This window comes from Lissotriton vulgaris, chromosome 6 (assembly GCF_964263255.1).
Source record: "Lissotriton vulgaris chromosome 6, aLisVul1.2, whole genome shotgun sequence".
Lineage (NCBI taxonomy): Eukaryota > Metazoa > Chordata > Amphibia > Caudata > Salamandridae > Lissotriton > Lissotriton vulgaris.
This window is the reverse complement of record NC_141694.1, coordinates 524,709,251-524,781,339: the sequence shown is the minus strand read 5'-3', so window position 1 is coordinate 524,781,339 and position 72,089 is coordinate 524,709,251.

Here is a 72,089-nt window from a genome sequence, read left to right as displayed (position 1 = left end):
TAATTCAGTGTAAACACTACAGATGGACACCACACAGGTTTTATAAAAATACGTTTTTTTTATGTTGACTTAACACAAGACCACAAGCGACAAAAATCCACAATACTGTACTCAAAATAGACTTAAAAATGGCAGAAGTAATTTAGTTCAAATTGATGATAAATGTGACACGTTTCTCACAACAGTACCTTGGATGCGTAACGCAAAACAAACAAAAGGTCCACTGGGAGGGTGATCCGTCGGTTTCCTGCTTCGGGGGAGGTGATGCGTCAGGTCCCAATGCTTTCGCAGAGCAGGTGATGCATCTTTTCCCTACTGGAGAGGAGGCGATGCGTGGATTCTCGTACTTTATTACGGTTACGATGTGGCAAGATGACGCCTCGATGCGATGTGACATTCCGGTGTGATGCGATAAGATGGCGCCCTTGATGCGATGTGACGGCGTGAAGATGATGCGTGTACGCCCGAAGGCCGTGCAGCAAACTCTGTCATTTTGGAGCCGCGACATGCCCTGCGACACGCTTCTTCGGGGATGCGACGGCGACCCTTGCTGTGGCGACACGCTTCTCACGTGATCCAATGCCAAACAGCTGCAACGAAGACACGCTTCTCCGGTGATGCGGCGGTGGCCTCTGCACCGATGATATGTTTCTCCGGCGATGTGACAGCAACAGCTGCACGGTGACACGCTTCAAGCTCGGAGCAACATGCAGGCTTCTGCAGACAGAATTTACAGCAGGGAAATTCAGAGGGGAGCTGATGGTGAAGTCTTGTAGCCCTGAGACTTCAGCAGGAGGCAAGCACAAGTGCAAGCCCTTGGAGAAATATTTTGCAAGATGATGAAAGTTCCTTAAAAGTTTCTTCTCCTTTCCTTGGCAATGAGGATACCACTACAGGTCACCCAATAAAAACGTAGAAAAGGGAAGGTTTAGGGACTGGCAAGTGGGTAGACTGACCAAGTCCACATGGCAGTACTAGACCACACACTGCTCTGCAATGGCAGGTCTGAGACACACTTCACAAGCTGCTCCTATGGGTGGCACAATCAGCTGCTGCAAGCCCACCAGCAGTATTTGATTTTTCTGGCCCTGGGCACACATGGAGCACTGTACTAGAGTCTGACAAGTAATTCAAATAAGCCAATCATGGAGTCACTAATCAATACATCAATTTAACGTTAGTGCTTTTACATTTAAGGCAATCCACCAGACCCCCAGCCCTGAATTTAGAAAGTCTACGAGGAGACCAGTATGACCTGTGAATTGTAAACAAGAGATTCCGCCTTAAATTTGCAGATTTGACTATTGTATATAACATAGCCATAGTTACTTGCCATTGAATCTCCAACGCGATGTCCGGCAAGCAGTCGCCCCATAGGACCTCAGGAATTAAAAACGGGCCATCCTCCATCTCCAGTATCGAACAATACCAGAGGGCAACTTCTTTTTTGTAGGACTGGGTTGAATAAAGTTTACCTTCCAGCTCATTCTGAATTCCAACGACAGTGTCCGTTTTACTTGCCCAACTATGGATTTGTAAATACTTAAATTTTGACAACCCCCGACCCCAGGTATCTTCACCTTGCCCCCAGGCAATCAGCTTTCCATCTGGAAATAAGTCGCCCCAACGCTCTAAACCCGCCGTTCTCAAAAGCGTGGCTAATGCATCTTGAGTCCAAAGAGGTGACCTGGAGCATCCCATATTGGAGCCATGTAACCATAATAGGGAATTTTTAATACTCTCCTAATTTTATGCCAAAGCTCCGCCGCTTCCCGCAAAGTCTTGAGCCTTGCATTCTTGAAAAACCTTGGATCAGAAAATTTGCACAATAATTGCCCTAAATGTAAAAGCACTAATGAAGACGACCTGCATATGTTTGTGGACTGCCCGAACATCAGGGAGTTTTGGGAGGCCGTAAGTAATTGCCTGTCACAAGTTGTAGACATGAGGATTGAGGTAAGCCCCGAATTAATTATAACTGGAAGATATGACCTGCAATGTAAGGATATCAATGATAAAGTTAAATTGTTTTTTTATGGTGTTTTGTTGGCCCGAAGGGAGATTTGTAAATTATGGGTGTCGCCTACATCCCCTACTTTTTTGGACTGGGTTAGAGCCATGGGATATTTTGCTAAACTAGATTCCTTGGATCAGATAAAGAAAAAGCGTAAATTCTGGCTACCTTTTCTACAGCATTTTGGGTAAGGGAGGGAAAATGTGGCTGGGAGCAAGCTATCTTAATAATATTAATCCAATGATTAAGGTCTTGGCCTATCTCACCTGCTGTTTTCTCTCCTTTCGTTTAGGAGATAACTCGACAAGGTAGCGGTGCTCTAGGGTTTTGACCCATAAATTTTGGTTGGTTTGCACGAGAGGCTCATTATCCGTAGCAGCACTGTATAAGCCTTTGTTGTTAAAACTGGTATATGAGATAAAAAGCCCATGGGCGGTATCATTCTTTTTGGAAATGGGTGGCGAAAAGGCTAATGAGGATAAAAAAAAATACATCAATTTAACACAGGGAGCACTTGCACTGTGGCACTCAATAGCAGTGGCACAGTGCCCAAAGCATCTAAAACAGCAAAACAGCAACAACAGAGGAGGCAATCAGTGAAAAATGGAAGGGAGACGCCAATGGTATCAGGTCTTACAAGTAACATCTGCTTTTCTTGATGTGAAGGTAAATAAATCCCAATTAATAAAATAGAAGAACATCAGTAGAAGAAATCCAAACAGAAACAAGAGTGGAATTTCTTTTGAATATACAAATGACTAGTCCAATGTGTCCAATTGGAAAGAAGCCTTAGGAAGATCCCAGAGTGTTGCAAGTGAAGGTAAAAGAAAGAATTTGGAGAAAGGAACATTTAAGGAAAGGGAAGCAAAACATCTGACAAGATATTGAATGTGGAGGAATAATACTCACCTTTGTGTCTTTAATGAAAGTCAGATTTTCCTTTGCTATCTAAGGAGTAAAATCTGCATTTTATTAAAAGACTATAGACTCATATTATGCTTCTTTAAAGCCCATTTACTACTAGCAAACGTCCCTGAATGTTGACACTCTGAACCTATCAGCAAATAAAAGAATGTCCTCCAACCTTGTTTCAGCCACAAATACTCTGTAGGCCATGTTTCATCTAATGGCATGAGACCCAAAGGTTTCTGTACCTTTGCCAGCATTAGACCAACTGGCTAATGAAGAAGAAGAAACAAGAGCATGCTTTTTGAAAGATTAACAAATGAGGACAATACATTTTAAATCACTAGTCTTTAATTTAATATTATTTAAGGCCACTACACACAACTTGAATGAGAAACAAAATAAGGATACTCAACACTAGTGGATTTATTATTCATGCCTCTGGTATCAGAAAAGAGCACACCTGAAGGAAAATAAAACCTTGTAAACACCTTGAGCAATATCACGTAAGACTCTTTCAAAAGGAAACTAAGCATATTAGTGCTTGGAACAATTTCAAAATGTGTTTAATATCCCATTTTGAGTAATAAGTTATTTAGAGGGAGGAATGACATATTTCCATCAGCAATGTTCAGACTAATGTTTGTTACCTATGAATTTGTTCTCAAAAAGGTCAGGGCCAGCAGAATAGCATATCTGTAGCCATTATTAGTCCTGAAAGATTTGCCTTGAGACACCAAAGTTTGCTGGTACCAGATGGGTCCATTGAACCCAGTTTGATGATTCCTGTTGCACTTCCCAATCATCTAAGTTATCTAATGTTGATTGTGACACTGCCCTTTTTTCTGCTCCGGATTCACAGTTCTTTACTTTGCGGTACTTTCTGTCCTGCTTTATGACCATTCTCATCATATTCTTTGCATAATTCCATTAAATATTGGCCCTAATAATTCACATTTTGCTTTCATTAATAATTGACCGTATACATTTACTTCTCATGGCCTCTAGTTTATATTATTGAGGCTATCAAAAGTATCTCTTTTCCGTTCTGTCCACTGCCCCCAAAACTCATGTCGCCCTGGGTGAACTGTCCCCCACCCCTGCCCCCCTCCTTGCTACAACACTGAATTGTGCATAACTCCAATCATTTCTAAATCCTTTGCACAATGAAGACTTGCACTTCTTCTACTTATTGTGATTGGCTCTGTTAATAACGTGTTACCACTGGATTACCTTTTCCTGTTCTGAAAATAATTTACTATGTCTGGTTTTGTTGCAATTTTAGTATCTTGAGAGTTTAACATCACATGAATTATCTTTTTGCTTTTGAATCTAACTCCTAGGGTTTTGTGTTAAAATATGCCCAACCTTTCTTTTCACATATGTATATATTTGGGGGCAGATTTGTTTTTAAAAAGTCATACAACGCCATAAAGCAAAACAATTTGTTGGCTGTGTTGTACGAAAGGGAGGGAGCAGAAATGCACCTGCAGTGGTGTACTAACTACTGCCTAGCACCAACGCAGGCACCCTTCAACCCTGGTTGTTTTTGTGCAGTAAGGGACACATTGCTCCACAAAAACAATCCTTTGAGGCATTTGTTCCTTTATATGTGTGCTGAAAAATGCAGCACATATAGAAAGAGGAAATAACAATGACAAATACAGATAGTTCTCCTCTTTACACCTCTGTTGGGAAACCATACCATTTTGAAGTAATCCTAGGTTTACTAACCTTAGTAAAGCTGGGAATGCATCAACATCCATGGATGGTTGCATGAGAGCAGCAATTCTTCAATCCTCAGATGCATTTCCAGGGCAGAATAACACAAAGCAGTTATGTATGCTACCTTGCATAACTCTCGGTTTACTAAGCCATGCAGATCCATGCAAGGAGGCTTTGCATGGTTTAGTAAATTCCACTACAGGGCTTGTGTTTGCTTGCCTCACCTTGCAAGGCAAGACAAGCCCTTTGTAAATCTGGCCCATGGTGCCTTGCTTTAATTGCTGCATCTAATCACATCTCCTTTCTTTTATTCAGAGATGCTTTAAAGAGAGTTTTTATTTTTTTATCTAACCGTCTTTCTTTTTTCTTACAGATTTCTTAGCCCTTCAAAAGGCTGCCAGGATTTAGTTAAAGTATGGTTTCTTGTTTTTACCAGGATGTGCTTTCTTTCTTAACTTGTCCTTTGTGTTTTCAATTCCAGAACATGAGCTATGTACAAGGTTCAAATTGTCACTTGAACAGCTGTCAGATAAGAACATTAGTTTACACTTTCCTTTACTGTAGAGATTTGTCACTACCTGAATGATGATTATTTTCTGGGTTGTTCTTTGTATTTTGTTTCACAATAGGCAACTGAGTCTTTTACCCTGGAAGGTTCAATGTGGGATCTTCAAGGAACAAACATTGGGCACCAATAGACTGGTCATACGCTTAGGTTAGTGTGAAGCACAGGGTTTTGTACTCTACAGATGCTCCTGGTCTGGAGCCAAAGACACAATGCTACTTGTTTGTATTATCTGTAGAACTGATGGTTGACTGTGGTTTTATACAAGGCTGTGCCAGAGATAGCAGTTGAGACTTGTGAGATCTTGCAAGACCTTGTGCAACTCCAGCAAAACCTCTGAGAAAAGGCCCACTCGAGTGCATTCTTAGGAGCTGTGTTGTGAGCTGGTGTTTGCGTGGATGGCAGATGAGTATTTGACTATAGGGGCTTTGTACAGGCCTGACTTTTTCTTTCATTGTTGTCCTTTGTTGTGGATGATGGCCCTGGTCAATTGAACCGCAGGGATCAAAATGTCAACATTTTAAACAATATGGACTATCCCAAATTACAGATGAATGGTATGAACAAGTAATATGTACTTCATATGACATGTATAACTCAGCTTGAACGTCACTTCGCACTGCACGCCGCCACTTGCGGAACTCTGCTGAGTTTTTTTGGTACTTCGTGGATTTCCGCGTAGAAAAACTCTGCGAACTGCGCCCAGACCTGACAATAACCCAGATAAACAATAGTAGCAGTTAGTTATTTACTAACTAAGTTAACTAGTTCACTTCACTCCATACTAGGTGTCTTACCTGAATATAGATGTAGCACTAACAGGGAAGGCATCACAACTTCACAAGAGAGGTTCAACTTACCGTTCCACTCAGGTGAGCTCCAACTGTAGGATTAATGTGAATGACAGATTCTCCATCATAGGCAACTTAATGGAAATGAAATGAATGAGTTAGAGGGTTATATTTTATCAAAGCTTTACAAAGAATTGAAAGCAGAGTACTACATGAAGACACAACAAGAATTCCTGATAGTGCTAAAATACAAAAAATAGCAATACTAGTAATGTTTTGCTAATGAGGAGTGAGTAGTATTTATTTTATTAAAAACTTCGGACTCAAAGTCTGGAGTGGACAAGCGCAGGTTAGGTGTTTACAGGTACGCATCACAAGGCCTGAATGATGATACTGGTGACTGATGTGTTCTTCATTCTCTATCTAAAATATGGATCACTTTTCAAGAGCGATTGGCTAAATGGGGCCAGTGTGGGCTATTGCTTAGAAGATCTTGCAGTACACTGGTGTTTCTTTTACTGCATCCGCCCCCACCAAGTGTTTGACGGTGTGAATTAAGCCACATCTCAATAAATCAAGCCAGCCGGAAAAGGGGCAGGGGTTTGATGAATGGATGGAAGGGGGATTCGGGGAAAGGCTTAACAAAGACTAACATTACTCCAAAAGAGCATTAATCTGGACAATGAGCAGCACAACATTTATCATCAATCTGCTGTTGAAATAAAGGAATGAGTATGCTAAAGTACAGGTAATTGCATTGCAAACGGTCTTTCTACCTCCGAGACCCACATTATTAGATATTTAAATGTTCTATCTTCTAGATTGGGAGTGAACTCACCCACCCAGTTCACAAGTATGATTCTTAAAAGAAAAATGATACTGTTTTGCAAAATTAGGTAGTGCATCTGCATTCTCCTCAGGAACGTTCACTCTTGAGTACCTCTCTGGACTGGTCTGGTAGGTAAGCAGGAGTGTTCAGCTCAGCTCTCACCTTTTATTCATGCAGGAGACTAAAAGAAGGCCTGGGATTGTAAAAAAAAAACTATATTTTAGAGTCAAGAAGAAGGACAAAAGTAAAGTAAGCTTCATGAGGAGTGTATCAAGAAAACTCAGAGGCAGAGCAAAAAAACCAAGAGGGGGACTCAGAGTTTAATTTTTGCCAACACACACATACACAGCAGCATTTCACAAAGAAACACACCTCTCACCACTCCACATAGCTGAGTAAATGGCCTCAGACTCTTGAATTACCTTTGAACTGAGGTCAATCATTTCTTGCTCTGAGCTGTTGATCAGGTAGTCAATTCAATTTTATTTATTTATGATTTTGGAACTCTGATGAGATCCACATAAAAGAATAACAAAGAACAATACATTTTCATACAATCACAATAAAAGATACAAAAATAGAAAACATTCTATGAACCTCTAATACATATCTAGAAAGCATTTAAAAAAGTTAAAAATTGTGTAACAAAACATTTCATTGAGTGGATTATAAATGGCGTCTACAAATGCAGTGGCAGACAAGATCCTTAATTGTAGGTAAATTGGTCTCATCCACTTACCCCGATGTAAAAGTAGAGCCGGGCAGACAAAGAGCACATGAGTGATATCCTGAGTTGCATTATTACAAAGATTACACATAGCTGAGGAACCATTCCACTGGCCAATAGATTATTCAGAGGAAGAAGATCCTGCCTTAATAAAAACCAAAAATGGCGAATACCGTGAGGAAGATTCCAAGTAACATAAGATTGTACTTTTCTTAATAGGCATGAATTAATGGCCAGAGAAACACCTTTCTTTAAGATACTGGCTTCCCTATCCATCTTAAAGCTTAATTTCCAGGAAGCCAGTTTCAGAGTGGACTTTAGCTGATATGCAGATAGTGTAAAAAGTACTGATTCATCTAATTGTAAAAGATCAACTGCAGTTCTAAAAATGTTTACGATTAGGGAATGTTCATTTAGAGTTCCTAGTAATTCTTTCTGAATTAGATGTCTTAGAGTACCAGGTTATCCCTTTGCGAGGCTAAAAACCCATCACACTATCCCTGCGAGGCCCTGAACCCAACTACTACGCAGGCCAAATTCCAACCTAAAAGCGGCTACAGTACAGGCTGTGTTAACTGTGGTTAAATACCGCAAGATTTTGCCTTCCGTAGTATTTAAAAAAAACATTTTCTTAGATCAAGTAATTCAATACCATAAAGTAGGGAAGCTGGGATTTTAGCACCGAAAACCTCTAGCAAAAGAGCAAAGTGTCTTCTGCCTGTAGATTTGTAAAGAGAGATTAAACTTTTGCCTTGTGCCATTGCTTTCCGGGTATTATTTGCTATGTGAGCCATATCACTTAAGTTGCCAACTATTGTTTTTCCGAGGAAGACATACAATTTTACCACTTCCAACTTTTGTCCACCTACAGAGCAGGCAAAACTCCTATATTTCAGCTTTTTCCTTCCTGTCATACACATTACTTTACTTTTTGACACATTTATCTTCAGATGGTGGGCCTCTGCGTATTCGTGTAGTGCCTGTAGGCGATTATTTAATCCCCTTGGTGTTAGGTCCAGAATTAATATATCGTCTGAATACAGCAGACAGACAATCGGTTTGCCCCCCAAAACTGGGGCGATGCCTTCACTTAGAGACAGGACATAGGGGAGATCAGATATGTATAGGGAGAATAGTAGAGGGGCCAATAAACAACCTTGTAAAACCATTAGCTGAGGAAATTGCTTGAGAAAGACCCCTTTCCCCAAACAACAAGATTCTACACCAGGTATCAGAGTGTAGGGCCCGGGCTAGCTCCAGAAGCATGGTCGGCATGCCAAGGTTCGATAATTTCCTCCACAGCAAAGGACGGTCTACTTTATCAAATGCTGTGGAGAAGTCTATGAAGTCTGCATAGACTCTCCCTCCTCGGACCTTGATGTATTTTTCAGTTATAACTTGCAATGCCGTTAAGTTATCCATAGTTCCATGCCTTTGCCTGAACCCAGTCTGCTCGAGGGGTAAAATTTCGCCCTCAACCACCCAATCATTGATTAGCTTCAGAAGGCATTTTGCGAAAACTTTACCTATGGCATCCAAAAGGGCAATTTGTCGATAGGTATGTGGAGTGTCACGGTCTCCCTTCTTGAAGTGGGGGACTAATATGCTCCCCTTCCAAGAAAGGAGAACGGTTTTGCGAGAAAAGCAAAAACTAAACACCGGAAAAAGAATTTTGCTCCACAATTCACTATTTTGTTTTAGGACCGAGATGGGAAGCTCGCCCGGACTCATTGCCCCAGAGGAGCGCAAAACCTTAATAGCCATTTCAATGTCCTTTTCGGACGGCGGTGCATATGGAAAGCTATCCTCATTTGTTCCGCTACTTCCGACCACCGTTCTGTTACTCGCACACAGATTCTCAATGTCACCAACCCATGTTTGCTCTTCAATGGTTACTGGCATTGGTGTAGATCTTACTCCACTGCCCTCTCCAATGAGCAACCAAAATGTTCTTACTTGACCTTTGAAAGCAGCTTCCCGCAATTTTATCCATAAAGTATCTTCCCTCTCTTTTTTCAATTTAGCCTTCACCCTACTCCTCCTTCTTCTTAATAAGACTATTCTACGGTATCGTTCGGGTGAATAAATCAGATACTGTTCCCTTACTAATTTGTTTATTTCGGTATTGAGTGAACAAAGAGAACTGGGAATTACTTTAGTATTTCCTTTTTGATTCGATTTTTTTGCAATGGAAATCACCACATTCATAAAATCAGCAAAACATATTAATTCAGATCCTTTCCAATTAACCAGATTTTTCACAGCAGCTACTAGGATGCTCTCTAGGCCCCTAATTGCCCTAATATCGCAATGACATCTCCCTGATTTTTCTCCAAAACTGACCAATTCACTGTTTAATGACCATGGGTCCGTCGTAGGCGGATTTAAATTTACAGTGATAGTTAGTACTTTATGATCGCTATATAATGTATTGGAGACCATAAGATCTTTCAGGAGGGAAAAGAGGTACTTCCCACTATCACATAATCTAAAATAGATTCACTATTATTTGATTTATGGGTGAAATTTGCTGGTGTATCTGAGGGAAGCCTTCCATTTACTAGGATACCATCGACTTCTATCAGTTCCTCCAGAAGCGATTTCCCTCTCTTATTTGTCTTAATATTGTCTGGAAAAAGGGCTTGAGGAATCTGCAAGGATTCCTCTTTGTGCTTATTTCTAAACAACTCTAGGCTGAAGTTTGAGATTTTACAATTGAAATCCCCTAATAGGATTATATGGGGGGGTTCTGTATCAATGATTTTCTTTATATAGGAAAAGCCCTTCTTTAAAAGTACATTATGACAAGCATCTGGGGGAATATAAACATTTATCAAAACAGTTGATTTACAAATATTGATCAGGTAGTCCCGTAGCTTCTGCCCTGAGTTGTTTCATCAACCTCCTGACCACGAGTAACTGCGTTCTAAATCAGTTGTTATGACCCAAGCAAGTCAGACGTGTAGTGTGCAGTTGTTAAAGAACAAGCAGAGAAACAGAATTGCAGTATTTGCACAGGTTTTTGTTTGTTAACTAAAGTAACTGTTCTGGTCACTTAAGAACAAGAAAAAAGGAGAGGACACTGTACTTAAATACGGTTAGGTGTGAAAGGTCCAATCACCTCCAGGGAAAGTATTGTCGCCCAATACTCAGGCCCCAAACATTGCAAATCGATAATCATCTCAAGAAGTTCCTTTATTACCGCTCAATACACCCTACCTCACTGTCAGTCACCACATCATTCATCACTCAAAGTCACTTCATAATTAGATCACTCATTGATGCAATGGTTACCTGTTCCAATCCAAGCACAGTGCTAGGTATAGCCCCTGTCCTTTGATGCAAGCAACAGATTGGAATTTGGCAGTTTTAATGATTGTGTGGGGCAGCCATCCTAGATGATGAAAAAAACAGAAGGATCATAGGAGTGGACCATACAGGTAAATAAAATTTTCAAAAAGTAAGTTTGTAAAGCTATTCACCTCCAGGAAAAAAATGACTGCCCATCACTTAGGCCCCAAAGATTGCAAATCAATCATCTCAGGCATGTTCCCACATTACATTCAACACCTTCCCTCACTGTCTGCCACCACACGAATCAACAATTATCATCATCACTCACACAATCACTCACTCACCATCTCAATGGTCATAGTTTTATCTTTTCTAATACAACCACAGGTAGTTTAGGTATTAGGTATTCATCTCTGATGCAGGCAACGCATTGTAATTTGGTACTGGCAGGGCACTCTTGTAAATCAACGATCTTCTGGTGCAGACCATCTAGTGCTAAGAGATACAAAAAGGGATAGGCAATAGACACGTGAGGGGGCCAGGCATTATCTCCAATGTCATGATGGAATTGTGGAGGCTTCTTCAATGCACACTTGTCTAACTGCAATACAGCAATATATGTGGCTAAATAAATGGTGGGGCAGCATAAATATGACACAAAAGGAATAATGTTCCACTAGATATGTTCATTTTTTTGGCAAAGTTAAACATTCAATGAGAAATAATAGAACGGTTCTATAGGGGTACTGGCATATGTAGTATGGGAAGTAGAGTTTGTCCTCAAACTTTGGTGATGCACCCAAAATGTTCAGCTAACCCACATGATAACATTCCTGATCGATCATCCTATTCCTCCACCTGTGCTGTTTCGACAACGGGTTAAAAGTGTGGTGTAAAATGGTGGTTCATTTTGATCACAGTCAATCTCTCACGTTTTGAGGGGAGAGAATGGTCCTTCTCACTATAACAACCACACTAGGAACATTGAATATATGCTCAGCAGACATACTGGCTGCAGGACAAGCCAGATATTTTTATTGCCAGCCTCCTGAGCTATGGTCCATGGCTCAACTTTCCATATTAATACATCAATAGATTTTGATCCACAGAGACCTCTTTTGGATCATTCAGATCCTCGTGAAACATCCTGTGGATGTCATTGGTGCTACCACTTGCTCAACCTGTTTTGCCATCCCCTCTGCACTGGACTTGAGCCATGCCAATTGAAACCAATACAATGCAGAGGTTGGGGCTGGCCCTTCTGCTGCTGTTGTTGCCAGTGTTCTGGTTGATGGTGTTGTTGGCTGATATGAGATAAGACCACCCTCTCTGGAAGTTGAAGGCTGTACTCCAGAACTATGGAGTGTGACACAAAGCTCCAGCTGTTGTTCTTCCAAGTCTCAGGCTTACTCTACAATCCACCTCTAGTATTTTAAAACATCCCTTTCAGAAAAAGCAATGAAAGTGGGCAGAATTCTTTTGTTTCGAGGATCAAGTAGTTTGCCACAGATGTATTAATTGGACACAATGATATCATGTTGTAGCCTTGTACTAAAAGCCAAGTGAAGGATATAGCTCTCAACCAAGGCATGTGCTTCTGTGTTTTCATTTACACCTGCTGGGTGAACCTTTCAGAGACCTTCTTTACCTGGTCCTGTAGGAGATACAACAATTGAATATCTTGGCCCATCATACTGTCTTCTTTGCTAACCTCCTGTATCAGGGCTTTAACCTGCACTCTATTATTACACTGAATAATCCACAAATGCTTCTTGGTTTTAAAAGAAAGGCTGAAATGAGTGCAGATTATTCTGCATGTGGTCAGTATGTGGCTGCCTATATCTTTTTTTTTTAGGACATATTTCACCACCAGGATGATTTAATGGGCCAAACTCAGGTGATCCTGGAATGCCTCCATCTCACATGGACTTGACTATGCTAGTGCTATTGTCCAAGGCAAGAAATCCAATTCTGAGACATTCGGGTTGCAGCCATTCATACACTCTGCTGTTAAATTCCTACAAGATGTTTACAGCTGTATGTGATTTCTCAATGGCCACTGTTGCATGCTGTCAAACAGTCTTACATTTTAATCAGGTCTAGGAGCGCAGATATCTTGTGTTTTCCCCCATACAAGAAATCAAGTGTGCATTCATGCACATGGAATCAGTCACCTGACAACTGGTCCACATGTCTGTCATCAGGTGGATGGTGTGAACAAACTTTGTTACAAAGCTTGTCCAACCAACTGTAGCACATCGTGATGCAACACTGGAACAGCAACTCTGGTAAGATAGATCTGACTTGGTACCTTTAATTTTAGGAAGATGACTGCCTCAAATTCTTAGAATCCCACTAGCTCCACAAAATAAACAAGGAATGAGGTCCAGCACTAACTTCTTTGTCAGCTTTCCATTTTAGAAATGTGTGATTGGTTGATTTTGTTCATAGAGCCCCTCCTGTCTAAACATGCCTATAATAGTTGCCTGCATTTTCTTCTTTTCTGGGGCCACTGACACAGGCATTTTTCGAGAAGTAGATGTTGAGGCAGACTCAATGTGCATCCTAGTGGGGCACTCACTGTATGCTGTGGTGGCTTAATCTCACTCAGAGTCTTCTCATGCCATTGTGAAGAGGCTGAGGGGGGTGATTCTGCTGCCGCAATGCTGGGGACAGGACTGCTTTGTGTGAAAATGTAACCCTGTTCTTCCTCATCATCAACTTCCTTTGTCTTTGGACTTTTAGCAGATTTTCCCTGACTCTCCTCCCACAAAATGTTCAGCAATTTTTTAAGGTGCTTCTCCAACTTGATTGAGTAGTGTTTTTACATATGGGTCGTTTGGACTCCAGTACCATAATTTGTACCAAGGTTTACATCGATGAACACAAGTGCTGTAAATGCTGTGTACAGCAAATTGCTCCCCCTCTTTGTTAACTGTAAAAAAGTTCCAAACTGGGGAGGAGTACTGTTTTTTTTAATCTCTTTTTATTGGCTCTTATATTTATTGTTAACATACAATTATTGCAATAACTGAAGTATAGTACGAGCACTAACATTACAAACTATGTGGATTACAACTGATGCAATCATTTAGGTGTTTCCTGCAAGGCAAAAGTTAGTCTTAAGCTCAGTATCGTATTCAAAGACAATAGAACGGAAAACAGTTATTTCTGTTGGAGACAGTCAGCATTGTGGGAGGAATACTGTTTTTACTGTGCCACTGCCAATGCTTTAAAAAGAGCTGGAGGTAAGTGGGCGTGTCATCAAGTGCCACTTTGCTTCTCCTGAGGTAGGGGTTGGTGCAGGCCTCAGCTAGGGCTTTGCAAATATGGAAGCTGGTGATGGCGCTACCTGTGCCAAATCCCTCGGAGCAGGTTGGATAGCAATGTCAGATTCTACTGCGTCACCTTCCACCATGACTTCATTGTCGTCATTGTCACCCTCCTCATCATCCCCCTCCAAATGTCTTTCAGGAACCTTTCTTTTCCCTTGCCTCTCCTGTTCTCTCCTGGACCAAGCCTGGGTTAACTCCATGTTACTATCATCATTAGAAGAGTTTTTGGAGAAGGTGGCGGAGTAGTACCCTTCTTTTTCCTTGCTTTAGATTCAGGAGCCAATGATTATAAAAGAGATGGTTCTGGATCAGAAGGAAGCTTAACCTCCTGTTCTGCTCAAACATCAGCCAAATGTACTATTGCTGGTTGCGGTTGCTGTCCACTTTGTTCTGTATCCTGAAAAGATTGTGTACAACTTTGCGAAAGGGACAAATCCAATTCAATCTCACTACTCTTTGCCCTCGACATGATTGCAGTAGCTTCCTCACTGACAGACATGGTCCTGGGCTGAGGTTGGAGTGGTGCTGTTGATGCAGGAGTGCTGCTCTCAGCTGGCTTGCCAGAGGCCGGTGCAGCAGGCACAAGTTTGCCGAAAAAGGTTCCTGTCTGCATGCCAGTGGTGGAAATATGCTTTTTCTCCTCCCCACTGGGGACTTTCTTGGCAGCACCTTTCTTTAGGGCCATCTTGAAGCTGTCAGTTGGCTGTTCGCAAGCTGAAGAGATGGCTGTGTTGTGTAGTCAGTCACATGTTACGTCGTGCACAGTCCTCCTGTCTGGCAGTACTATGGGTCTCTTCTCTTGTACACCTAAAAGCAAACAAGCAAGAACATCAGTGAAACGTGGTATTGTTGCAGTTCAATTAGTAGCACAAACAAACAATATCATTTATTGTGGTTACTTAAGTTGTTATAAATAATTAACAATACAGTGTATCTTTTCCTAAAACTACATATACAAAATAGCCGCAAGCCATATGGTCACAACAACAAGCAAGAAGTCATGGGGAACAAAGAAGACATGCAGGCATATGGTAAGAGCACATTGGCTACCCAAACAAAATGGCTGCCAGCCACATGGTCACAAAGACAAGCAAACACGAAGGCATGAGGAACAAAGAAGACATGCATGCCTATGGCAAAACCATACTGGATGGCTACACGAAATGGCCACAAGCCACATGGTCACAACAACAAGCCAGAAGGCAGTGGGGAACAAAGAACACATGCAGGCCTATGGTAAACACACACTACCTGCCTACACAAAATGACTACCAACTACATGGTCAAACAGCAAGCAAGGAGGGATGGCCACAAACAAAGAATTCATGCAGGCATATGGGCACTGACTATACAAAGTGGCCGTGGCTACATGGCATGGGGCACAAAGACAAAGGGTGGCCTATAGCAAACACACTCACACACTGGCCATACAAATGAGGCATGGATAAGTAACACAGAAAAAAGCATTAATTCAGCAATGCCAAAATCTATATTTAACTGGGCTAAGACATTTTACAACAGCACATATCCTTCAAAGGCATCAAATAACATTACCCCACCTATACACTGTATGTAGAAAAAAATGTGAAATCCCCCCAAAAATGCCCATTCTGGAATTTAATCCAATGACATATATGTCCTAAATGGCAAGAACCGGTATTACAAATCAGACACAATGGAGGACTCCTGGAGAGCCCACATTGATTACTTATACAACGAAACAGCAACTGTCGGTCCGGCAACTTGAATGAATGCTGGATTTATAGAGCGCGTGGTTATCCTGGAGCGTCCCAGCGCTGTACCACTGGGGAACCCGTCCTGGCTTTCCCTGTGAGATGGTCCCTTTACTGGGCATCCCCAAGGTGCAGCCAGGCATCCCCGGCGGTGATGGGGCCAGAGTGAAGACTAAGCAAGCTATTGCCCAGAGTTGCAGCGTGGGACCCCATGGATAGAGTGGTACCGAGGCGAGATTTATCGGGGCCCGCTGACATTGGTCCTGCACCCGGCCGCGTCGGGAATTGAGCCCTGGTACTGGGCCGACCTCTGCCTCTTGGTCTGCCGCCTCTAACCGTTGAGCCACACTTCTCCACTGAACTTGTGGTTCAGAACCAGGCATGAGGGTAATTGTAGCAGGTCGCGTCAAAATTACCTCCAACCCAGAAACACCCGAATAATTCTTGCAAATCCGGAAAGAACAAGTTCTAAAAATTATTTAAAAACTCAAACAAGAGGGAGATCCAGGACCCAATTGGTTGCCAAATGCCTTGTTCCTTTATAATCCTTCATTCTGGTCTGACCTTCTCAAGCCACTCTTCTCTTCCATCCTAGCATCGCGTATTATCCCAGACTCTTGGAGGGGAAGCATTTTGAACCCAATAAACAAGTCCCCTCCAACTACCGTCTGATAGCCTTAATCGACGTGGAGGCAAAAATGTATGCATCAAACTTGTTGGCTTACTTGGAGGACTGGGTCAGAAGCTGTAACCTCATTCCATACACTCAAACAGGATTCAGGGCAGGGATGTGCACAATCACGAACATCTCCTCATTCACCCTGCTAGCCAACCAAGCCCTTGCAAAATCCAGGCCTCTTTACGCTTGCTTTATTGACCTCAAAGCAGCTTTTGCATAACAGGGGTGCCCCAACTAAACTCTTGGATGCCATCATCAATTTGTACTCCCAGATGTGGGTTCAGGTGAGGAAAGGGTACAGGCACAGCATAACCGAAAAGTTCAAAACTCTTACTGGGTTAAAACGAATGGTGTGTGCTGGCACCCTGCCTCTTTAACATCTACACCGCTGACCTTGACAAACAACTACGGTAACTCCAATCTGACCCCCAAAACAAGGCAACGTCCCTACACTCCGTTTACAATACGCGGATGATATGGTGCTCCTCACAAAAACACCTATAGGCTTGCAGCAACTCATCACCAAACTTGCTTATACCATCACGACCCAACTAACCATCAATCACCCAAAAAAAATGTGATATGTTTTGCCAGATGAGTCAAAACAAAGGCAAACCATAAATTCATCTGGCACTTGGATGAGCATTCCTGTCCCAGGTAGACTCAAATATCTTGGTTTCCAAATAGACCGCAACCTTAATGTTAAATCACAATTGGGACAAGGCTGTACCAGAGCCAAACAACTCCAGTTTGCCTTTAGAGTCTTAAAGAAAAAACTTACAGGATGTTCTACAGGTCATTTGCTTAAAGCCATTTCAGTAAAATTCCTACCCTCAATCTCAAATGGCTCAGAAATCTTAAACCTTGAAGATGCCATCTACTTAAACACGGTACAAAAGGGGGTGGTGATGGACGGAGCATCTGAATCAATCAAACACTCACACCCAGTCAAAAGATCTGGGTTTGATCCATCACCGTTCTTTAGCCCACTCTGCCACCCCAGTTCAGACATGGCTATATGCAAATCAGTCTGACCCTGCACCTCATGGGAAGCGTGGAAGGGTATTGACGTAAATAATTAATTTACTCTCTTAATTTCTATGCAGGTAAGTACTTAATCAATAATAACTCAGATCGGAAAGAAAAAAACCAGAGTCCGTGGTGTTAGAGTTTCTAAGGGTTTTATTCCTCAAAAAGGAATGGTCATGACCAAGATATCGGATTCTGAACACCACAGGGGTGTCAGAAGGGATAGAGCGCGCTACATTTTATTGACAATACATAGCTTATATACTTAATCCATTTCATAAGAAGCAATGCAGGAGGCGTAACAGTTGAGAGAAGACAAGATAACAGTATACACGTGGTACTAGTACGTAATCAAGAGGCGTGAACTGGGCGTGAACTGGAGGTGTATGCTAGAAAACGTCACTGATAGGTGACGCGGGTGGGTGGCATCAAGCAGAAATGTGGCAATGTCAGCAGAAATCGGAAGCTTGGATGCGCGCGCAGCTGCATGACGTGTGATTGACGGGGTGCAGGGGACTTGACATTTACACTGACGGAAAGAGACAGAAGTCTGGCATGTCAGATCAACTTGTACTTCTATCATATCTGATATCTGATGTTTAGGAACCATATTATCTGGGCGGAAAGGTCTCTAGGGCAGAAGCTATTCTATGCTAACTGTGGATGCGTGTAAAAGCGCCTAAGTGTCTGCATGAGAAGCGTGGGGGCACGGGGCCTTCCATGGAAGCATGGCAACAGAAGCTATGAATTACTTGCATGGAGACGGGTCGGCCCTTTGGCTCTGCAGCTGGGGAGGATGTTTACTGAAGCTGGTAGGCAGGAATGCATTTTCGAGGAGCGGAACAGATAACTCGAAGGTTATAGTCAGTCTTGGCAGAAAGCAGGCTGAGCTGAGCGCGAGGGGCCGCGCTGGAAGTAAGTCAGAGTTCACGGGTACAGATGCAGCCTGGGCTGAGGCTGTCATAGTCAGAAGCCAGAAAAAGAGGCTCGATGGCAGAAATTCAGGGCCTACTCTGCCAGAGCAGGAAAAACATGTAAAGTACACTACAAAAAGACGTTGGCATAGCATACTTAGGAACGGACTATTTAACCCATTCAGGGTGGGTCTGAAAGAGGACAAGTTAACGTTGGACGCAAATGTATTTGCGTCTTCATAGCTGGCACAGGAGGGAAGTTACATGCACTTTAAGCTGGTACATGGAGTCGGTGGGGTACGCGCTAGGGAACACAACATGACCATAAATTTATATTTCCTCATTCCCTCCTTGTTCCCTACGGACCCTTCATGATATATCGATCCTCATGAATCGATCAGTTTGTTCTTGTAACATCATTTGTTCTTCTTTCTTTCTTTTACGTTTTGAGAAAAAACTGGAATGTTCAATACAAGAGGTGGCACACAGTCCACAAATCGCTGGCCCACACTGCAGGCACAGGCAGCAACTGAATACTAGGACTAGGCCAATGCCTAGGAAGGATAGGATCTTCCATCCCCAAGTGGTTAACGTTGTCCAGAACCAACCGGACCAAGTCCAGGTGCCTGGATCCTGATGTATCTGATTTGCAATTTTATGGAGACGTGTAATAGCTTGATATACAGATGGTGCGTTTTGTGGTATGAAAACACAGCAACTTGACCCGATGACCTTACAGGCTCCGCCTCTATCTGCCAAGATGACGTCAATAACAAGACGATTCTGAAGGACAACAACCCGCATGGCGGACTGCTCTTCTGTTAAGTTACCTAAGGCGGAGGCAGTTTCATTCACTACTGCTTCAAGCGTTCTAGTTAATCTGCGTATTAATTTACTATTCTGAACAGGTCCTAAAAAGAAAAAGAATCCTTTATTAAAATCGGTGTACTGTTCCCATGCCGTTTCTGTGTAGTCGACAAGTGGAATATCTCTTCTGGGTCTATTCTTTACTAGATTGGTATTTCTATGGTAATCAGGGGGAGCTAGGAAAACAGGTGGCAGAAGGAATGCAATGTAACAGGTACCATCCCAATCTGGAGGTAGACGTATGTATGCGGTATGACCACAAACAAAGTAAGAATGACTGATAGCTTTAAAGGACGATTTACCATGATCGCTGAATTCGACCACAGTAGTGCATTTACTATGACCTAAGTGTACTGAACCTTTCTTCCTGATACATAATTCACCAGTAACTGGCAATACTGACATAGTGGGTATAACAGGTGCGTCTTCGGATTCAACAGTAAGAATCATGAGGCTAATTGTATAGTTACCTAGTCCATACACTTCATTTTCTAGATCAGTTCCTATTCTAGTGGGAAGTCCCTTCTTATCAGGGTAACAGACGTCGAGCAGGACTAAGTTCAGGTTTCCCCAAACCCAGCCCCCGTCGAAAACAGCAATATCAGGATCTAAGGAATTAATTATTTTGAACCATGCACCGCAGGAGCCATTGTGGGTGAACGGGTACGGAAAGAGGGGCAGAGCTCCCTTGTAATTCTGGAAGGGAGGGAGTCGGCCACATATCCAGCAGTCTGTAGCATTGTTAGTTTGATGGGAATGATGTAACATACTAATGAATGTGTTGTTGCGCAGCGCAAGTCTGTAGGAAAGTTCATGTGGAGGTAACTTGCTAAAAGTGTGTTCAGCAGAGACATTGTAAACAGATTGTTCACGCTTGAAAATAGGGTAATAGATAGGTAAAAGGATGCTAGCAACAATAATTAAAATACTCAGAATAAACATGATTAATAGTGTCACTATACAGTGACTACGAAGTGATTTACAGTATGTACGTTTCTTATATTCTCTCTCTCTATCTCGATCTAGGGGATACATGTCAGAAACTATTTAACCGATTCACCTAGGGGAGGACTTAAACAATTAAACTGTCTGACTTGCTAGATCGGAGTTTCATGCGATAATCTTCTTGGGGAGTTTTTTCTCGTTCAGATTCTGTAAAGTCTTTAGGCTCAACACAGTCTTTGGTGGGGGTGGACGAGTCTCGATCAGGTTTCAGTCCAGAAAATTTTTTCACATGACTCGTGTGAACCCACCCCTTTCTCCCTTCGATCTTCACGGCGGTCCTCGTGGTGAGAAGGACGGTCTTCGGTGATTTCCAGCGGGGCTCCAACGGACTCTTCCTATCAAAATTGCGCACTAGGACGAGGTCCCCAGGACGGACGTCATGCGGCTTTACATCTGTGTTGTCAGGAAAGGCTGCGGCAACCTGTGAACGACATGATTGGAGTGCAGACATCAAGGAGGCAAGGTAATCTGTCAACATATTACAATCAACATCAGTAATCTTTTTCGGAATGGGCGTCCCCCACATATTCGGTGGTCTGCCAAAGACCACCTCGTACGGAGATAGCCCTGATCTCGAATGGGCAACCATTCTCATGTACAATAGTGCCACTGGCAGGGCGACTATCCAGTCGACCCCTTTCTCCTGACATATTTTGGCAAGGCGGATCTTTAGTGTCTGGTTATGCCTCTCTACAAGGCCTGCGGCTTCGGGATGTCGGACACAATGGAATTTCCACTGGTATCCCAGTAATAAAGAAACTTCTTTCATTAATGCAGACGAGAATGGCTGACCGTTATCTGAGTACACAACACGAGGCAAGCCGTATCGTGGGAAGAATTCACGAACCAGCTGCTTGGCAGTGGTCGGAGCAGTGTAATCTGGGACTGGGTATGCTTCGGTCCAGCGGGACAGAGCACAGACAACTACGAGAACATATTTAAATCCTCGACAACGGTCCATCTGGATATAATCCATCTGGAGGACTTCAAAAGGGTGATCGGGAGGATGAAATCCACCTTGCTCTACAGGGACGCTTTTACCTGGATTGAACTGACAACAGATCATGCAAGTACGCACTTTCTGTTTCGCTGCTGCTCGTAAGTGTTTATTGTTCCAAAGATTTTGTAAACTGTCTAACATTGCTTTCTCTCCTAGGTGTGCTGGGCTATGTGCTGTATTTATCATGACTTGAACCATAGAGTCAGGGAGAAACCATGTAGATTTTCCCTTCGTCATCCAACCTTGATCTGTCTGGATCCCTCCTAGTTCAATCCATTTCTTTATTTCTTCTGTGGTAGCGTGTGTCTGAATATCAATAACATCTAGTGCGGGATCCCTGACTGTCATGCAATTTGTCGGTCCTATTGTCTTCGTTGTGTCAGTTGTCTGAGTGTGAGTCAGTGCTGTACGTTTTGCTGTCTGGTCTGCCAGGTCGTTACCCTGGGAAACAGAATCTGTGACTTTAGTATGTGCTTTACACTTCATGACTGATATGCCTGAAGGCAGATGTATTGCTTCTAACAGTGCTTGAATGAGGGGACCATGTTGGATCTTGGCACCATGAGAGGTCAGAAAACCTCGTTCTTGCCATAGCATGCCGAAGTCGTGTACAACTCCGAACGCATAACGGGAATCAGTGTATATGTTAACATTTCTATTCTTGGCTAGAATACAGGCTCGGGTCAGAGCGATGAGCTCTGCCGCTTGAGCAGACAGTGTATCAATACGATATGTTTCTTTAACTTCAGTTTCAGTGGTCACTGCATACGCGGCCACTAACTCTCCTGTACTTGTTCTTAAGCATGAACCATCCACATAAAGTGTCAGGTCTGGATTTGTCAATGGAACATCTGTTAAGTCTCGTCGGGGCTTTGTTACTGCATTAATGATCTCTATGCAATCATGCGGAGCTGGATCTGTCATGATGGTAGGTAACAGTGTTGCTGGGTTCAGGATGCTGCAGCGTCTGATTTCTATGTGTGGCTGGAATAGTGTCAATTCGTAACCTGTCAGTCGTGCTATAGTCAAGTGTTGAGTCTGAGTTCTGTTTAAAAGAACCTCTACAGAGTGTGGAACTTGTACTGTTAACTGATGGCCTAAAACAATTGAGTCGCTCTGTCTTATTGCTAACGCTGTTGCTGCTACTGACTTTAAGCACGCAGGGAGTCCCTGTGCTACTGAATCCAATGTACTTGAAAAATAAGCGCAAGGCTTATGTGAACCTGCTTGATCTTGAGTGAGGACAGACAATGCTGTACCATCACGTTCTGTAACAAAAAGAGTAAACGGTTTGCTGTAACATGGTGTCGCTAAAACTGGTGCTTGGCATAATGCTTTCTTTAATTCCTCAAAGGCTTGTGTATGTTCCTGAGTCCAAGGGAGGACAGTCGAAGTTGCTGCCTCCTGCGTCGTTAACTGGATGAGTGGTTTAGCTAGAAATGCATATTGAGGAATCCATTGTCTGCAGTACGAGGTGAGGCCTATGAAGGCCCGCACTTCCTTTTGTGTCTGGGGTCGTGGCATGTTTACAATTAACTGAATGCGATCGGGAGTGAGCTGTCTCCCCACTTTGGACAGCAAGTGACCCAAGTACACAACTTGCTGAACACAGAATTGTAGCTTCGAAGGAGACACCTTGTGTCCCTTGTCTGCCAGAAAATGTAAAACTGTCAGTGATGCTTGTTCACATTCGGACTCACTTCGTGCGGTGATCAGTAGATCATCGACGTATTGCAGTAAAGCGGTGTTAACTGGCATTTGAATACAATCTAGTTGTCTTTTCAGTGCTTGACTATAGATGCTGGGGCTTTCTGTGAATCCTTGAGGTGCGCGGGAAAATTTGAAACTTCGTCCATTTAAACTGAATCCGAAGAGATATTGGCTCTCCGGATCAATAGGTACACTGAAGAAAGCGTTCTTGAGATCGATTACAGTAAAGAACGTTGCTTCTGAATCAATAGCAGTCAATAGGGAAGAGATATCGGGGACCACAGGGTACTGTGGTACAATGCATTTATTCAGTTCTCGAAGATCAATCACCAGCCGATATACTGGCGGTGCATTGGGGTCAGTACGTTTAAGAATTGGAATGATGGGTGAATTACAGATATTGGAGTCGGTCTCTACGACCACTCCCTGGGCAATAAGCTCTTCAATGATTTTCAGTAAAGCCACTACAGCATCGGGTGGTAACTTGTATTGTCTGATTCTAGGTAAAACAACTCCTGTCTTGAGTGTAACACGGTATGGGGTGATATGCATACAACCTACGTCAGCTGGGCCTTTTGCCCATAGGTGATCTGGTACATCTTTCAATCTGACATCAAAATCTCGTAAAACATAATGACCCTTGAAATCCCGTAGAAAGAGTCTAACTCCCTCCGGGGAACAGCATATTATAGCTCCTAGAGCCTTCAGAGTTTTAATTCCTAACAGATTTTCTGGGCATGAGTTCGTAAGCAACAAATCTGTAACTCGTGATAATGGACCCACAGCCAACGGTACTGGTTCCGATACTTCATTTACAATAGGCTGTCCTGAAAAACCAAGGGAAACGTTCTGTGAGCCTGAGAGGGGTGCCCCTGGGACTTCATTATGGCTGATCGTGGTGCGGCTTGCCCCTGTGTCAATTAAAAACTTTCTGTCTTTTCCCAATACGTGACTGTGTACATAAGGACCTTCTTGATCTACAGGAATTTCAATAAGAGGCAAACCACCTTCCCTCTCTAGGCTGTTTCATGTATATCGGGGGTAATCTGGATATGCCGATTGGGCATACTGGTACATCTGTTGCGAAACTTGCTGAGTCGCGGCAATGGGCTGTGGTCCTGCTACTGTCTGTGCTGTATGAGATGGAGCATGCATAGGCTGTGTATTCTGCATTGGCTGTACATTTTGTGAAGTCTGTTGCTGAACCTGATCTTGTCTAGGCGGATGCGGTCTTTCTTTAGTTTTACCTGTGGCTATGTTATGTTTCAGGACTGGGCATTCATGTACGTAGTGACCTGGCTGTTTACAGTAATTACATGTCCCTTTAACGGAAACTGTAGTGTGACTTGTCTGGGTCCCACCTTTTCTCTGACCGTCGGCTGGGACCGTCTGAGCTACTAACATTTTCATCTTGGTGTCTTTCATACGTTTCTGTTCCTGATCTTGTTCTTCTCTAATTCTGTTCTGATGATATTGTAACATCTGTAACATCTGGGATGGCGTATTTGCCTGCCAAGTACTTTCAACCTTGTACACTCTATTTTTAACTAATGGTAGAGAATTCTCGACTAGTTTTGATACAAAAAGGTGTGGATATGATTCGCTACTTGGTTGTAGGCCACTATTTATAATGAAACATTTCTCGAATCTTGAATAGAAGTCACTAGTATCTTCATCATGTTTCTGTTTACAGGACGAGATGGCGTCCCAATTTTCCTTTCTAGTTGTCAATAATCTTGGCAGAACCTGTACTATTAAACCTGGTAATGCTTTAGTCTTGTCCCCAAGGCCTACTCCGGGGACCCGTTTGCTTTCCTCGTCTTCTATTTCTGCCCATGCAATCTTTGTGTCTCCCACCTCCCATTCTTTTTCCTTTAATTTCTCGTAAATGCCCGTGGGCAACAGTACTTTTAACATTTTCATGATATCATCATACGTGTAATCCCCCATTAACAACATGTCTTTAAGCTCTCTGTGAAAACCTGCAGGGTCTTTATCATGACACAGAACTAGTTTCTTCATTTCTAACAGTTCTAACTTAGTCAGTGGCGTGTGTACATATACACGTTTCAAGGCATGGTCCGCACCCATAACTGGGTGTACTTCTCGTAAGGGGTTCTGGCTTTCAATGCCACTTCCGCATTGCATGTGGTACATTTTCCTTTCTGGAGGCGGGGCCGGAACATATTCAGAACTTATGAAAGTGTTATATTTATGTCGTTGTTCTAGAATTATTTGTATTAACTTGGTACTGAAACCTCTCCATCTATCCATGAGTAGTGCTTCTAATGTTTCGTGTAAGGGACCTGGATCGGAATGTTTATTTCTGTATTTCGTGAGGAGGTGCTGAATCATGTATACACCTGCTAATTTCTGTTCGTCTGGGGAAAGGTTCAGAAATGTCTGAGCTAAAGTCTCATCATTATATATGTCCGGATTTTCAGCCCATAATATGGCTGACCGGGCTAGTTCTTGTTCATCCATTGAATTGAGTACATGGTATCCCATTCTTTCTCGTAGTCTTTTATCAGTTTCCTGGAACTGATGTTCAGAAGAATTCGGGTTTGTTAAAGCAGAGAGAAAAACTCTCTTGCTTTCTGGACGGATGCCTTTCCTAAGGTAAGTTCCCTTACCTACATACGCTATAGTATCTGTAGCTCGTTCTGGTTCTTCAGGTTCTTCTTCCTCCTCGGAGGAAGCTTTTTCTTTCTGGTGTGCTGTAATCACTGCTTTTCTAATTTTCTTGTACATACTGGCTATGCAGGCCCCCTTGTCATGTTTTCCGTCGGCAATATTTTGACCCCACTTGTTTAGTGCATCTAATTCACTTTGATCTGTTCCAGGCCTGTCTCGTTCTCTTATTAAGCAATTTATGAAAAATCGTAGTATTTGTGCTTGAATGTCAACTTTCTGTTTCTCCATGGCATCCTTGATACTGTCAGGGTCTTTCCCTGTCTGAACAAACTCATATATTCTATCTAGACGGTCCTTCATTCCTACATAGCATAGCAAGATATCAGTAGCAGATCTTAACCGTAGTGATGCCAATATCATTAGATCGTTTTTACCGGGTACTGGATCATATCTGCAAACGGAAAGGTTTTCTTTAAATGCGTCAAGTCGGGGTGACCTGAACGTGAGAGGACTCTGCATATCCCTGAGATTGAATCTGTGTGTTAATGGCGGGGTCCGTAGACCCGCGGTCGCACCTCCTGAAGCGGATGCTTGGGCATTATCTCCTTGTGGAGTCTGTACTTGAACTTGAATTTGTCGTTTGGTAGGATCAGGTAGGTGTGGTTTCGGTAGGTCAGTTTTCGGTATGGGAAGTGGCGGAGCTGGCGGAGCGGGGGAGGTCTGTCGCGGTACTGGCGGGACATGATCTGGGGGCGGGGTGCTACCCCCGTCCCTGTCATTGGGCAAGGCACGAACAGGCAGATTGGTGTAAGCCGGTGCTACATCCTCTAGATAAGAATTTAGGAATATGTCTTTAGTAGTCTTATGCATTACTTTCGTTGGAACTAATGGTGGCGGTAAGTTTTTCGGTATTTCTGATAGGGCCTCAGGTGTACCCTCGGCCGCAAGATACATACCATTTACAAGATTGTTTCGGGCACGGTCTATTTGTTCTGTTTTTACTCGGATCCCTTCAGTAACTAACTCGTTTTCTTGGGCCTTGTCTGATTCTTTAAGTCTGTTCTCTCTACGGAGTGCTTTCTCAGCACGCTTATGTGATTCCTTACGCCAAAATTCTATGGCGTCTTTCTGTGATTGTCTAGCTTTCTTTTTCCATAATACTTCTTCTACCTTCATGATGCACTCGGCATCCCATGTTCCGGTAACAGGCCATCTGTGTCTTTCGTCTAGGTGCTTGGTATAATCGGCCCATAAGTCTAGATACAATATGGCATCTATGCCATGTTTATGATACATAAAATTACCTGGAGTGTCCCTAGGGGGGATAGGAATTTCTTCCTCCAGTATTCCTTTCCTAGTTCCTAACTGTTTTAACTTGTTGAAAAACGGCATCTTGTTTACTTGTTTACTGAATTCTCGATCCTTACTCCTTAATACTGATTACAGCTACTTTATACGAAAAACACAATAATGCACATTAAACGGTCACATTCATACCACGACATTAATCACATGAAAAGACATTTGAGACATAGATGACTACCCCCTATACTGGATGTACTGCTCAACAGTACAGATACACTGGTGTAACAGTGCAGAAATTCAGAATACTAGATATACTGCTAAACAGTACAGATACACTGCCTAAAAACAGTGCAGACCGGACTTGTGTACCCAAACCCGTCTAGATACGTCCCAGCAATGGTACTCACCGGGAAGCACGGAAACAGAAGGCCTTGGAAAACTCGACTGGACTCGACTCGATACTTCGGAAAACTTCGGAAGACTTCGGAAAACTTCGGAAAACCTCGGAAACCTGGTGGGCCTCTTGACACCTCGGACCTTGCTTCTTTCGGCTAGGCTCTGGTCGGGATCCTCCGCACTCCTCACCGCCTCGTCTGGGCACTGATCGCAGTCTTCGTCACCTCCGTGGGTCAGAGGGAGATGCAGGAAATCCTGCCGGTACGCGTTGGTTCCATCTAACTGATGGCAGGGGACAGAGCTTGCAATGCGCCAACCGGCGCGTGAGGTGGGGGAGGGGTCCCTGTTCGGGCGCCAAAATGACGTAAATAATTAATTTACTCTCTTAATTTCTATGCAGGTAAGTACTTAATCAATAATAACTCAGATCGGAAAGAAAAAAACCAGAGTCCGTGGTGTTAGAGTTTCTAAGGGTTTTATTCCTCAAAAAGGAATGGTCATGACCAAGATATTGGATTCTGAACACCACAGGGGTGTCAGAAGGGATAGAGCGCGCTACATTTTATTGACAATACATAGCTTATATACTTAATCCATTTCATAAGAAGCAATGCAGGAGGCGTAACAGTTGAGAGAAGACAAGATAACAGTATACACGTGGTACTAGTACGTAATCAAGAGGCGTGAACTGGGCGTGAACTGGAGGTGTATGCTAGAAAACGTCACTGATAGGTGACGCGGGTGGGTGGCATCAAGCAGAAATGTGGCAATGTCAGCAGAAATCGGAAGCTTGGATGCGCGCGCAGCTGCATGACGTGTGATTGACGGGGTGCAGGGGACTTGACATTTACACTGACGGAAAGAGACAGAAGTCTGGCATGTCAGATCAACTTGTACTTCTATCATATCTGATATCTGATGTTTAGGAACCATATTATCTGGGCGGAAAGGTCTCTAGGGCAGAAGCTATTCTATGCTAACTGTGGATGCGTGTATAAGCGCCTAAGTGTCTGCATGAGAAGCGTGGGGGCACGGGGCCTTCCATGGAAGCATGGCAACAGAAGCTATGAATTACTTGCATGGAGACGGGTCGGCCCTTTGGCTCTGCAGCTGGGGAGGATGTTTACTGAAGCTGGTAGGCAGGAATGCATTTTCGAGGAGCGGAACAGATAACTCGAAGGTTATAGTCAGTCTTGGCAGAAAGCAGGCTGAGCTGAGCGCGAGGGGCCGCGCTGGAAGTAAGTCAGAGTTCACGGGTACAGATGCAGCCTGGGCTGAGGCTGTCATAGTCAGAAGCCAGAAAAAGAGGCTCGATGGCAGAAATTCAGGGCCTACTCTGCCAGAGCAGGAAAAACATGTAAAGTACACTACAAAAAGACGTTGGCATAGCATACTTAGGAACGGACTATTTAACCCATTCAGGGTGGGTCTGAAAGAGGACAAGTTAACGTTGGACGCAAATGTATTTGCGTCTTCATAGCTGGCACAGGAGGGAAGTTACATGCACTTTAAGCTGGTACATGGAGTCGGTGGGGTACGCGCTAGGGAACACAACATGACCATAAATTTATATTTCCTCAGTATAGTCAGACGTGAGTCCCTTGCTCATTGTGTCAGAAATCATACTTGCGCCTGCCTTACTGTGTTATGGGAGATAATAATGTGCAGTAAATAAGACGGGCGCTGAGCGAACTACATTACCCAGAATCCTCGGGTAGCCTATTTTAGTTCCTGTGACACGCATCCTGTTGCGTGTTATTCCGCTTTGTTGCTGTGAGTGAGCGGAGAGAGAAGGAGCCGGGGAATACTTGTTCCATCAGGGAGGTTCTGTGTCCTTCGCTACTCTTCCTCCAGGTAGGAGCGGTTCCCCGCCTTGTTGTTGACCGCCATTGAGCGGAGCGCTGTGGGGGCTCCCACGCGTTGCCGTGATATCCAGCGCGCAGTGACGGAACTGCGGCGCTTGTTTGTTTTTTGCTTCCGCATTGTTTACTGTGAGGCGCGGAGGAGCAGGTTCGCCTCCGTGGGACAAACGCTGAGCTCTTGTTAATGCCCGTGTTGGCATATGGACATTAGAGCGGAGCGTGGTAGTGAGAGGAGCTACACGCTGCCGTCTCTTATTTGGTTTCTGCCATTTTCTACTGCGAGTAGGTGGTGCACGGTGGTAGCAGTTGCTCCGTGTAGCCAGAACAAGCGCTTGTGTTTTCTATGCTTTATAACTAATAGAGAAGCTTGCGGAGCACGGCGGTGGTTGTAACTGCGTGCTTCCGTGGCTAGAACATTTGAATACTTTTTCGAGTACGCTGACTCAGTATCACAGTATATCATACCATTCATATTACCTGCACTAATTCGTAAACTTTACTTTCAAGTACCTGTGTGCCTAACAGAGGCTGGTGTGCTTTTACTCGCAGAGCGGAGTGCTGTGGTTCTTGCTTCCCACGCATTACCGTGTCTGTGTGGCTAACAACAACAGCTTCTCTTTATAGATTTCTTTGTGTTCAGTTGTTCTTTTATCAAACCTTCACCCAGAACTCCCTATCTTGGATAGCTTGTGTTCCCGCCAAGGTATATAGGAGCTTTTGATGTATTCATATGTATGAGTTTATGCATGTGATGTGTTTCTTAACTTATGCCTGTTTTCATTAGGGCCCAAGCCTATATCCTTAGAGGGGGACCCAAGACCACCCAATTGCCGAGTTTATGTTTGTTCTCACAGGTACTGAGTTGCAGAGAACTTAGTGGTTTATTTGATGTGTCAAGTGTATGGTGTTCTTACCTGTGTATGCTCTGTCGTTTCAGGTACATCCCTTCCCAGCTGACCCCTTCCTTCCCTTCCCTGTTTATTATTTTAGCAATTACCCCTCGCCTAATGGCTCAAATCCTCTGTTGATATTTGGATATCAGAGTGTTTGTGACGTTTGGAGGTGGGCCTTCTATTCATCATCCGGATCCCGTGGAGCATATTCTGACACATTGCACCATCAGGATTCAAGCAAGCCGGGCCGAAGACGGCTGAAATGCCAGAAACCGGTCCCCGGAAGCTTGTTTCCTTCCCAGTGAAAGAATTGGCTTGGTAGTTTGGTTTGCCCTGTTCCCATGATGCACTGGGCCAGGGACACACTAATTTGCATATAGCCAGGGTCTGAGCTGGGATGGTGCAGTGAGCTAAAAAACAGTGTTGGATTAAGCCCTGATCTCTTGACTGGGTGAGAGTATTCAGCTTAATTCAGAAACTCTGTCCATCACCACCCCCTGTTGTTTAATTATTTTGTCCACCATAAGCGTGGAAGGGTATACTCAGACGTGAGTCCCTTGCTCATTGCACCATCAGGATTCAAGCAAGCCAGGCCGAAGACGGCTGAAATGCCAGAAACCGGTCCCCGGAAGCTTGTTTCCTTCCCAGTGAAAGAATTGGCTTGGTAGTTTGGTTTGCCCTCTTCCCATGATGCACTGGGCCAGGGACAGACTAATTTGCATATAGCTATGTTCTGAGCTGGGATGGTGCAGTGAGCTAAAAACAGTGTTGGATTAAGCCCTGATCTCTTGACTGGGTGAGAGTATTCTGCTTAATTTAGAAACTCTGTCCATCACCACCCCCTGTTGTTTAATTATTTTGTCCACCATAAGCGTGGAAGGGTATACTCAGACGTGAGTCCCTTGCTCATTGCACCATCAGGATTCAAGCAAGCCGGGCCGAAGACGGCTGAAATTCCAGAAACCGGTCCCCGGAAGCTTGTTTCCTTCCCAGTGAAAGAATTGGCTTGGTAGTTTGGTTTGCCCTGTTCCCATGATGCACTGGGCCAGGGACAGACTAATTTGCATATAGCCAGGTTCTGAGCTGGGATGGTGCAGTTAACTAAAAAACGGTGTTGGATTAAGCCCTGATCTCTTGACTGGGTGAGAGTATTCTGCTTAATTCAGAAACTCTGTCCATCACCACCCCCTGTTGTTTAATTATTTTGTCCACCATAAGCGTGGAAGGGTATACTCAGACGTGAGTCCCTTGCTCATTCCACCATCAGGATTCAAGCAAGCCTGGCCGAAGACGGCTGAAATGCCAGAAAACGGTCCCCGGAACCTTGTTTCCTTCCCAGTGAAAGAATTGGCTTGGTAGTTTGGTTTTCCCTGTTCCCATGATGCACTGGGCTAGGGACAGACTAATTTGCATATAGCCAGGTTCTGAGCTGGGATGGTGCGTGAGCTAAAAAACGGTGTTGGATTAAGCCCTGATCTCTTGACTGGGTGAGAGTATTCTGCTTAATTCAGAAACTCTGTCCATCACCACCCCCTGTTGTTTAATTATCTACTTAAACTCAGCACAATCAACCTTCTTTAAGGACCTGTTCTTGATCCCCCGACACATCTCACAATCCCAAATACGAATTGAGTATGGACTAAGACACCAGACTCCTGACAGACAAGGGGCATTAGCCACATATTACTGGAGAATGAGGGATGAAGAGGATAATACCCTTGCGCATCAATGCTGGGTGGAAATCGAAACCCAAGTCAGGCTAAGTAACTCGACGTTCAGTGTTCTGAAGGATTCCCTCACGCACTGCAGCTCAAGGAGGCCTGGCTCACCCTCCCCACCTATTCCAGTTTCAAAACTGTAGTCAACAAGGCAAGCAAATGGACTTCCTTATTAATAGACAAAACAGCCTTCTCAAAAATAAACCACACCTGGGCCGTGAACCAAATCTATCAGCGGCTGAAACCCCAACCATACCTGATAGACCACTTTTCCCAGGAGAAAAAGCACTAGCTAACGTTACTGTGGCTGGGGTCATTTCCATCAAAAGACTTGACACCAAAATGGAAATACCCCTGGCAATCCAAGGAATGCCGCTTATGTGGAGGAGGGGACGAGTCTTTTCTACAGTTACTATGCATCTGCCCCTCCCTGGCAGAGATCCGAAAAACGGTCCTCCGTGAAGCCTTTAGGAAGGAACAAATAGGGTCATGTAGAGTAGCCGTCATTCAATGCCTTTGAGGACTACCAATCCAACTGTCCTGAAAAGCCATAAGATTCCTGAAAACCGCAGCAACATAACTGGAAAAAAACGAAAACATTAATTAACGTTATAAGTTTTAGTATAACACATCCAGAAATTCACTTATGGTATTGTCTGTATTTTTTATACCTATCTGTTTTTATTCTAAAATGTATATTTCATGTATGGTGGTTTTCCACCCTTTTATGATTTTTATGAAATGAAATAGAAGTATTTATTCATCATTATCATCATCATCATTATATGGCATACATGATGTTTCAATTTAACAGACACCACAGAAACAGTTGTTTGATGTGCCCTTGACTAGTACTGGGCTTACTGGCTGGAAGGCCATTGGCAGAGTAGGCCACACAGTGAATTACATGAATATTGCAACTTCAGTAATAAAACATGGAGAAAATGTACTGAACTGTGCAACATATCGCCTTTACAAAAGAAGAAAAGTTATACATAAAAAATAACTAGGCTCCTACTAAAACTGCAGAACACACTCCACAATAAATTTCAAAAATCGAATAAAAGTACAAATAAATCCTTGTGCATGCCCCTAATCAATAAAAACAACACCCTTATACACCAGTGTTTCAATTTACTTGTGAAGTCTCAAATACAAAGTCCTTAAATCCAATGATATATTTTCTGCAGACAAGTAGAGTGATTCTTCCAGCTCCGAATCCCAATAGAAAGTGATCAGGAGATGGACAAAGAACTGGCATGAGTTAGCTGGACAGGAAAAGAAAGTTGGAGTTTCTGGGGCACTTCCATCCTGTTGGATGAAAAAAAAAACGGCTTCTTGCACATATATGCTCAACTTCAATGGCCAGTTGGAGAAGATAATCCACGCCAAAAGCCTCTCAGCTGCATCTTGAGCACAAAAGCTACTTGAGTGCTCCGTTTGCAATCTGCACTATATTTGCGCCATGGCTGCCAGAAGCGTGAGTGCTAAGTCATCCAACCCAAGAGTATCTTGGCGCTTATGAGTGAGTGCTAAACCAAAACTTGAGCGTGCAAACAGAAAAAAAACCTCTGCTTTGTGCACGAAAGGTGGAATTCAGAAACTCCACGATCCTCCATGGAGTGCAAAGTGTCCCAATTCCACAAACTCCATGAGCAGAGCTGAGTGTTAGGTCCAGGCCTACAAAAAAACACAAATTTAGATGCCACATGTGGTTAGGAGCATTCAGCCAATCAGGACAAAGCAAGCACACGTAGTGATCATGCACTCCTCATTCTGGACATCTGGACACATACACATTGCATAGATCAATTGGGGGGGAAAGGATCACTTGTCCTGCTAAACTGGATTTTACAAGTAAGTGGGATGTCCCTTGGTAAAAAACCCTCATGCACGTGAGTAGATGTTTTTCTGGTAGCGGGATATCTTGGTTCTCTGCTATATTACTCTCGTGTCTGCATAATCACGGGGTTAGTTGGTATGCAGCGCCACCTGGAGGTATTAACCCAAGGTTAAAAGCAGTAGTGTCCAGTGATAAGTGGTGGTGGTGAGATTAAAATAACTCGGACAGCCAGATTGTAGTATTTATTGTTCTGGATTCGAGTGAACAGTGAAAATCTAGTAGATATGCGTTACGAGAATTGTTAACATTCTCACGCTATCAATTTTCGTGAAAATTAAAAGGTCGACATGTTTCAGCCCTAGTCGCCTATATAGGTCAGTGGGCTTTCTTCAGGACCGTGTGGTATGTGAATTTGTAAAGCGACGTATTAGTCCTTTTACTCCTTGGAGGTCAATCTTGACCCTGTAAATACAAAAGGTTTTGGTAGCCTTGGGGGGGGGGCGGTTGGACATAAGTGTGCTAATAATACTGTAGTGCACCATGTCACATATATAGAAAGCAAAACTCTCTAGATCACCGCTACTTGCATTAAAAACCACATACTCAAATTTCTGGCTAGAACCATGTTCATTGTTCGTTGTCTACTATCTTTTACCAAGTTTCAATTAAATAAGTGCAACTTAAAGATAGTGCCACATATAGAACAGGCTATACTCCTTCATGCACTCATTACCACTGTTAGTGCTAAAAAAACTGCCGGCTTTGTGACGTTCATATTTATCATTCACAGCGTGTGGTTCTATTGGTCAATGGTGTAAACGCAATGGTAGGAGCTTACTGTCTTTAGTCTATGTGTTGTTTATCTGGAACTATGTATAGGTATCAACATGGTTCCCAATGTTTAGCGCTATTTGTGGCTATCTTTTACCTTAGAGGGTGGAGGGTTGTCTGTTCAAATCGGAATCGATTTCAGGTCACTATTGAGAAGATTAGCTTTACAATGTGCACACCGCTATAGATGGAAGGCAAGAATTGCCCCGATAGTCTTTACTTTCACACATTTCAACAGTCAATCGTACTTAAAACAGTGCCGCTACGTACCTCCGCACACAGAATACGTGCTTCCTCTGGTACCAGGAGGTCTCTAGGAAGGGGGCCCTTTACTAGAAACAAGGGTAAGGGATTAGAAAAAGGATTATTGTACTTATCCGTTTGGATGCCACAAAACGCTCCGACCTCGCGTGTACCTGTGACTTTCCACCTACTACGCTACTTGTGCTGACTCTGCCGTCCTGAACCCGCTAGGGTTTTCGGGCTGTGGAGGTCAGTTATAGAACTTCCTCAATACATGTTGTTTAACTGTGAGTATCCCTAATAGTTATTATACATGTCCAGCAAGAAAAGGAGGGGTACTACAGCACCATCTTGTCCAAGCACCACTCCTGATGATAGGAATATGGAGTGGATCCCGACAGAGACCAGGAGACAACAGGAGAGGCAAGGGAAAAGAAAAGTTCCTGAAAGACTTTGACTTATGGAAGGCGATGAAGAGGAGGATGACAATGACGAGTTGTCACAGTACAAGGTGACATAGAGGACTCTGACATTGCTATTCAACCAGCTCTGAGGGATCTGTCACAGGTATCACTGCCACTAGCTCCCATATTTGCAAAGCCCAAACTGAGACCTGCACCAACCCCTGCCTCAGGAAAAGCAGAGAGGTAATCAATGACATGCCCACCTACCTTCAGTTTGTCTTCAGACATTGGCAGTGGTTTGGTAAAAAAGTACTCCTCCCCAGTTTGGGACTTTTTACGGTTAGCAAAGATGGGGAGCATATTGCAATATGCACCATTTGCCACTCAAATGTTCATCAAGGTAAGCCAGGTACACATTATGGTACTGGAGGCCAGACGACCCAATGAAAAAACACAACACAATCAAGTCAGAAGAGCACCTAAAAAAAATTGCTGAACATGGGTGGGGTGGAGGGGAGAGCCTAGGTACATCAGTTACAAGTCCTATCATGGGGGAAGGTGATAAAGAAGAAGTTGATATCTTCTTCACACAAAGCATCCCTGAACCCAGGTGTGTGTCAGCCAATTCACCCACCTCAGAAACTTTACAATGGCACAAGAATAATCAGAGTGAGATAATGGAGAAATTGCGGCATACAATGACTGCACCACCAACACAATGAACATTGAGTCTACCACTAGCATCTTCTTCTCAACAGAAACTTATGTCAGTGCCCCAAGAGAAGAAGAAAATTGAGGCTACAATTATGGGCATGGTCTGGCAGGAGGGGCCCTACCAGTGAAACCACCCAACCACACGTTTGTACTATGGGAAGGCGGCAAAAATATTAACGCTGGACCTCCTCCTTTTTGTTTTTTGGAAGCAGTGGGATTCTTAGAATTTGTGCCAGCCTTCTTCCCAGAATGGAAGGTACCAAGTAGGGCCCATATTGCCATTGGCTGTTCCAGTGCTGCATCACAATGTGCTGCAGTTTGTTGGACAAGCTGTGCAGGAAAGTGTTGTTCACACCATCCACCTGGCAACAGACATGTGAACCAGTTGTCAGGCGACTGATTACATGTGCATCAGTGGATCTCTTTTGCAGAGGCAAAATAAAAGATATCTTCAAGTCTTGGCCCTTTAGAAAGTTTCAGCAGCATTTGACGGCATGCAACGGTGGCCATGTTTAAACATTTTTTACTTTTAAAATGATTTATTATCCTTCAAGACTGCCTGCCAAGTCCTAATTCCAATGTGTTGTCCGCTTCAACCCACGGTTGGATTGGATATGGTAACTTCAGCTATTGCAACAATGAGGGACAGATTGTGTAGAGTGATGATTTAAGTTGATTGATGATGTGGTTGCAGACACTAAGGGAGGGTGTGTGTTTAAATGTAATATGGTAAATTTATTGAGATAATTATTGATTTGCATGTTTTGGGGCTTGAGCGATGGGTGCTCATTGTTTCCCTGGATGTGATGATCAGCCCTTTCACAATTAGCCCAATTTAATTAATTGTAGGCTTATTCTCCTTTTTTCTGGTTGTTCAGACACCATAACAGCCACTTTAGTTATCAAACAAAAACCTAGGAAAAATACTGCAATTCTGTTTCATTCTCTACTTATTCTTCAACAGCAGTGCACTGCATTCACGTCTATCTTGCTCGGGTCATCGTGATTTACGATGATGGTGATCACTTGTCTGGGACTGGGTTCCTTGGGGACAGGACCAGATGAGTATGCAGGACTACCTCATCAATATTGAGATGCAATAAGTTATCGAGTATACTATGGACTTGAGTTCTCAAGTAAACCAAGATTCAGAAGCCTAGTAATTAGCTGTGTGGAATAGAGAGAGGTGTGCTTGTGAAATTCTGTGTGTGTGTGTGTGTGTGTATGTGTGTGGCAAAAGGGAAACTCTGACTCCCCCTTTTGTTTTTTTTGGTGCTGCCTCCGAGTCGTTTTGATACGCTCCTCATGAAGATTACCTTCCTTCTGTCCTTCTCCTTGACTCTAAATACAGTCTTCTTCTAGTCTCCTTCAGAAATGAAACGTGAAAGCTAGCTGGGCTCAACAACACTCCTGCTTACCTACCGGACCAGTGCAAGAACAGGCCCCAAAGAGTGGACATTACTGAGGAGAACGCAGATGCACCCCACAATTTTGCAATACAGTACCATTTTTCTTTTAACAATCATATTAACTAAGAGAAGTGGGTGGGTGCGTGCACTTCCTAACCTAGAAGACAGAACATTTAGATATTTGGTAAATTGGGTCATGGGGGCAGAAGGGACTGTTTGCAATGCATGTTTCTGTACTCTGTCATACTCAAGCCTTTGTCTCCTTCCAACAACAGATTGATGGTGAATGATGTGCTGCTAATTATTGCTCAGAAGAATGTTGGCCTTGTGTTGTAGTATTTGTCTATGTCAAACCTTTCCCCAAATCCCATTAACCATCCATTCATCAAATCCCTAAACCTCTTCCCCCAAGCTGTGTGATTTATTGAGGAGCAACTTAAATTACCCCATCAATGGATCACTCGGTTGGTGGAGCGAATGTTGTGAAAGCTATACCAGCTTACTGTAGAATCTTCAAAGCAGTAACCCACACCAGCCCATTAACAACCTGCGCATTAAAACTGATCCATAATTTTTTAGATATAGAATGTTAATGTTAATTGGGATTTCTATAGCGCATTATCACCTTCTGGTCTCTAAGCGCTTAGAGAAAGAGCCCAACCGTGACACGTCATACAGTGTGCACCCTGACTGGTCTAGATCATGCCCCACGCTTCGGTAAAAAGGAGGGTTTTAAATGTTTTCCTAAATGGAAGGAGGTCAGGCTCTTTGCGGAGTCCAGCAGGCAGTTCTTTCCAGAGTTGGGGGATCATAGTAGAAAAGGCTCTCAACCCTGTGGAGGAGGTTGAGAAGTGGAGACAGGCTAGCAAGCCCGTCCCTGTGAACCAGAGCGACCGACCCGGAGTGTAATTTACTAGATGCTCCTTAATATATGCTGGGGCCTGACCATAGATGGCTTTGTGTTGCCTAACCATAAACGCCTAACCTAAGCTTGTCAACTTCAGACTTTGAGTCAATTTTTGATAACTTGAGGTGTTCACAAATAATACTGCTAGATCCACATTAGTATTGCAATTCTTTTCTATTTTAGCATTGTCAGACATTCTCATTGCGTCATCACATAGTACTCAGAGTGTGTCAATTCTTTGTTCATTTTTGATAAATACATAACCCACTTACTCAGTCTTTCTACTTCCATTTAATTGCCTATGATGGATAATCAACCATTCATTCAGATCAACTGGAAGTGGAGTCTCACTTGTGAAGTTGTGTGATGCCTCCCCTGTATTGCTGCATGTATATTCAGGTAAGATGACTAGTGTGGATGTAATTTATCTTTGTAAGAACTGCTACTGTCTAATCCAAAGAATTCTGAACTTTGACACATGGTAGCATGAATTAAAATAATTTGTTGGGCAGTAACCAAGGAAAGGAAACTTGATTTTTTCTACTGCATGAGTTAGGGTAGAGGGATTAGAAAGGTAAAGTAGTTTTTTTTTCTTAATATAATAGTGGGGCTATTTCTCTGATCAGTAATTCATCAACTGTGCCTTATTCAGTCACGGTTCAATTCAAAAGGTAAAAATCTAAACAAGTGTAAATTAATCTGTTATGAGAAACCACAATGTATGTTCTGTAATCACTTCACATGTGTATCGCAAGAATAAATGTGGCACCTGCCAAGAATGGCCCACCCACCCTTTCACTCATACACCATTTCCTTTCTTTTAAGTTACCTTCCATTCTTTTATTCCTTCCTCAAGCCATCAAAGCTCATTATGTGAGATTTTGCTGTATTGAAAATAGAAGAGTACATAATAATAACTCAAACACCGCTGTGGCTAGTAAATCTGGGGTGTTCACCTCAGTCATTTCTTATGACGATGAGGGATGCCATGGCAATAGCTAGTGACCATTGTAATTGCAAGAAATATGTGACTTACCAGTGCCTGTCCCTGCTGCTTCTTGTACCCCTGCAACTGACCCGTCTGCGTCTCTTTCTGCAATGTCACTGGAGCTGTGTTACTGATGTTATGTGTGGTTAGACTAGACCATTACACATAATTTAGATCCCAGATGTGCAACCCAAAATACAACAGCAATGCAGCACTGCAGCTCAGTTAGCAGGTATCGTCCAAATATCACTCTGTGCCTGTGATTGGTTGGTCCACAAGGTTAGACAAGCCATATGTGGAATAATGGTCAATGAAAAACATATGGTGTTGGGTGGCAAATGCAATGGGATTTGGACCTCATATTCTTTTCCCCACCGTTGCTGCACTGTCATTGGAAACTGCTTGTATACTGTAACTATAGATTAACGGGTCTGCAGCACACTACATTGGGGGTGTGTGGTACATGATGACCATGGCAACTGTGTTGTGAACTGAACTGTGTTAGAGGTAGGCATAAGCAGGTAAAGGAAAGCTTATGAAGAAACAAACATGGTGATTTGCATTTAAAATACTAACCTTGGGTCTGCTATCTGAATCCTCGTGAATCATGATATATAGCACCAACATTCCAATAGACCAATAAATACCTCAAGATTCTATGGTTCGACCCTAAGAAGTCCAGAACAATCATAAAAGGACATAATGGGATCAGCAGATCCCTCAGCAGCAGCGCTTGTGGTTGGCGCCGGCTGACCAGCTTGCCCCAGACAATCTGAATCATCCCTCTTCTTCCCCGTGGGTGCTGATGAAAGAAATTAAGAAGATAAAAAATAGATTAGTGATTCGGTAAATAATCTCCACAAAATGTTTTATGAAAAGCAAATGCTGTCACTAAAACAGATCACCTATAGTTTTGCCTAAAGCTTATCAACTGTCATTAAATCCATATTCCAAATCTCCTTAACAAAAACTCCATTTGGAACTAACCTATTGCAGTGAATGATCTTTGATTTTATTCTATTCTCATTTTTCAACACCCTTGATGAGCCAACTCAGTCTCCTTTTTTTGCAATGCATAGATGCATACTTCATTCCATCACTGTGAATTCAATTAAATACCCTGGAACTGTAAGAGCTATATAAACATAGTCACTGAGAGAATTACTACTCAGTGATTCACTCTAGGGACAGAGGAAACAGTCTGCAATGACTTCTTAAATTAATACACCAAAGCGAGTGCCTGATGAAAGCCTAGCTGAAACTAGAAACTGGATCACACAATAATATACTAGCATAAACTTTACCTCCGAGTGTGAGCCTCATGCTATTCAGATTTTTTTTTAGCATTGTAGAACACAAACACAACAAATAATTAATACTTACAGAGCCATGGAATCTTGACACCTAGCAGGTCCTGTTCCTGGTCAAGAATGTAGGCTCAGCAGTGTCTTAGCTGCTGGGTGGTACTCGGAACCTCACTGCTGCACTGCATGCACTATTGCACTGTCCCCCAGCGCCGATGTTCCAGAGGGAGTAGCCACTACCAAGCCTGCAGCCTGCTGCCATCATAAAGAGGAGGTGGCACTGCACAAAAAAGAACTAGCGCTGCCACCGCCACATCTCCAAAGATCGCCCAGGGCTGCACTCCCGCATGGTAACCGCTCTGCTGCCGTGGTGCTCAGTGGAGATATAATAAACTAAGAAGAGAAAGGAAGTGAAAGTAAAGAAGAAATAAAGAAAGAGGGGGAAATAAAGTCACAAAAACACAAAAAATGTAAACAAAAATGTAAAATACACAAAGACACACACTATTCTAAAAAACCTAAAATTAGGGTTAGAAATGTTATAAAGGGGGAGGATCACAAAGATTAAGAAGAGAATAAAATTTAGGCCAAGCAACATAACAAAGAGAAGAAAAACAAGATGGCTGCATCTATGCGGACCGTGTGGTGCTGTTTGTTCATGATTTAGAACGCAAACACACTTCAGGACCAAGTAGTGCTGGTCCCGCACGATTCTGGAGCGTCGGAGGCACTCCCAACACAACGTGTATAGGCGCAATGGCAAACCACGCCGAAATGATTAACTGAGCATATCGCAGAAGAGTTATTGCACGACCCCACGGAATTCCTCATAGTAGGACTCTGCAAACTCCAATGACCTACTATTAGCTCCCTGTTCAGGTTTAGGGAGGCTAACAGTAGCACTGCTTTCTAGCAGGTCCAAGAGACAACTTATTCAACGGGGGTGCATGGAATCAGTCTGGGACCATCCTAATATTATGTTGTCCACAAACACGCAGTTCCTACTGATGAGTGGAAGCTACATGACAGTTCCTGTTTGCCAAACGCCTCCTGTCTTTTTCATTTTTTCAAGGTAAATTTATAGCCGAGCAATAATCACAAGGAAACCCCAAATTAACCTGTGCTCAATGTTATGGAAGCTGGGCACAAAGCAATCAGGCTCAACTTACAGACAATGTGCAAAGTATGTATGCAGGATTTCAAACAGCAATAAAGTGCAAACATAACTAGAAAAATCCCAGCAAAATGTAATAAATAATTTAAGACCAAAATGACAAAAATACAATCAGTAGTACTGGATTGCACCTAAAAGCACAAAGCGCCACTCACGTTTATCTGGTTGTGTGAGACCTGGTTAAGTCACAAGTGCAGGCCCATATCGATGGAGCATAGACCAGATACAGGTAGCAGGTTAGTCCCACTGAAAGAGTTAACTTCTAAAGTCCAAAGCAAAAGTTTCCATTTGTGGTGTAGGGAACACTGGGGAAGAGAGAGTATTGAGAAGCTCATCGCTGTGGCACGACGTGCAGGATACGCGCCGTGAATGGTTGTCGATATAGCGGGAAGGTCCTATCGGGCACCACGGATGATTGTTGCTAGAGATTCAGGTTTTCAGTTACAGTAGTCTGTTGATGCTATAGCACAAAGTACAGATCTCTCTTTGCTGGTCGTCACTGGCAGTCACCTTTGAGCGCATAGTCAGCTTAACCACAGCTTCACATTGGCAGGAGGTGCGGGCGGCAAGATCTTGACACAAACAGTCCTGTTTGTGGTAGGGGTGGACGGAATTTGCGGAGTTGCTCTACGCAAAATCTCCGCCAGTACGCGGAATTTGTGTGCTCGAGGAGATTTCTTGTTGCGCCCGCTATAGGGTCTCAAGTCTAACAAGACACACAGATGCATGCTCATTCACATGGACACACACATGCATACACACAAATACACACACGCACACAGACATACACGCACAGGAGCACAAACATACACAGACTGAGACACGCCCGTACATAAACACATCTACACACACAGATCTACACACACAAAGATACACGAACAGGCACCTGTGCATGAACTGATAAATTACACACTCACGCACTGATACAAACTGCATCCATCTACACACGCACACAGAAAGGCACACGCGCACACACACACTGACCGAGAATAGTGCAGTGTTGGGCAGGAGTGACAGTCTGATATCTAGTGTCACCTTGGACCGTGGAGTGTGAGCCCAAACGGGCAGGGCTTCTATGTGAGTTCACATGCCTCTTGTTTGAAAGGTCAGAGACCGATCACTTATGGATGCAAAGACCTCTATCAAGGAACCCAGCATTTACGATGGTAGATATGGGGAGAAAGCACACCTGCCCAGTCTCGAGTGAGCTCACAAGGTTTTTGTCTGATTGAATTTCAGCTTCAACTCGGGCTCCTGCTTTATTTATATCTGTAAGGGCTTCCTGGTGATGGCCCCGAATTCCGTTCCGTCGCGGATCGCTGAAGTTTCAACATTTCGGTGTTCGGCGCGGAAATGCCGAAAATTTGCACGGTCCTGAGCGGAATGGAATTTGCCACCCACCCCTAGTTTGTGGTAGCGAAGAGCCCAAAACATTGAATTTCTCCTTTTCCTGGAGTGGAATCTCACCTGGTCCTACACCAAGGGTCCAGGTCCTGAGGGGGACCTCCTGGGGGCCAGAAACTCACACCAGCAGAAGTCAGGAGGGTTCAGTCATGTCCAGTTGCCGGTTCAGGTAGCAGATCAGAGGTTTTTGGACACTGCTACATGCAGATGTGCGCTCAAGGATCTCACATCGGACTGGGAGGCCTGTCCCAGTATATGAAGGAGTGTCTGCACAGCCCCAACCTCTCAGGAATTGTTGTAGATCAAATATGTTAATATTACTGCACACACATGCACACACAAACCCCAGGTCCATATGCGTGCATCAAGGCTTTTTATATTCATTTAACCATTCAATTAATGATTTATTTGGTGAAAAGTACAACATACTAAAGTTTGTCTTTTTGTATTTACTTTTACACATGTTAAGGCAGAGAGCATTAAATCAGACATTCATCACTTATACATGTCTCGGATTAAGGGTGGGGGCCTGTGATCAACTGGTCAGGAGGTGTGAGTTACAGGGACAGGTATAACACCATACATTACTCTACCATCTTGGAAAGGATTGGGATACACAAATGACCCATACATGTGAATAGGCACACACACATTGTTTCCATCTCTAACCTAGGATGTGTGTGCATGGGTGATACAACACCTCCTCACGCAGAGCTCTGGGACTGCTCACTTACATGGGATATCAGAACTTTGTGTTGAGAGGTCCGAGCACTCCTGATCTGCGCAGGACATTACAAAAACGTGTACAGAGGTTCCAGCACCTCAGTTGCATGAGATGTTATAACTTTGTGTACAGAGCTCCAGCAACCTCTCTCCTATATGGGATGTTACACCCTCATGTGCAGAGGACCCAGCACCCATCACCTGCATGAATCATTACAGTCTTGTGTGTAGAGTACTCAGCCCTTCTCACCTGCATGAGACTCCACCCTCATGTGCAGACGTTCCAGCACCCCTCATCTGCATGATACTATACACCCTTGTTAGAGAAGCTCCAAGCAGCTCTTAAGTACACAGGACGTTACAGGTGGTCTTTCCTTCAGCCCAGTCAGCCAATGAACATAACCAATCCTGGAGCTGCTCTCATGATGCTCATGCTCAGGCTAACCCAGCACTCCTCTATGTTGAGCTTCTATGCAGGCCTACAAAACGCACTGTTGTACCGTCTTCTGCTTGCACATTTTTGTGCTGTGTGTATTTGGAATATTTTCCCTGTGTTTTTTGGAATTCCTTCAGTACAGTCGATGTGCATTGAGTGGTGCTAAAATATGGCAAGGAGCTCGCTACTTTCAATTGGCCTTTTTTGGGACCTTTGAAGCGGCATGAATTGGGATGAAGCTTTTTATAACATGATAAGAAAACTAGATTCTTATGGCAGTTTACTTAGACTACTTTGTCTCACTCAGATACTTATGGTTACTTATACCATGTACCTTGCCGTACCCTGGGCAGAGGCATAGGAAACCTCTAGCAGATAATCAAATAGCGAGTACATAGGGGGTTCTATTGACTTTTATTGTGCTTTTCAGGTGGGATGGAACACAACCCCGAACAAGGAAATCTGTGCCCAAGGTTCTCTCTGCTGTTTCATGTATGCAGTTTCTTTTGTGAAATTACATCTTCACCAAAGTTGAGTCCTTTGGTGGATTTACAAAACCCAAGTTCTGATTGAAATATGACATATTTGTACATTTATCAAAAATTGTGAAAATATAGAACTCAAAACTTGCATATTTACTCACCTAAAGATTGTGTAAATGTCTCTGTTTGTCTTTTTTGTGAGACCTCTATCATTGGCCAGGGTGGCTGCAATTACAAAATATAGGGAAAAAATATGTGGATACAAACATATCATGTCAAGAATATCGGGATATCAAAAATATCCTTGACAGGAACATTGACGATAAAAATATTGTTTTTAATGTTTTTAATTTTGCAATAAAAATTATTTATCTAGAAAATATTCTTGAATGTAATATTGTCTGTAAGTGTTAATTAGTATGCCATTTATTCTAGTGCATTTTATGGTCTATGTTTATTTGTTTTATTTGTGTGTTTGATCATTTTTTGTTATGAAATTGATGAGATGTATATTTTTAGTTGTATTCATGTAAATAAATATTTGTTTCATATTTGCTTCGTTAGCAGGGTATTAGGTTTTTATGGTTTAAGGATGATGAGATTTAAACAAAATATATTACTTACATTTAATTTTAAAGATATGTAAATTAAGAATTTAAATGTTTAAATTAATTTTGATATAACAGTATTTTTAATACATTTTTATTTCATAATACTTAAGATAAATATGTATGGTACTAACATTTTTTATTAAAGAATAAATATTATAAATGTAAAAATATGTTGCACAATTTTAAATAAAGTGAAATTTTTAGAAATATTGTATGTAAAATTTTATAATTGCATAGTTTTTGTAATAAAATATTTTAAATTGTGAAAATATTTACATTTTTTAGTTAAAATGTCAAGTCAAAAAGGCTTTATTTCGTTTAAAAAAATTATCCTAAAAGCAGCACGTAAATCACAATACAACAATTTGTAAAATCAGAAAAGCATATGTAAGACATTCTCACAGATTTACAAAGCAATTCATTAAGAAGCAACTATGTTTTAAAAGGGAATTAAACAGTCAATTTAAGCCTTTTGGTACGAATGGACCAAGCCCATGATAAAAATTTGGCTAAAACACAAGCATAGGTGGCACGGCTATCAGACATTAATATCCTGATTGCAGTCACATGACTCCTAGTACCCAGCTGCCGACATAGATTTTTGAGCCAAACCCTTCTTTGGATTGCATACTCACTGCACTCGAACATAAAATGCGCCAATGACTCTGGTTTACTTAAGCACGTTGGGCAAAGCTCTGAGGTTTGTTCACGTGATTTCCAACTCGATGTAAAAGACTGAAGGGGAAGGGTTCCTGCTCTGAATTTGAAATATAAAGCCCTATCAAAGGGTTTTTCAATAATGTCAAGATACACTTCCCGCTTAGGTTGGTCTTTAAACTTCAAGAAATCCTCCGTAAGTCTGCCCATAGTAGTACTAGTGTTTCTTTTTGTGGAGATCCAGTCCCAATATAATTTCTTGAGCGTTAGCTTCGGGGGTGAAGTTCTATTTGACCACGCTTCATTGAGGCCCAGATTGGATAGCAGCAACTTCATGTCTCTTAACCATTTGATTTTGTGCCACCCTGGTAGTGACATGATTTCTGCAAGGCCTTGAGCATATTTGCTGAGTTCCTCCACACGCCAAAGCCGCGCCCAAAGCAAGAGTGGACGAAACTTTGCGAGGTCATCAATTGGGCGACATCCAAGGTCCAACATTAGTGGGACCGTGGGAGTTCCCTGCGGTAAGGACATGATCGCTTTGCAAAATTTCATCTCTGATCTTGGTAGAGCATCGAAAATGGATGACCCCCAGAGTTCAGCCCCATAGAGAGCAGAGCTGACACCCTTAGCCGAATATATTTCTAGGACTGTAGCTATAAGTCTTATTTTGCAGGAGCATTGTTCTTTCAAAAGAGCTCCTGTTATTCTCTTGTGGGTTAAAAGCATTTTGTCCAAGTGTGGTGTCCAATCCATTTTATGTGAAAGGCGTATCCCAAGGTAGTCGAAAACTTCTACCCTCTCCAGTGGTTCAGCATTCAAGATAGGAGAGCGGACTGGTTTTTTGGGAGGGTTCAGAACAAGATATTTAGTCTTGCTTCGGTGATTACCAGGCCGCGATTTGCACAGAAAGATTGAAAGTTATTTAAGAGTCTTTGGAGGCCTATTGGGGTCTTGGATATTAAGAGCGTATCATCCGCGAAGAGGAGGGTTGGTATGCGTTCGCCAGCCAGGGATGGTTCATCTGAGGGATGTTTCCGAAGGTGCTCTACCACCCCATTGATGTAAAGGGAGAAAAGGGTGGGAGCTAACACACATCCCTGGCGGACACCTCTCTCTACCGGGATACTATTAGTTTTTTCCCCCCCTGGGCCCCACCTAATCTGGGCAAAACTATTTTCGTGCAGCCTAACAAGCAACACAAGCAGGTAATGAGGTAACCCCATATCGGCCAGTACGCTCCATAGGGTCTCACTAGGTACAAGGTCAAAGGCAGTCTTTAAATCGATAAACGCGAGATAAAGACTGCCCTTGCCTATGACCACAACTTTCCAGTAGACCATCATAAGCCTAAAAGCTTGCTCGATTGTCCCAGTTCCCACTCTAAAGCCCGCCTGGAAGTCAGTAAGGATTTTATTTTCGTCTACCCAATTAAGAATTCTTAGGAGTAGAACCTTGCCAACTACTTTTTGGCTGATGTCTAAAAGGCTAATGGGCCTATAATTTGCCGGATCATCCCTGGGGCCTTTTTTGTAAATAGGGACCACCTCTGCCCCCTTCCACGAGGAGGGGACAGGGGCGCCACTACAGATAGCGACGAGTAGGGAATGGATCAGTTTTCCCCACTTTGAAGTATCTGACCTTAAAAGGTCACCGGGGATACCATCCAGGCCAGCCGCTTTTTGGGGAATAATAGTGCCTATTGCGTATTCGACCTCCTTGATGGTAAAATCAAAGTCGCTAGGCTGGATGTTCCAAATTGGAGGGAGCATGAGTAAGCCCCCAACCCCCCCTTGTGAGTCACTTGTCTGCAATTGATCTGCTTGGCGGGTGTAGAGCTTAGAAAAGTGTTTGACCCACGCCTGACTAGGGATATTACAAGTTATTAGATCACTATCAGGCCTATTCCGAGCTCTAATAGTATCCCAAAAACTTTTTGGATCCCTCTTGGAGCTAGCTTCTTTAAGCGTGGACCAGTATGCCTCCTCCCACTCCTTTTTTGCTAGACCTAATATTCTCTTGTGTTCTTTCCTGGCTAACTGTTTTTGGGGTTGAGATTTGCATTTAACAGCCTCAATTAGCCGAGACTTAGCTTAAAATGGTAATTTTATGTTTAAATATAACACATTTTTAAATGCATTTACATATTTTTTAGTTTTCGATTTTTAATTTTGTGTCATGATTATATTTGTAATTTTATGGTTTAAAGTTTAGGAATAGCAGTAACTATTTTCAAAAAGATATCAATTATTAATAGTAATTTTTGTTTTAAAGCATTTTCAATATTGAATATGTACACATACGTCCCCAGAGTTGGTTAGTGTGTTTGTTTAATTTTAACGTAAAAAAAATTGTGTGCAAGAATGTATATTGATTGTGTATTTAAAAAAATTATATTTTATTACCTTGTGTAATTATTTTTATTTTGAAGTGTATATTAGTCTTTAGCCTCCAGCACCTTCTTCAAATAGCCTTAGATTGGATTGTCAGTAGCAAATATCACCCTTTTAGTGTCCAACACATGTCCCCAAGGGATGTTTAGATTGGAGTGGGAGTAATAAATATTGCTTCTTTATTGTCCAACTCCTTACTCAAATAGGTTTAGTTAAAAAAGTTTAAAATATTTGCATAACAAATGACGGGATAGATCAACATAAAGGAAAAGTTAGTTCCTATTTGTAAACAAGGAGATACACCAATGAAATCAGTTAGGCTTCACATCAAAACTGTTGTCTCTGTTGTATTTAAATACTACAGAGACAACAGTTTGGATGTCATTGTCATTGTTATGCAAATATTGTAAACTTTTTTTGTGGAAAGATTCAGTGAACATAAACCATATTGGTTATGAGCTTTCTTATTGCATTTGTTTTAATAAACTGTGAGACATGAATTCTATACATGTTTTTTTGCATTGCCTTTTTATATAAGTCGTTTCTGTATTTGTTATTTGTTGTTTGTTTTATTTGCTTAATTTATTACATTGTTGCTTTGTGATTTGTGTATGTATAAATGAATGTCCTAGCGTGTATCTGCCCAAAGGGAATCTTTCTCTATTGACTTTACAGACTCAACAGAGAGAAATCGGACTGCATGCCACTCAACATCCATACAACCAGAGTGGTGGTTGGCAACCCGTACGGAATACTTCTAACCAAACTTTTAGGATGGAAACTAGTTGCATGTAGCAACGTGTTTCCATCCGTAGGTTTACGATACAGTTTGGTTTTCAATTTACCATCTTGCACAAATATAGTAGAATCAAGACAATTAACCTCAATAGGACTCACAACACTTGTAAATTTCAAATTCAGATCATTCTTTTGTATTTATTTGACAATATTATTTGCACTATTCTCAGTCCCTTTCCATACAACAAATAGGCCGTCTATATAACTACTCCAGAGTATTATATTTTGCTGCTATTATTTGTGTCACACTGCTCGGACCACCTGCTCCTCCCACCAGACCATAAGCAAATTAGCATAGCTGGCGGTGAAGCAGGTGCCCATCGCAGTGCCACACACTTGCTGAAACAACTTGTCGTTAAATTGGAAAAAAATAATTCAAAGCATGTCTTCACCATGCTTAGTAACATTTGAGTATGGTGCTAAAGTTCTACTAGCCGACTTCCTAAATAATATTTGATTGCATTCAGACCATCTTTATGCCCGCTATCAGTATAAAGAGTAGTGACATCGATGGTCATTAATAGGAAATCCTGGACCTACCTTAGAGATACCTTACATGCAATAAAAGGGAAGGTTTGGGCCTGGCAAGTGGGTGCACTTGCCATGTTGTCATGGAAACCGTTAGTTTCTTCTCAAGGTCTCACGAGCTGTCCAGGTGGGGACAGCTGGCTGTCCTGGCTTCGGCGCTCACGTGGGAAGGGTAGGTGCCTAGATGCCCGCCATCAGCGACTTCTGAGGAACTCCTCACTCGCTGCTGGCCCCACCTGGACAGCTCCTGAGACCTTGAGAAGAAACTAACGGTTTCCAGGAGGTCCATCTAAGGATACATTCTCTGTGCGACACTGTGCAGGTCGTATACCGGAGTCCTCTTACTTGAGAGGATCCCAGCAATCATATGAGCACTAAGGTCCTGACGAATTGCCCTTATGGCAAGAAACATGTCGACCATATTCACATCAAGGGTTGAATAAGGATTGGTCCCATTGTCCATCACTCCTTAATACCCCTTTACTTTTAATAAAGCAGTGAGCCTGACTATTAAAATGATCTCTAATGGACTCTGCTGACTTTTTTTAATACACACACACGCACGCTCACTATTGCACTTTTTTAGGCCCCTCACACGCATACACCCGTTGGCTCGGAATAAAAGATCTCCGCCAAAGTGCAGCCCCCCATGCTGCCCGACGGGCATTGCACCGCCAGCCTGCCGTAGGAGCAGGATACCAATGATGACGCTGGACGGCCACCGGTTGGGATGACAGTAGTTGTCCTGCCGGTAACCTGTGTGAGGTATCCCTATATTCCGAAAAGGGTCTACACCATGCATTTACCCTTTCATAATCAGTGAGAGAAAAGTTAACCTGAGCTAATCCATTGGCTCCCACCGGGGAACTCTGTACAATCTCTTTGTTTACTACTTCCTAGGACGAGTACATTGGACCCCATTAAAAATCGTCCACTTTTATTCCCCTTGTTTGATACCAAGTGGGTGCACTTGCCATGTTGTCATGGCAATTAACAACTGCCCTTGCTGTCACTGTAGTGCCAGACCTGAGACATGTTTGCAGGACTACTTGTGGGTGTCACAATCAGTGCTGTAGGCCTACTAGTAGCAGTTGATTTATAGTGCACTTTAGTAGGGACATACTAGTAAATAAAATATGCCAATCATGGAAACCAAACATAATCCCAATCTAGACTGGGAGCATTTACGCAAAGGCAGTAAACAGCAGTGGTAAAGAGCCCAGAGTTTTAAAAAAAAACAGAAAAAACGAAGTCCAGCATACAGTAAAAAATATAGGAGGTAGAGGCAAAAAGACAGGGGAAACCACACCAAGGAGGCCAGGTTCTGAGCAGGTCACCGAACTGCAAAATATGTTTTACCTGCATTTTTGCTGAGAAACTTAAATCATCTGTAGATTCTCTGTGGAACCCAAAAACTTCCATCTGTTCATTCATAAGCACCTTGAGCAAAGAAAACAGGGATGAATTTCTATTTGCTATGTGGAGCCAAATGTTACTTTGATTAGTGGCGCTTGAGGTAGACAACTCTAATATCTTGAGTGTCAATCATTTCTTCCCCTTATTAATGACTATATAGCAAATGGTGCAGCTGTGCTGCTTAAGGTGATCTCTTGGGACTGCTACCTAGTGTGTACATGCGTGATAATTTGTTTTAAAGTGTTGTTGCGGGAGTCAACAAACCTTTGGCCAATGTGGTCACAGTTGTTTGTGCAAGTGATGTTAGCAAGTATCAATCCTTAAATAAAAATTCGAAATCTCATATTTGTAAAGCACGACTTATCACCCCTAAGGGCACCAAGACGCTGGGGGCCATCAAGTAGTTTAAGTGAGCTATTGCCCAGACTCACATGATGCTGAGTTGTGCTGCCACAGGCGATCGAACCACAAGCCCTGCACTCTGGAGTTAGCCACTCTGGCCACTGTGCCACACCTCTCAACTCAAGCCTTGTATTGTCACATTATGTTCCAAACTTCATTCTGACATTCAATCAGTAGAACTCAAAGCTGAACATGGTGATACTGGGGTTGTATCAGGAGTGTGTCCTACATCAATGCATGGGCTCATAACTGGTCCATGTACCTCATTTTGCTAAACATGTGCTGTATATACCACATACTAGGAATAAAGCTCAGTTATCGCCTCTGCAAGTTTTTTTAGCTAAACATTCTACAGCTACTAAAGTACTTCACACGTTTTCTTAGTTCATGACTGCACATTTAAGTAAAATTAACAAATGGACTCCTTCTGGGCCTCTGCATGGTCACTGAAGATATTGATCTGACTCTTGATTCTTATGTATGAGGAGATGTAATCCTATCAGACAGCTTTCCAGAACATATTGACTCTGGGAGGTATCCATATGCAGAGGGATCATACCTGCAACAAGCCTACAACCTGAACTTTTATAAAGCAAATTTATGCCCCAGACAATATTATTTGCACTATTCTCAGTCCCTTTCCATACAACGAATAGGCCGTCTATATAACTACTCCAGAGTATTATATTTTGCTGCTATTATTTGTGTCACACTGCTCGGACCACCTGCTCCTCCCACCAGACCATAAGCAAATTAGCATAGCTGGGGGTGAAGCAGGTGCCCATCGCAGTGCCACATACTTGCTGAAACAACTTGTCGTTAAATTGGAAAAAAATAATTCAAAGCATGTCTTCACCATGCTTAGTAACATTTGAGTATGGTGCTAAAGTTCTACTGGCCGACTTCCTAAATAATATTTGATTGCATTCAGACCATCTTTATGCCCGCTATCAGTATAAAGAGTAGTGACATCGATGGTCATTAATAGGAAATCCTGGACCTACCTTAGAGATACCTTACATGCAATAAAAGGGAAGGTTTGGGCCTGGCAAGTGGGTGCACTTGCCATGTTGTCATGGCAATTAACAACTGCCCTTGCTGTCACTGTAGTGCCAGACCTGAGACATGTTTGCAGGACTACTTTTGGGGGTTTCACAATCAGTGCTGTAGGCCTACTAGTAGCAGTTGATTTATAGTGCACTTTAGTAGGGACATACTAGAAAATAAAATATGCCAATCATGGAAACTAAACCTAATCACAATCTAGACTGGGAGCATTTACACAAAGGCACTGAACAGCAGTGGTAAAGAGCCCAGAGTTTTAAAAAACCCCAGAAAAAACTAAGTCCAGCATACAGTAAAAAATAAAGGAGGTAGAGGCAAAAAGACAGGGTAAACCACACCAAGGATGCCAGGTTCTGAGCAGGTCACCGAACTGCAAAATATGTTTTACCTGCATTTTTGCTGAGAAACTTAAATCATCTGTAGATTCTCTGTGGAACCCAAAAAAGTCCATCTGTTTATTCATAAACACCTTGAGCAAAGAAAACAGGGATGAATTTCTATGCTATGTGGAGCCAAAGGTTATTTTGATTAGTGGCGCTTGAGGTAGACAACTCTAATATCTTGAGTGTCAATCATTTCTTCCCCTTATTAATGAATATATAGCAAATGGTGCAACTGTGCTGCTTAAGGTGATCTCTTGGGACTGCTACCTGGTGTTTACATGTGTGATAATTTGTTTTAAAGTGTTGTTGCGGGAGTCAACAAACCTTTGGCCAATGTGGTCACAGTTGTTTGTGCAAGTGATGTTAGCAAGTATCAATTCTTAAATAAAAATTCGAAATCTCATATTTGTAAAGCACGACTTATCACCCCTAAGGGCACCAAGACGCTGGGGGCCATCAAGTAGTTTACGTGAGCTATTGCCAGACTCACATGATGCTGAGTTGTGCTGCCACAGGCGATCGAACCACAAGCCCTGCACTCTGGAGTTAGCCACTCTGGTCACTGTGCCACACCTCTCAACTCAAGCCTTGTATTGTCACATTATGTTCCAAACTTCATTCTGACATTCAATCAGTAGAACTCAAAGCTAAACATGGTGAACCTGGGGTTGTATCAGGAGTGTGTCCTACATCAATGCATGGGCTCATAACTGGTCCATGTACCTCATTTTGCTAAACATGTGCTGTATATACCACATACTAGGAATAAAGCTCAGTTATCACCTCTGCAAGTTTTTGAGCTAAACTTTCTACAGCTACTAAAATACTTCATACGTTTTCTTAGTTCATGACTGCACATTTAAGTAAAATTAACACATGGACTCCTTCTGGGCCTCTGCATGGTCACAGAAGATATTGATCTGACACTTGATTCTTATGTATGAGGAGATGCAATCCTATCAGACATCTTTCCAGAACATAATGACTCTGGGAGGTATCCATATGCAGAGTGATCATACCTGCAACAAGCCTACAACCTGAACTTTTATAAAGCAAATTTATGCCTCAGATTCAGTGAAGGAGGAGGACATCATGGAGGTACTTGTTGCCCTTGGATGACACCTAGGCACATCTCAGTGTTGACTGCTGGCCGCTACACAACAACACGCAGTGAAGAATGAGATGAAGCCATACAAGATGAACGATACTCACAAACAGAAGGGGAAGTAGTTATTTTAGTCAAAGGACCTTGCAGATGGTCACAAGGGCATGTTAAGTGTCTCCCTGTGGCTTTAGTGGGTCATAGCAGGAGCATGCATAACAGAAAGGTGCTTAGGGGTATGGACTACTGCACTTATACTGCTTGACAACACAGGCTGCAAAAGCAGTAAAAGTCCAGAAAAATTCAGTGATCTATGTTTTCTATTGAAAAGTAAATGTTCCCTTTGGCTGTGTTTTACTGGTTATAACCTGTTTTAATTGAAAACTGAGAAATCCTAATAATAAACATTGATGCACATTGCAAAAGTCCCTGCTGCTCCTGCATATTAGGTGCTCACGTGAACAATATACACAGAAAGGGTTGTGCTGTGGATGACCCTGATCCAAGGTGGCTATAAGTTGCATACACATGTTGCATAAATGACATTATAGTATCAGCCCTCTACTGGTGATTTCCCATGGCTGTGAGCTTTGCAATGCACAGCAAGTTTAGCACAGGTCCTAAGTGAAATGCAAATAAAGGTTCTATCACTATGCAAATGCAGTCTAGGAGAGTATTAACCCATATACAGACTTCATTCTCCTTCCTCGCTCCTTAGTAGTGATGAGTGGGCTAGGATGTATAAGGTGTATAAGATGTCATGTAAGTTCATCACGGGACTGCAGCACTGAGTTGAGGCTGTTCGATCTTGAAGTCATGTCAGATAGAGGTTTGTCGGTTTCTTTGTTGGATGGCCTGTGAAAAATCTTGACAAGGTAAAGGAATAAAGAAGTTAGGAGCAGGAAAGAAGGGGGCAAAAATTTACAATAGGAATAAACGAGGGAAGGAAGGAACAAAGTAAAAGCAAATTTCTCTATAAACACTGGACGACAGCACAAGACAAACAAAAAAGTAAACATTGAAAATAGCTGATTTTTATAAATATTGAAAACTTTGAAAAACACTGAAAATCCCGCCTAGAATTCACAGCTGTGTGAAAATGCCCTTGTTAAAGTGATCACCCCATTTTTCATTAAAGTGTATTGCTAGTTTTTAGACTTTGCACACTAGGACACTCCTGTCCAGTTCCCAGTATATGTGCTCGGACCTCTAAAACATGTAGGAATTGGCTGATACCTGATTAGCATAGTTTTAAATCTCCTGTAAGGGCAAAGCATATGGTGTAGAAACTGCACAAATAGCAGGAAAAGTTAAATGTCACTTTATAGAATGCACCACCTATTGTGCCAGTCAAAAATGTGACAAAAGTGCTAGGCTTCAGGCCAATGACGGTTCTCCAATTATCATACAGAGAGAACCTTGATTTCATTAAAGACAACCGAGGCATGACATTATGCAATGCCTTTTATTGCTTCCCAGGACATGCAGCCCTTTAAAGTGTAACAAACTACATCATAGAAAAACATTCCATATAGCAACAAAAAAGCACCATGATGAAGAACCGTAATCACCCAGGCTGGGAGCAGGAGATGTAAAACAAATCATTTACTCAGGGTGTGAATGTCTCGTGGCTTTCAGTTGAACTGCAAAGAACAGGGGGGTTGGGTGTGCGACAGTTCCTGGGCAGAAATGCAGGCTGCAAGATGGCTGTTGTCGTGTTAGTAAGTTTTTCCTCAGGCATCAGCAGAAACAACCAGGTGGGTCGTGTGGAAGTGTTTGACATGAGATGGCAATGAAAAAGCAATGGATTCCCGGTACAAATGATGCCAATCAGAAGAACACTTTTCCTCAATGACAACCAACTATCTTCCTCTTGGAGCTGCAAACAAATAGACAACTTCTTCCAAGATAAAAAAGATATCTTCTAAATCTTCTTTATGCAGATTCTGAAATAGAAGAAAGAAAAATAATGGTAGAGACCAAATGCATGTACGTAAAGTAGAATAATGGTAAAGACAATAAGCAAGTATGTAAGCAAAATTAATAAGGCAACCACCTGGGAGTGGTGGGAGGGATAATGTCAGCCTCCGTTGTCTTCAATGAAATCAAGATTCTCCCTGTTTGATAATTGGAGAATCGCCATTTCATTACAAGACCGGAGGCTACATTATGCAAGTTTAAAGCTCTGTAAAGCTACATTGCTTACATGCTCTATAGGTTTAAGATAACATTTAACAAAAGTGGAGGTATTTGACCAATCCGCTGCTGTAAGGATATCTGAAATAGAAGCATCTGTAAGTGCGTTAACCTAGACAGGGGGCGCCTCTCTCATTGGCATAGCTGTTTCTAGAGGGGTGTTGGGAAAAGCGGTCATATCACAGTAAGCTATTAAAGCAGACATAGCGCCAAACATCCCCTCTCCCTGAACATCGACTCTTTTTATTTGCGACCTAAGGTCCATTAATCCGGTGGGTATCTGCATAAGCGCATTCTCAAATCTTTGCAGACCAGGGTACAGATGTATTCAGCCCGGTATGCACCTGTTACAACGCAATTTTTACTCCGCACTACCACTACAACGCAGGCATTACAACGCATACCGTTACAACGCATTGCACTGGGGGGCGCTCTAGGATAAGAGGTAAGTTTAATTTACTATCCAACACCTTCCCTAGGGTCCACGGGGACTGGAGTTAGAATAGTAAATTATACTTACCACTATCCAGCACCCCAAAGCGCTATGCGTTGTAGCGGTATGCGTTGTAAATACCGCGTTGTAATGGTATGCGGAGTAAAAGTATGCGTTGTAACGACATACATCCATTCAGCCCAGGTGGTCTGTTCCATATTCGTCCACTGGGAGAAGGTGGACCATATTTCTTTAACAGCATACATATTCCCGTTATTTATACAACATTCACACTGTTGCCTCTGTAGGTCATTTTCTCAAAAGGACGAAATGCTGACTGCAGAGCGCAAGGAGGCCAGTCGGAGGGAATTCAACAATTTATATAAATCTTACTTAGCTGTAGACCACGGGGAAGTAGGAAAAGGGCGTGTAAGAGTAAAGCCGCAGGTGTTGGGCGGATATAGACTTGTTGTCATTCCCGCAGCAAGGACAGGGTTGGCGGGTGTGGTCTGTGTCATAGGAAAAATCGGGAGGGTTGGTGTGACAGGGAGAACAGTAAGAGGGGCAATGGGGGCAGGAGTGGGCTGTTGCAGTGGGACATGCTGGGTGTGAGGCGTCAGGGCAGGGTACATTGAGGCATATGCAGGAGGGCTTTCTAGCATGGTATCAAGCAAGGAATCAACTTCTTCTCCCCCTTCCATATGGCCCTTTCCTTTCTCCTCACGAGCTAGATAACAGTTTGTACCCGTGCCCCATGCTCCCTATCGGCTATTTCTACTGACTTTGTCATTTGATTTTGTAAATTTTCTCTGGCGTGGTCGGCCATTGACATGCGTTCCTGTTTTCTTTCTTGAGCCTTCTGCTTTCTAGCTCTTTCCTCCAAAATCAGACAGATTCAAACCTAGACGGGCGCGTGTTTCTTTTCATTAATTGTTCCTCTAAGTTGGCGAGAACTTGGGAATTAAAGGAGCCATAAAGTGGTCCTTGTAATTTTGCATTACTATGTTTTGTATATTTTACCCAGAATGAGGAAAACATTATGGCAGAAGGGCCATGTTTAACATACATCGTATGGCCAGAGGTCCCTTCTGGAGGAAGCGGACAGGCCGCTTCCAGCTGGGAGTCGTGCGAACACATACAACAACATAATCTCTTGAACTTACTACTGACTGGAATGCTTGAAAAACGGGTAACAGACACCAGCTGGTTTTTAAAAATCACCTCACTTGCTTGGCTTTTGCAAAAGTCAATAACAGCCGAATCATACGGAACAGACACCAGCCGGTTTCAAAACACTCACCTCGCTTGCTTGGCTTTGGCGAAAGTCAATAACAGAATCATACAGACTTGGTGGGTGATCAGTCCACCCTTACCTTACAGGGGTAGTTCTCTTCTGCAGACGTAGGGCTGTGTCCTGCTCCAGAATTGATTTGCTAGGGGACTCCAGCGAGAACGCGGTCAAGTGGCCCAGACCGGGTGGGGAAGAACAGCGGGCGAGTCGTTTGGCTTACCGGATTGCAAGAATCCCTCGGGTAGGGTATATCCGACGGAGTCTTTCTGTGCACCCCCTCACATCCACTGGCCCTGACCTTCCTGCTCGTGGAGTCCCTGTTCAGGCGCCATTTGAAAAACCCGAGTAACCCACTTACTGAGTCTCTGCGGCGGGGGAACAGCCCAAGCCTTCCATACCCTTAATATGTAGTATAAGGAGACACCGAGCCTTCGTCTGCAGGAGGAACCCAGATTTATTCAAATAGCCCGGGCTATGGAACAGAGTCCCAAGCTCGTCAGAAACAAGACAGAGAAGGCTGCTGTTTTACTCCGCAGCTTACAAGCCTTATATACTTTTTCATTCCAGTCTGTTTGCTGTTAGTTTGTTGTTCAATCAGGGCAGTGTTTGCAGTTGATAACCAGATCCAGACAACGTTTGTAGATGGTGACCTGGTCAAGGCTTGGCACACAAATCATTGTTCACTTGGCTTGATCAAGACGCTGTCTTTCAGGTCATTGTTCAATCACCTTGATCAAAGCCTGGTCTTGCAAGTCAATGTTTAATCACCCTGATTAAGGCCCAGCAGCCAGACCATTGTCCAGATAACCTGATCACGGTGTCAAGGATGTTTACCAGGCTGGGAGCAGGAGATGGAAAACAAATCATTTACTCAGGGTGTGAGTGTCTCGTGGCTTTCAGTGGATCTGCAAAGAACAGGGGGGTTGGGTGTGCGACAATTCCTGGGCAGAAATGCAGGCTGCAAGATGGCTGTTGTCGTGTTAGTTAGTTTTTCCTCAGGCATCAGCAGAAATGACCAGGTGGGTTGTGTGGAAGTGTTTGACACGAGATGGCAATGAAAAAGCAATGGATTCCCGGTACAAATGATGCCGATCAGAAGAACACATTTCCTCAATGACAGCCAACTATCTTCCTCTTGGAGCTTCAAACAAATAGACAACTTCTTCCAAGATAAAAAGATATCTTTTAAATCTTCTTTATGCAGATTCTGAAATAGAAGAAAGAAAAATAATGGTAGAGACCAAATGCATGTACGTAAAGTAGAATAATGGTAAAGACAATAAGCAAGTATGTAAGCAAAATTAATAAGGCAACCACCTGGGAGTGGTGGGAGGGATAATGTCAGCCTCCGTTGTCTTCAATGAAATCAAGATTCTCCCTTTATGATAATTGGAGAATAGCCATTTCATTACAAGACCGGAGGCTACATTATGCAAGTTTAAAGCTCTGTAAAGCTACATTGCTTACATGCTCTATAGGTTTAAGATAAAATTTAACAAAAGTGGAGGCATTTGACCAATCCGCTGCTTTAAGGATATCTAAAATAGAACCACCATTCCAGACAACATTACTGGCCATAGGCCCTCATGAAGAGTAAGCACCAAATTTGGATAAATCAATACCTGCTTCTAACATAACAGTTCTCACTGATCATGAGATCGTAGCAGAAGAGATTGCCCGATAGGGTTTAACAAAAGAAATCAGCAATTGATTTTCATTTAAAGATCGAAAAACACTCATTTTTTGTTCATATTGTTGGTAATAGGACCTGTTATAACCGCGTTGACAGCCGATCCTCCCCTGCCGCCCCTTCCAAAAAATCTTCCGCCAAACATGCGTCTCATGTTTGTCTGGGCTTTAATAAATGCGGAAAAAGTTGAGACGTATTTGCCTAGAGTTTTGATAAAGATCTCTCCGAAGAGAAGACCATTCGGGTCTTCTTGTATGTCTTTGTTAGCTAAATCTCCTATCTTGGGACTCATACGCATCAGTATCGCTCTTAACCTTTCGGAGGTAAGATTTGCGTTAGAGTTTCCTATTAGGCAGATGGCACGTTGGCTCCAACCTCTAAGAAGATCAGTATCAACTGGAGTCCCATGCACAGAGGCCTCCTCAGCCAGGTCAAGGATCCTAGCCAGAGGGCCATGGGTATCTAAAAGTTTGTCTTGACACTGCTTAAGGCAGCGTTCCAGACCTTTGCGAGGATCTCTCCCAGTTTTAAATAAGAAGGACAGGAGTTCAGGGTCAAGATTGGGAGTTGTGCCTGCTTTGTTGTCCAAAACGGGTCTTGGGCATTCCGATTTCATAAGATTACGTGAATCTTTTTCAAGTGGTTTCCTAATCCAGGCTTTAATAAATTGAGAGACATGATCAAACGGCCACCACTCGAAACCTCTAGGGTGGGTGATCTTAGAGGGATTAAACATCTCATTGCCCCAATGGGTCTTTATTAGTATTAAAATTATTACTAGACTGAGCCAAGTCTTCATCAAGGAGGTTGTCCTCAAACTTTTCTTGAGGGTCAAAAATGTACTCAGCCTCCTCATCCAAATCTAAGGGGGACAGGTAATCCTCAGCATCACTGACGAGGTCAATTGTGCCGCGATGGACACCTAATCTCGGTGTGCCACAAGGGGCACCAGTGCTTTTTGCGCCATTAAGGCCGCTCGATCTTTTTGTTTTACATGGGGCACCCATATCATTTGTAGCGCGAAGGCTACCAATAGATAAAAACCTGTCACTGGTCCCCCGTGGGATATTTCGAGGCTCAACATGTATAGTCTTTTTTACTGACTTACCGCCCTTAGAGGGGAGTGTATCCACCTCATCATCTGATGAAAATGCTGTTGGTTCATCAGGGGTGTCCCTTATCCTTTTTACTAAGTGCTGCTTCCACAGCTTCTTTAAGGGAAAATATTCAATTGCCTCTCAAAGAGGTACATAAGGGAGGCTTGAGTAAGGGGGGTCTCATTATTAGAGGAGGAGTCCTCTTGTGACATAATGTATCAAAAGTAAGGAAAACTATTCTTACCACCTTTATTTATTTTTTTGGGTAACCTAAACTTGAAGTGTACTAGTTCAATTAAGCACTAAACTTGGAAGCGCTGGTTGTATTTACATTTTAGTTAAAAGGTTACCAGGGCAAAAGGGCAGGCAGAGATTGGCGCAGTGTCTTGATGAGAGGCAGAAGACGGGCCGTTAATTGAGTGCTGCGCGTCCCCATAGAAACGCAATTGCAAAAACAACAAGTGATGGACTGAATGTGGATCAATGTCACACACTCCCCCAGTCAAAAGATCTGGGCCCAAATCCATCGTTTTTTTGCACTCCACACCACCCTGGGTTAGACAATGGCGATATGCAAATCAGCTCTGACCCTGTTGCCCCATGGGAACAGTCCAGTCCGAACTACAAAAGCCATGTCCTTCCCAGAACGGAATCAAGCATCCGAGCTGATGAGAGGTGTTACCTCGAAACCGGTCCGGTCCTCGGATGCTTGATTCCGTTCTGGGAAGGACATGGCTTTTGTAGTTCGGACTGGACTGTTCCCATGGGGCACAGGGTCAGAGCTGATTTGCATATCGCCATTGTCTAACCCAGGGTGGTGTGGAGTGCAAAAAAACGATGGATTTAGGCCCAGATCCTTGGACTGGGTTGAGTGTGTGACATTGATCCACATTCGGTCCATCACCTGTTGTTTTTGCATATTCTGCCTTAAGTGCGCTGGGGATGCCCAGACGTGGGTCCCAGGCACTCCACACCACTGGAGTCAAGCTAGCCGGGCTGATGAGAGGTGTTACCTCGAAACCGGTCCGGTCCTCGGATGCTTGATTCCGTTCTGGGAAGGACATGGCTTTTGTAGTTCGGACTGGACTGTTCCCATGGGGCACAGGGTCAGAGCTGATTTGCATATCGCCATTGTCTAACCCAGGGTGGTGTGGAGTGCAAAAAAACGATGGATTTAGGCCCAGATCCTTGGACTGGGTTGAGTGTGTGACATTGATCCACATTCGGTCCATCACCTGTTGTTTTTGCATATTCCGCCCTAAGTGCGCTGGGGATGCCCAGACATGGGTCCCAGGCACTCCACACCACTGGAGTCAAGCTAGCCGGGCTGATGAGAGGTGTTACCTCGAAACCGGTCCGGTCCTCGGATGCTTGATTCCGTTCTGGGAAGGACATGGCTTTTGTAGTTCGGACTGGACTGTTCCCATGGGGCACAGGGTCAGAGCTGATTTGCATATCGCCATTGTCTAACCCAGGGTGGTGTGGAGTGCAAAAAAACGATGGATTTAGGCCCAGATCCTTGGACTGGGTTGAGTGTGTGACATTGATCCACATTCGGTCCATCACCTGTTGTTTTTGCATATTCCGCCCTAAGTGCGCTGGGGATGCCCAGACGTGGGTCCCAGGCACTCCACACCACTGGAGTCAAACTAGCCGGGCTGATGAGAGGTGTTACCTCGAAACCGGTCCGGTCCTCGGATGCTTGATTCCGTTCTGGGAAGGACATGGCTTTTGTAGTTCGGACTGGACTGTTCCCATGGGGTACAGGGTCAGAGCTGATTTGCATATCGCCATTGTCTAACCCAGGGTGGTGTGGAGTGCAAAAAAACGATGGATTTAGGCCCAGATCCTTGGACTGGGTTGAGTGTGTGACATTGATCCACATTCGGACCATCACCTGTTGTTTTTGCATATTCCGCCCTAAGTGCGCTGGGGATGCCCAGACATGGGTCCCAGGCACTCCACACCACTGGAGTCAAGCTAGCCGGGCTGATGAGAGGTGTTACCTCGAAACCGGTCCGGTCCTCGGATGCTTGATTCCGTTCTGGGAAGGACATGGCTTTTGTAGTTCGGACTGGACTGTTCCCATGGGGCACAGGGTCAGAGCTGATATGCATATCGCCATTGTCTAACCCAGGGTGGTGTGGAGTGCAAAAAAACGATGGATTTAGACCCAGATCCTTGGACTGGGTTGAGTGTGTGACATTGATCCACATTCGGTCCATCACCTGTTGTTTTTGCATATTCCGCCCTAAGTGCGCTGGGGATGCCCAGACGTGGGTCCCAGGCACTCCACACCACTGGAGTCAAGCTAGCCGGGCTGATGAGAGGTGTTACCTCGAAACCGGTCCGGTCCTCGGATGCTTGATTCCGTTCTGGGAAGGACATGGCTTTTGTAGTTCGGACTGGACTGTTCCCATGGGGCACAGGGTCAGAGCTGATTTGCATATCGCCATTGTCTAACCCAGGGTGGTGTGGAGTGCAAAAAAACGATGGATTTAGGCCAAGATCCTTGGACTGGGTTGAGTGTGTGACATTGATCCACATTCGGTCCATCACCTGTTGTTTTTGCATATTCCGCCCTAAGTGCGCTGGGGATGCCCAGACGTGGGTCCCAGGCACTCCACACCACTGGAGTCAAGCTAGCCGGGCTGATGAGAGGTGTTACCTCAAAACCGGTCCGGTCCTCGGATGCTTGATTCCGTTCTGGGAAGGACATGGCTTTTGTAGTTCGGACTGGACTGTTCCCATGGGGCACAGGGTCAGAGCTGATTTGCATATCGCCATTGTCTAACCCAGGGTGGTGTGGAGTGCAAAAAAACGATGGATTTAGACCCAGATCCTTGGACTGGGTTGAGTGTGTGACATTGATCCACATTCGGTCCATCACCTGTTGTTTTTGCATATTCCGCCCTAAGTGCGCTGGGGATGCCCAGACGTGGGTCCCAGGCACTCCACACCACTGGAGTCAAGCTAGCCGGGCTGATGAGAGGTGTTACCTCGAAACCGGTCCGGTCCTCGGATGCTTGATTCCGTTCTGGGAAGGACATGGCTTTTGTAGTTCGGACTGGACTGTTCCCATGGGGCACAGGGTCAGAGCTGATTTGCATATCGCCATTGTCTAACCCAGGGTGGTGTGGAGTGCAAAAAAACGATAGATTTAGGCCCAGATCCTTGGACTGGGTTGAGTGTGTGACATTGATCCACATTCGGTCCATCACCTGTTGTTTTTGGATATTCCGCCCTAAGTGCGCTGGGGATGCCCAGACGTGGGTCCCAGGCACTCCACACCACTGGAGTCAAGCTAGCCGGGCTGATGAGAGGTGTTACCTCGAAACCGGTCCGGTCCTCGGATGCTTGATTCCGTTCTGGGAAGGACATGGCTTTTGTAGTTCGGACTGGACTGTTCCCATGGGGCACAGGGTCAGAGCTGATTTGCATATCGCCATTGTCTAACCCAGGGTGGTGTGGAGTGCAAAAAAACGATGGATTTAGGCCCAGATCCTTGGACTGGGTTGAGTGTGTGACATTGATCCACATTCGGTCCATCACCTGTTGTTTTTGCATATTCCGCCTTAAGTGCGCTGGGGATGCCCAGACGTGGGTCCCATGCACTCCACACCACTGGAGTCAAGCTAGCCGGGCTGATGAGAGGTGTTACCTCGAAACCGGTCCGGTCCTCGGATGCTTGATTCCGTTCTGGGAAGGACATGGCTTTTGTAGTTCGGACTGGACTGTTCCCATGGGGCACAGGGTCAGAGCTGATTTGCATATCGCCATTGTCTAACCCAGGGTGGTGTGGAGTGCAAAAAAACGATGGATTTAGACCCAGATCCTTGGACTGGGTTGAGTGTGTGACATTGATCCACATTTGGTCCATCACCTGTTGTTTTTGCATATTCCGCCCTAAGTGCGCTGGGGATGCCCAGACGTGGGTCCCAGGCACTCCACACCACTGGAGTCAAGCTAGCCGGGCTGATGAGAGGTGTTACCTCGAAACCGGTCCGGTCCTCGGATGCTTGATTCCGTTCTGGGAAGGACATGGCTTTTGTAGTTCGGACTGGACTGTTCCCATGGGGCACAGGGTCAGAGCTGATTTGCATATCGCCATTGTCTAAAGCAGGGTGGTGTGGAGTGCAAAAAAACGATGGATTTAGGCCCAGATCCTTGGACTGGGTTGAGTGTGTGACATTGATCCACATTCGGTCCATCACCTGTTGTTTTTGCATATTCCGCCCTAAGTGCGCTGGGGATGCCCAGACGTGGGTCCCAGGCACTCCACACCACTGGAGTCAAGCTAGCCGGGCTGATGAGAGGTGTTACCTCGAAACCGGTCCGGTCCTCGGATGCTTGATTCCGTTCTGGGAAGGACATGGCTTTTGTAGTTCGGACTGGACTGTTCCCATGGGGCACAGGGTCAGAGCTGATTTGCATATCGCCATTGTCTAACCCAGGGTGGTGTGGAGTGCAAAAAAACGATGGATTTAGGCCCAGATCCTTGGACTGGGTTGAGTGTGTGACATTGATCCACATTCGGTCCATCACCTGTTGTTTTTGCATATTCCGCCCTAAGTGCGCTGGGGATGCCCAGGCGTGGGTCCCAGGCACTCCACACCACTGGAGTCAAGCTAGCCGGGCTGATGAGAGGTGTTACCTCGAAACCGGTCCGGTCCTCGGATGCTTGATTCCGTTCTGGGAAGGACATGGCTTTTGTAGTTCGGACTGGACTGTTCCCATGGGGCACAGGGTCAGAGCTGATTTGCATATCGCCATTGTCTAACCCAGGGTGGTGTGGAGTGCAAAAAAACGATGGATTTAGGCCCAGATCCTTGGACTGGGTTGAGTGTGTGACATTGATCCACATTCGGTCCATCACCTGTTGTTTTTGCATATTCCGCCCTAAGTGCGCTGGGGATGCCCAGACGTGGGTCCCAGGCACTCCACACCACTGGAGTCAAGCTAGCCGGGCTGATGAGAGGTGTTACCTCGAAACCGGTCCGGTCCTCGGATGCTTGATTCCGTTCAGGGAAGGACATGGCTTTTGTAGTTCGGACTGGACTGTTCCCATGGGGCACAGGGTCAGAGCTGATTTGCATATCGCCATTGTCTAACCCAGGGTGGTGTGGAGTGCAAAAAAACGATGGATTTAGGCCCAGATCCTTGGACTGGGTTGAGTGTGTGACATTGATCCACATTCGGTCCATCACCTGTTGTTTTTGCATATTCCGCCCTAAGTGCGCTGGGGATGCCCAGACGTGGGTCCCAGGCACTCCACACCACTGGAGTCAAGCTAGCCGGGCTGATGAGAGGTGTTACCTCGAAACCGGTCCGGTCCTCGGATGCTTGATTCCGTTCTGGGAAGGACATGGCTTTTGTAGTTCGGACTGGACTGTTCCCATGGGGCACGGGGTCAGAGCTGATTTGCACATCGCCATTGTCTAACCCAGGGTGGTGTGGAGTGCAAAAAAACGATGGATTTAGGCCCAGATCCTTGGACTGGGTTGAGTGTGTGACATTGATCCACATTCGGTCCATCACCTGTTGTTTTTGCATATTCCGCCCTAAGTGCGCTGGGGATGCCCAGACGTGGGTCCCAGGCACTCCACACCACTGGAGTCAAGCTAGCCGGGCTGATGAGAGGTGTTACCTCGAAACCGGTCTGGTCCTCGGATGCTTGATTCTGTAGTGGGAAGGACATGGCTTTTGTAGTTCGGACTGGACTGTTCCCATGGGGCACAGGGTCAGAGCTGATTTGCATATCGCCATTGTCTAACCCAGGGTGGTGTGGAGTGCAAAAAAACGATGGATTTAGGCCCAGATCCTTGGACTGGGTTGAGTGTGTGACATTGATCCACATTCGGTCCATCACCTGTTGTTTTTGCATATTCCGCCCTAAGTGCGCTGGGGATGCCCAGACGTGGGTCCCAGGCACTCCACACCACTGGAGTCAAGCTAGCCGGGCTGATGAGAGGTGTTACCTCGAAACCGGTCCGGTCCTCGGATGCTTGATTCCGTTCTGGGAAGGACATGGCTTTTGTAGTTCGGACTGGACTGTTCCCATGGGGCACAGGGTCAGAGCTGATTTGCATATCGCCATTGTCTAACCCAGGGTGGTGTGGAGTGCAAAAAAACGATGGATTTAGGCCCAGATCCTTGGACTGGGTTGAGTGTGTGACATTGATCCACATTCGGTCCATCACCTGTTGTTTTTGCATATTCCGCCCTAAGTGCGCTGGGGATGCCCAGACGTGGGTCCCAGGCACTCCACACCACTGGAGTCAAGCTAGCCGGGCTGATGAGAGGTGTTACCTCGAAACCGGTCTGGTCCTCGGATGCTTGATTCCGTTCTGGGAAGGACATGGCTTTTGTAGTTTGGACTGGACTGTTCCCATGGGGCACAGGGTCAGAGCTGATTTGCATATCGCCATTGTCTAACCCAGGGTGGTGTGGGGTGCAAAAAAACGATGGATTTAGGCCCAGATCCTTGGACTGGGTTGAGTGTGTGACATTGATCCACATCGGTCCATCACCTGTTGTTTTTGCATATTCCGCCCTAAGTGTGCTGGGGATGCCCAGACATGGGTCCCAGGCACTCCACACCACTGGAGTCAAGCTAGCCGGGCTGATGAGAGGTGTTACCTCGAAACCGGTCCGGTCCTCGGATGCTTGATTCCGTTCTGGGAAGGACATGGCTTTTGTAGTTCGGACTGGACTGTTCCCATGGGGCACAGGGTCAGAGCTGATTTGCATATCGCCATTGTCTAACCCAGGGTGGTGTGGAGTGCAAAAAAACGATGGATTTAGGCCCAGATCCTTGGACTGGGTTGAGTGTGTGACATTGATCCACATTCGGTCCATCACCTGTTGTTTTTGCATATTCCGCCCTAAGTGCGCTGGGGATGCCCAGACGTGGGTCCCAGGCACTCCACACCACTGGAGTCAAGCTAGCCGGGCTGATGAGAGGTGTTACCTCGAAACCGGTCCGGTCCTCGGATGCTTGATTCCGTTCTGGGAAGGACATGGCTTTTGTAGTTCGGACTGGACTGTTCCCATGGGGCACGGGGTCAGAGCTGATTTGCACATCGCCATTGTCTAACCCAGGGTGGTGTGGAGTGCAAAAAAACGATGGATTTAGGCCCAGATCCTTGGACTGGGTTGAGTGTGTGACATTGATCCACATTCGGTCCATCACCTGTTGTTTTTGCATATTCCGCCCTAAGTGCGCTGGGGATGCCCAGACGTGGGTCCCAGGCACTCCACACCACTGGAGTCAAGCTAGCCGGGCTGATGAGAGGTGTTACCTCGAAACCGGTCTGGTCCTCGGATGCTTGATTCTGTAGTGGGAAGGACATGGCTTTTGTAGTTCGGACTGGACTGTTCCCATGGGGCACAGGGTCAGAGCTGATTTGCATATCGCCATTGTCTAACCCAGGGTGGTGTGGAGTGCAAAAAAACGATGGATTTAGGCCCAGATCCTTGGACTGGGTTGAGTGTGTGACATTGATCCACATTCGGTCCATCACCTGTTGTTTTTGCATATTCCGCCCTAAGTGCGCTGGGGATGCCCAGACGTGGGTCCCAGGCACTCCACACCACTGGAGTCAAGCTAGCCGGGCTGATGAGAGGTGTTACCTCGAAACCGGTCCGGTCCTCGGATGCTTGATTCCGTTCTGGGAAGGACATGGCTTTTGTAGTTCGGACTGGACTGTTCCCATGGGGCACAGGGTCAGAGCTGATTTGCATATCGCCATTGTCTAACCCAGGGTGGTGTGGAGTGCAAAAAAACGATGGATTTAGGCCCAGATCCTTGGACTGGGTTGAGTGTGTGACATTGATCCACATTCGGTCCATCACCTGTTGTTTTTGCATATTCCGCCCTAAGTGCGCTGGGGATGCCCAGACGTGGGTCCCAGGCACTCCACACCACTGGAGTCAAGCTAGCCGGGCTGATGAGAGGTGTTACCTCGAAACCGGTCTGGTCCTCGGATGCTTGATTCCGTTCTGGGAAGGACATGGCTTTTGTAGTTTGGACTGGACTGTTCCCATGGGGCACAGGGTCAGAGCTGATTTGCATATCGCCATTGTCTAACCCAGGGTGGTGTGGGGTGCAAAAAAACGATGGATTTAGGCCCAGATCCTTGGACTGGGTTGAGTGTGTGACATTGATCCACATCGGTCCATCACCTGTTGTTTTTGCATATTCCGCCCTAAGTGTGCTGGGGATGCCCAGACATGGGTCCCAGGCACTCCACACCACTGGAGTCAAGCTAGCCGGGCTGATGAGAGGTGTTACCTCGAAACCGGTCCGGTCCTCGGATGCTTGATTCCGTTCTGGGAAGGACATGGCTTTTGTAGTTCGGACTGGACTGTTCCCATGGGGCACAGGGTCAGAGCTGATTTGCATATCGCCATTGTCTAACCCAGGGTGGTGTGGAGTGCAAAAAAACGATGGATTTAGGCCCAGATCCTTGGACTGGGTTGAGTGTGTGACATTGATCCACATTCGGTCCATCACCTGTTGTTTTTGCATATTCCGCCCTAAGTGCGCTGGGGATGCCCAGACGTGGGTCCCAGGCACTCCACACCACTGGAGTCAAGCTAGCCGGGCTGATGAGAGGTGTTACCTCGAAACCGGTCCGGTCCTCGGATGCTTGATTCCGTAGTGGGAAGGACATGGCTTTTGTAGTTCGGACTGGACTGTTCCCATGGGGCACAGGGTCAGAGCTGATTTGCATATCGCCATTGTCTAACCCAGGGTGGTGTGGAGTGCAAAAAAACGATGGATTTAGGCCCAGATCCTTGGACTGGGTTGAGTGTGTGACATTGATCCACATTCGGTCCATCACCTGTTGTTTTTGCATATTCCGCCCTAAGTGCGCTGGGGATGCCCAGACGTGGGTCCCAGGCACTCCACACCACTGGAGTCAAGCTAGCCGGGCTGATGAGAGGTGTTACCTCGAAACTGGTCCGGTCCTCGGATGCTTGATTCCGTTCTGGGAAGGACATGGCTTTTGTAGTTCGGACTGCACTGTTCCCATGGGGCACAGGGTCAGAGCTGATATGCATATCGCCATTGTCTAACCCAGGGTGGTGTGGAGTGCAAAAAAACGATGGATTTAGGCCCAGATCCTTGGACTTGGTTGAGTGTGTGACATTGATCCACATTCGGTCCATCACCTGTTGTTTTTGCATATTCCGCCCTAAGTGCGCTGGGGATGCCCAGACGTGGGTCCCAGGCACTCCACACCACTGGAGTCAAGATAGCCGGGCTGATGAGAGGTGTTACCTCGAAACCGGTCCGCTCCTCGGATGCTTGATTCCGTTCTGGGAAGGACATGGCTTTTGTAGTTCGGACTGGACTGTTCCCATGGGGCACAGGGTCAGAGCTGATTTGCATATCGCCATTGTCTAACCCAGGGTGGTGTGGAGTGCAAAAAAATGATGGATTTAGGCCCAGATCCTTGGACTGGGTTGAGTGTGTGACATTGATCCACATTCGGTCCATCACCTGTTGTTTTTGCATATTTCGCCCTAAGTGCGCTGGGGATGCCTAGACGTGGGTCCCAGGCACTCCACACCACTGGAGTCAAGCTAGCCGGGCTGATGAGAGGTGTTACCTCGAAACCGGTCCGGTCCTCGGATGCTTGATTCCGTTCTGGGAAGGACATGGCTTTTGTAGTTCGGACTGGACTGTTCCCATGGGGCACAGGGTCAGAGCTGATTTGCATATCGCCATTGTCTAACCCAGGGTGGTGTGGAGTGCAAAAAAACGATGGATTTCGGCCCAGATCCTTGGACTGGGTTGAGTGTGTGACATTGATCCACATTCGGTCCATCACCTGTTGTTTATGCATATTCCGCCCTAAGTGCGCTGGGGATGCCCAGACATGGGTCCCAGGCACTCCACACCACTGGAGTCAAGCTAGCCGGGCTGATGAGAGGTGTTACCTCGAAACCGGTCCAGTCCTCGGATGCTTGATTCCGTTCTGGGAAGGACATGGCTTTTGTAGTTTGGACTGGACTGTTCCCATGGGGCACAGGGTCAGAGCTGATTTGCATATCGCCATTGTCTAACCCAGGGTGGTGTGGAGTGCAAAAAAACGATGGATTTAGGCCCAGATCCTTGGACTGGGTTGAGAGTGTGACATTGATCCACATTCGGTCCATCACCTGTTGTTTTTGCATATTCCGCCCTAAGTGCGCTGGGGATGCCCAGACGTGGGTCCCAGGCACTCCACACCACTGGAGTCAAGCTAGCCGGGCTGATGAGAGGTGTTACCTCGAAACCGGTCTGGTCCTCGGATGCTTGATTCCGTTCTGGGAAGGACATGGCTTTTGTAGTTCGGACTGGACTGTTCCCATGGGGCACAGGGTCAGAGCTGATTTGCATATCGCCATTGTCTAACCCAGGGTGGTGTGGAGTGCAAAAAAATGATGGATTTAGGCCCAGATCCTTGGACTGGGTTGAGTGTGTGACATTGATCCACATTCGGTCCATCACCTGTTGTTTTTGCATATTCCGCCCTAAGTGCGCTGGGGATGCCCAGACGTGGGTCCCAGGCACTCCACACCACTGGAGTCAAGCTAGCCGGGCTGATGAGAGGTGTTACCTCGAAACCGGTCCGGTCCTCGGATGCTTGATTCCGTTCTGGGAAGGACATGGCTTTTGTAGTTCGGACTGGACTGTTCCCATGGGGCACAGGGTCAGAGCTGATTTGCATATCGCCATTGTCTAACCCAGGGTGGTGTGGAGTGCAAAAAAACGATGGATTTAGGCCCAGATCCTTGGACTGGGTTGAGTGTGTGACATTGATCCACATTCGGTCCATCACCTGTTGTTTTTGCATATTCCGCCCTAAGTGCGCTGGGGATGCCCAGACGTGGGTCCCAGGCCCTCCACACCACTGGAGTCAAGCTAGCCGGGCTGATGAGAGGTGTTACCTCGAAACCGGTCCGGTCCTCGGATGCTTGATTCCATTCTGGGAAGGACATGGCTTTTGTAGTTCGGACTGGACTGTTCCCATGGGGCACAGGGTCAGAGCTGATTTGCATATCGCCATTGTCTAACCCAGGGTGGTGTGGAGTGCAAAAAAACGATGGATTTAGGCCCAGATCCTTGGACTGGGTTGAGTGTGTGACATTGATCCACATTCGGTCCATCACATGTTGTTTTTGCATATTCCGCCCTAAGTGCGCTGGGGATGCCCAGACGTGGGTCCCAGGCACTCCACACC